The sequence below is a fragment of the Helobdella robusta genome (assembly GCF_000326865.2).
Source record: "Helobdella robusta unplaced genomic scaffold HELROscaffold_21, whole genome shotgun sequence".
Lineage (NCBI taxonomy): Eukaryota > Metazoa > Annelida > Clitellata > Rhynchobdellida > Glossiphoniidae > Helobdella > Helobdella robusta.
In genome coordinates this window covers 606,013-675,944 of record NW_008704124.1, presented here as the reverse complement: position 1 = coordinate 675,944, position 69,932 = coordinate 606,013, and the positions used below count along the sequence as shown (strand labels likewise).

General features: G+C 32.1%; 8 protein-coding genes across 8 annotated transcripts; 4 read left to right on the top strand and 4 right to left on the bottom strand.

The window, feature by feature from the left end:
- Positions 1–18,335: 18,335 nt before the first annotated feature.
- Positions 18,336–20,475, bottom strand: HELRODRAFT_171560 (hypothetical protein; the record flags this gene model as incomplete). Its single annotated transcript, XM_009018280.1, has 4 exons — positions 18,336–18,401; positions 18,654–18,743; positions 19,104–19,157; positions 20,365–20,475. 4 exons carry the CDS (start codon positions 20,473–20,475, stop codon positions 18,336–18,338), a joined length of 321 nt encoding a protein of 106 aa, XP_009016528.1.
- An 8,773-nt stretch (positions 20,476–29,248) lies between these two features.
- Positions 29,249–29,659, top strand: HELRODRAFT_126884 (hypothetical protein; the record flags this gene model as incomplete). Its single annotated transcript, XM_009018279.1, has 2 exons — positions 29,249–29,457; positions 29,572–29,659. Coding segments are annotated over 2 exons (297 nt in total), but the record flags the coding sequence as incomplete, so codon positions are not given.
- Positions 29,660–30,499: 840 nt separating this feature from the next.
- Positions 30,500–32,101, bottom strand: HELRODRAFT_171558 (hypothetical protein; the record flags this gene model as incomplete). Its single annotated transcript, XM_009018278.1, has 5 exons — positions 30,500–30,620; positions 30,804–30,880; positions 31,193–31,309; positions 31,527–31,641; positions 31,998–32,101. The coding sequence occupies 5 exons, from the start codon at positions 32,099–32,101 to the stop codon at positions 30,500–30,502; spliced, it is 534 nt and encodes a 177-aa protein (XP_009016526.1).
- A 1,167-nt stretch (positions 32,102–33,268) lies between these two features.
- HELRODRAFT_171557 (hypothetical protein) lies at positions 33,269–37,449 on the bottom strand (the record flags this gene model as incomplete). The annotated part of the gene is made up of 9 exons (XM_009018277.1): positions 33,269–33,301; positions 33,891–33,942; positions 34,461–34,532; positions 34,634–34,797; positions 35,005–35,130; positions 35,763–35,853; positions 36,357–36,522; positions 36,848–36,950; positions 37,252–37,449. 9 exons carry the CDS (start codon positions 37,447–37,449, stop codon positions 33,269–33,271), a joined length of 1,005 nt encoding a protein of 334 aa, XP_009016525.1.
- Positions 37,450–40,946: 3,497 nt separating this feature from the next.
- On the top strand, positions 40,947–48,891 carry HELRODRAFT_111211 (hypothetical protein; the record flags this gene model as incomplete). The annotated part of the gene is made up of 8 exons (XM_009018276.1): positions 40,947–41,727; positions 42,124–42,307; positions 46,652–46,800; positions 46,866–47,035; positions 47,100–47,322; positions 47,721–47,825; positions 47,891–47,932; positions 48,022–48,891. 8 exons carry the CDS (start codon positions 40,947–40,949, stop codon positions 48,627–48,629), a joined length of 2,262 nt encoding a protein of 753 aa, XP_009016524.1. The 3' UTR covers positions 48,630–48,891.
- Positions 48,892–50,419: 1,528 nt separating this feature from the next.
- On the bottom strand, positions 50,420–53,128 carry HELRODRAFT_156866 (hypothetical protein; the record flags this gene model as incomplete). Its single annotated transcript, XM_009018275.1, has 8 exons — positions 50,420–50,452; positions 50,612–50,756; positions 50,990–51,054; positions 51,378–51,500; positions 51,659–51,770; positions 52,154–52,260; positions 52,468–52,620; positions 53,075–53,128. 8 exons carry the CDS (start codon positions 53,126–53,128, stop codon positions 50,420–50,422), a joined length of 792 nt encoding a protein of 263 aa, XP_009016523.1.
- A 1,093-nt stretch (positions 53,129–54,221) lies between these two features.
- On the top strand, positions 54,222–60,675 carry HELRODRAFT_191408 (hypothetical protein; the record flags this gene model as incomplete). The annotated part of the gene is made up of 13 exons (XM_009018274.1): positions 54,222–54,430; positions 55,343–55,476; positions 55,643–55,725; positions 56,356–56,532; positions 57,789–57,882; positions 58,091–58,224; positions 58,397–58,476; positions 58,619–58,704; positions 59,141–59,242; positions 59,368–59,761; positions 59,828–60,134; positions 60,300–60,446; positions 60,631–60,675. 13 exons carry the CDS (start codon positions 54,222–54,224, stop codon positions 60,673–60,675), a joined length of 1,992 nt encoding a protein of 663 aa, XP_009016522.1.
- Positions 60,676–61,462: 787 nt separating this feature from the next.
- HELRODRAFT_171551 (hypothetical protein) lies at positions 61,463–64,609 on the top strand (the record flags this gene model as incomplete). The annotated part of the gene is made up of 11 exons (XM_009018273.1): positions 61,463–61,561; positions 61,636–61,784; positions 62,069–62,152; positions 62,244–62,436; positions 62,513–62,717; positions 62,969–63,045; positions 63,140–63,334; positions 63,445–63,531; positions 63,795–63,908; positions 64,282–64,407; positions 64,478–64,609. The coding sequence occupies 11 exons, from the start codon at positions 61,463–61,465 to the stop codon at positions 64,607–64,609; spliced, it is 1,461 nt and encodes a 486-aa protein (XP_009016521.1).
- Positions 64,610–69,932: the final 5,323 nt, after the last annotated feature.

Genomic DNA, 69,932 nt, shown 5'->3' with positions numbered 1-69,932 from the left:
ATAATAATACTAATGTCAACCACAATAACAGCACCGCCAATAACACCACTACCATCAACTACAACATCAACAAAGCAAAACTCCACGACCAAACAACAACAATGTCACATATACTTACACAACAAAATCCAACAACAAAATCACGTAAAGTGTAATATCTGTTTACATTGTTGTAACTTAACGAAAATCATTTTTTATTGTTGCTTTTATATTTTTTAAAATTATGTTGGAGGCATCTTTTACAAAAACAATTTGTTTCTTTTTTATAATATACAAGTTTTACTTATATAAAACATTTCCAACATTTCTAACATTCCCAACATCAACACGCAACAACAACACAACATGCAACAACAAAAAACTTGCGACAACAACACAATAAACAACAACATAAAATTTGTAACAACGCTCAACAGTAACGCTACTTGCAACAGCATACAATTGGCAACAACATACAAAAGCAAAACAACATATAAAAACAAAACAACAAACAGTAACAAAACAACACACAGCAACAAAAACAACACAATTAACAAAGCTCATGGTCCTCATCCAGTTAACAACACGCAATACCATCATGCTGGGTCATTGAAAATATATATATTCTCAAGACACACAAACATATTTGCACACACATACTCAAACACACACACACACACACATACATAAATACACACAGACACACGCACACAATTGAAGGACACGCACAACAAACAGTCAATGATACATTTCATGTAACATTTACTTAGATAAGCATTATCGCACAGAGTCACAAATAAAAAAAGTTCGACATAAACTTCCGCTACTAAGATAATCACAACAGTCATTGTTCGTTATAGTTTTTACTCCAAAAAATCTAAATGAAAGAACAAAAATGTGGTAAGATAAACCAGATTCAACAATATCAATCAACATCATCAACTTTGAAACAGCATCAGCAACATTATCAGTGCTACAAACATCATCATTCTCAACAATTAACCTCATTAACATCAGCAGCACATTAACAACATCAAAAACATCATCAACACATTAACAACAATAGCAACAACAACAAAATTTACAGCATCAAGAACATGAACAAAACATTAGCTACAGCAGCAAAACATTATGAAGAAGACACGGAAGGAGAAGGAGTGACGTGATAAAGTTGGAACTAATTGACAAGCCTGCTTGAGATTACACGGGCAGAAGTTAATTGCTTCAATATCCTCAGACTGATTTAATTTCCAAGACATCGTTATCATTATCAGCAGCATCATTATCACCTGTAATCTTCATCATTATCATCATTTTCCCTCTTCTCTTCTTCCTCCTCATCTCCTTCATCACCATCATCATCATCATCGTCATTACCATCAACATCGTCGTCGTCATCATCGTCATCATTTCCTGTTTCATCAACATCCTTGACGAAACTATCATTAATTCTGGTTATAATAATGCCACCAGGGTTCACATCGATGCCATGTTCTTGAGCAATTTTATTTTAATTATATTTTCAACGGGTTTCTACATGTAACGGGTAAGAAACCAAACTGTATAGATTATAGATACGTTCATAACACATTTCTTCCAGATTTTATTTGGCAGAATAGCAAAGTTGATCAAGATGCAACACATCTGTTCACACTGTTCAAAATTGTCAAAATTAAAGAATAACTTTATTAATTTTCAAAATATTAAATATATATATATATATATATATATATATATATATATGCTTGTCTTTATGAAAAAAAATTTATTTCAATAGATACCTCATTTACTCAAACTATAATAAACATTAAAAAAACAAACAAACACGTACAAATACACATACACACACAATGCAGACACTCATATGCAAACTCGTGCGAGCAGATAAGGACAACTGAATATGAAATTATGTCGACAGCAAAGCGTTTACTCCGTGACATCTAAAAAAATTTTAAAAAAATATGAAATAATACAACAACAGAAAAGCAAAAAAAACATCATCACCAACATCGTAATGTACTAACATAAGGCAGGCAGAGGAAAAAAGATGATTGCGCGTACGAAAAAGTGTACAAAGCGTACGAGACTACAAATAAACAAACAAACGTGAGAGGCATCACGTGACTTATGACGCCATCTTGTCCTGCTAAGAACCCGTCCACAGTATAAGCAATATAAAATAAAAAATCGGAAAACAAAACAAAAAGCAAAATTGTGGAAAGTTTTGTAATGAATGAGGAGGCAAATATTATAATTTGCAGAAAAATTAAATAACTAAATAAAATAAATGAATGAATAAATAAATAAATGAATTTTAAATAATGATTGATGAGAAAATTTTAAAAACTTAAGATATGAAAAATTAATCACAAAACTGAAAAAAGATTTATTTCAAGTGAGAAAACACACTCACAGGCCATAAAAAGTTGCACGACAATACTCTCGAATCTTTCCACTTACATTTTAACACCTCGACGAAACTATAAAATGCTTCTGCAATAATTTTCGGTAACTATTTTTAAGAAGTTTTGTCTTTTTGTTGTTTATGCTATTTTCTAAATGTAAAAATTTTTCAATTTAGTTAATCCAAATTAGAGTTTAATTTTCAATACGCCCGAATTTTTGTCCCATTTCAATAAACGTCATGTTATTATTAATAAATTTTAAACTTTTTAATAAACGATTACATATAGAGTAATGTTTCCCAAGCAAGAGTTGTGCCACGTTATTATTAATAAATTTTAAACTTTTTAATAAACGATTGCAAAATGATGAAAAAAAATCTAATTTTTTACGATTATATGTAGATAAAAGTTTTATTCAAACCCTTCTCATAGAGTCATTTTAATTGAACACTTAAAATCGTCCGTCATAACTCACTTTTATATATATATATATACTAGAACACGGGTCATACAAGGGCGATATAGTTTGCTGTCGGTTGAGTACGTTGCTGTTATCATCGTAGATACATTTTCCCATAACACGAACTTATAATGCACGAACGATTACGACCTCAACGTTTTTTTTTATAATTGTGCCGATTGCTCGCCATCATGCCGCAAAGCAATCTCATCTCCAAAGTCAATCTTGTCACTTTCAATGAAGCCTGCCTGACGAGGTTGAAGTTAGCCTGGCTTGTGTCGTAGGTGTTGCTCAAAGACGGAATTATTTTTATTTTTAGAAATTATTACTTTAATTATTAGATTTAAATTTTATTGTCACATCACGATAAAACAGCGCATCCATATTTCTTTAAAAATTGACCAACTGCCACAAAAGTTTAACTGGGGATGTTTCGACATATCTGATTGAAAATTACTCAATGCATTAAGATTGCATTTCTTTCACTGGTTTGATGAAAGTTGATGCATGTTGAATAAAAGAAAATTGAAGAAGCGAGGAAACTTAATACAATTGTATATGTAGTTTGGTTGCATACACTTAAACAGCTGTTAATTTTTAGCTGCGAGTTTTTGAACTGGTATACTATAAGATCCAACATTTACTACTGAACAAACCAGAAATATTAGTTATAATTTTTGTAAGGTTTTCTCGAAATTTGTTTTGAATCATCAGAAAAATGTATTAAAATTTTTTATGTATTTTATAAGAAAATTATTTTGAATAAGAACAAAATCCCCAAAAAACATAACTTTAACACAAGCACACCAATGAACATTAGTAAGCTGATGTTAAGTGCCATTGTGACCAATGAATTACCATCACATGGCTATCCATTGTAAAATGACAGATTTATCATTACAAAAATTTGTCGAATACATGTAGAATGCATGGAGTACTAATAAAATAATAATTTTCATTAATCTAAACGATAATGTCTGCAAATGTGTAACAAACATTCACCATTATTATTTTTATTACCATTATAATGCCAATGCATACCATAAATTAATTAATTTCATAACAAGGCTTTTTGTTATTTTTTTTCATCAGCGTTTTAACATTTTAACATTGAGATAGAGATGCTATGTATATATATATATATATATATATATATATATATATATATATATATATATATATATGTATATATATGACTAAAGATTTATGCGTGCACTGCAAACTTGTCAGCGTTTAAATATGCAAATGTTCGGCGAGGTGCATTGCGAGTGCAAACGTACGCACCGGTGAACCTCCTCCTTACGCATACATAATTGTACGCTGGTACACATGTGTGTGTGTGTGTGTGTGCGTGTGTATGCGTTTTTGTTTGTGCGTGTGTAGTTCGTGTGTGTGATTTCTTGCGTGTGCGTCTGCTTATTTGTTTGTGTATTTGCGTATTTGTACATTTCGTAGCGGTCTGAAACAGTATTTAAAATTTGCGCAATCATCCAGGTAGCTCACACATACATACCACCTGGATTGCATCGACTTTACATATAAAATGCTTATAAATGATGCGAATGTATCTTTACAATAGCATAACGTATTGTTATAGAGATGTTATTACATATGCCATGCATATCCATCAGAACAATAAGATCGTACTTTATGGCTGTGTGCAAACGTGTTCCTCTGTGTCTGAATGTTAAACATTTATTAATTGTATGTACCTGTTAGTTTTATGATTTTTTTGTTATCAGTTTCGTCAGTTTCAATATGGATTACAAAGCGCTGGCGTGATGATGGTGCATTTCAACATATGGCGCGTTGGTTGATTGACGGATGTGAACGAACGCAATCGAACAATGATGAAATAACATCTTTCATGCATGGTAGATAATTTCTAAAAATGTTTATAATGACACATTTGGTAAACCACGAAATAATGGCCAGCCCACACAACTGCACAATCACACCAGGTCGGGTCGAATCGTACATCAAACAGCGTCCAACCATGTGCGATTTCACATTCAAATCGGGTTATTCAAATAACACAAAAAAGATGAACACTTTTATTGAATGCCTAACTCTAACGTCTGTGCAATCCGCTGGTTAATATTTCGTACATTAATAAATGATAACTTCATGTTTGCACTAATTACTGGTAGGAGTTTGTTGAGGAGGACAAGCAAAAAAACTTTCGATTTTTGTATTAATTCACTATATTTCCATATTCAAAATTTAGCCACACTCAACTAAAATTCTTAATGTTAGTTAACAAAATATGTGTACAGCAGTATACGTTACATCAGACCTTCCAGTCACAAACAACTATGGAAGGTGCACGTGTAACATTTATTTCCAGACTTTTAAAAACAGGTTTTTATACAACCACACGCACACACATCATCACATACACACACAACTCTACGCACCCACGCACACACATTTCCACACACGCTGCTTCAAACGCGACATCTCGTAGAAACCAGAGGACCCGGCGCCGCCAGATAATTTGAGTGACTTACAGTTGCCTTGTGAGTTGCTTTGTCAGTTGTTGAGAGCCCTTTTAAGTTTTTGCTGATAAGAAATTTTTATATGCCATCAAATGGAAACTTTCTTTGTTTTCAAGTATTTTACAGATTTTTTTGAAACTGGAATCAAACGATTTTTACCAATTACATTAACGTACCGGAATTCATTAACATTTACACCCAAGTCTTTGTTTGAACGTACAGCTTGCATTTAGTTGAATCATCACTAAAAATGTTGCTGCAGATGTTTGCGAAACAAAAACAAAACCACCTACCTAATGGAGAAGAACCCTGAGCGCAACTGATCACTTCTTTTGCCTACGATTCCAAATGATAACCATACATGACTTTGCAACATCAGACATACTTAGATACACCTACTGATGCTTAGGTACACAAGCAGATACTTAGATTCACAAACAGATACTTAGATATACATACTGATACTTAGATACACAAACAGATACTTAAATACACAAACAGATATTTAAATACACATAGAGATACAGATGAATATTATTACATGCAATTAGGAGATATACTGGGTCCAAGTGCATAGGAATGTTGTTAATGTTATCGTTAATGAGTTGAGGTGGGCGCACACACACGCACGCACACGCACACACACACACGCACGCACTCACACACTGAAGATATGTTTCCAGGTATTATAAACAAATTATGCTGGATCATTCCAGATTCCACGTACATACATAAGTTACGCATCCTATAATTAATATTGTGGAAGTCCATATAAATAGGCATGCAGGTGTCACGTTGTAGATGTATCGTCTTGTTACTTATATGAAACGTGAATTTATGAGTCAGGTAGATAGTATGTGTGTAATTATTACACTTACATATCAGTCTTGGCTTGCGTCGTATGTGTCATCATCATTTTCATCATCATTCTCATCATCATCCTCATCATTCTTATTATCCTTATCATCGTCACTATCATTATCATTATCATCGTCGTTATCATAAACAATATATGTAAGCTAAATTTAAAAAAAATTTTTTAAATTACAACAAAAATTTTGCTGGCTTTACAACATCGGCTCACCCAAGATCCGCCAACGCTTGAGCAAAATTAAATTATTAAATTGAATTATTAAATTAAATCAATAAATTAAATTATTAAATTTAATTATTAAATTTAATTAAATCCTTTGCTTCGGTCAACCGTTTTCCTGGCAAGACTTGCTTACCTAGTACAAAAATAATGTCATTAAAAAATCCATACTCCCGCTTCAGATAAAAAAAAAACATAAAAAATATTTGCAGACATAACAATAAAATGACCACCTGTTTCGATTCCATCTACACGCAAAAGGTTCGATACCGACGGATTTTATTTGTCAATTTCAGACGCCCAACACAATGCGTACACCACATTGGCGAAATCAATGCAGAGCACACAGAAACTTTCCATTCATTCATCGGAAGCAGGCCGCCCCGACAAACAAATGAAAGCATTTTTCGAATTTGATAAAAAAATTTTATTACGATTTCGGTTGTTAGTTGTTCAATCATGATTTATTTCAATGCTAACAATGGTGTTTTCTACTAAGTAAGTAAATGTTTTAAAAGAATGTTCATGTTCTTGCTAATGATCATCGTCGTCGTTACTGCGAACGAAGCGTCAGGAATAAAATTCTGTGGCCAAAAAATCAACACATTTCATCATGAACAATGTTTACAGTATAAAAAACAGAGACACAAACTCACACACACACCACGCACACACACACACATACACACAAACACGAGTGTTTTTCCAACGATGTTGTGTGCGTGTGTGTGTTAGAAAAAGAAAATTAATTATACAATGCTTGTCGGTAACATGATCAATCAAACATATTAAATTGAACAAAGTTCGTTTTTAATTTTTAGTTAAATTCTTGAAATAATTTATTCTCCTCTCTTACATGTTCATCATTCTGTGATGCAGTTCTTGTATATTAACCATATTTAAGATAGGACTTTCAGTTTACCTAAGACTTACATGAAAAAAACATTCAACAACTTCAGCCCGATCTTTAAATATACAATAACATCTACTAATCCATCAACAAAACGACAACAAGTAACAACATCATTATGAACACCCGTTTACTATCCAACCAACCCACCAACAAACTAACCAACCATATAACCATCCAGTCAACCAATCAACCAACCAGCTAGTCAACAAACCAACCAATCAAAAAACCAACCAAACAATCAATCAAAAAACCAACTAATCAACCAATTAACTAACAAACCAATCACCCAAACAACTAACTATCCAACCAGCCAGCCAGCCAGCCAGCCAGCCAGCCAACCAACCAATCAGCTAGCCAACCAACTAACCAACAAACGAACCAACCAATCAATCAGCCAACCAACTACATTACAGAGTTGATTGCTCAACTCAACTAACACAACATTAGAACGTACTAGGCACGCAGACTGTCCGCAACACGCACGACGCAACAAACAAATCACATATTGCGTTACATCAGATTTCCAGCTAATATATTCAAAGTTAATTTATTTCAGACAAGAGGATGGAAGATGCTGAATGAATGAATGAATGAATGAATGAATGAATGAATGAATGAATGAACGAACGAACGAACGAATGAATGAATGAATGAATGAATGAATGAACGAACGAATGAATGAATGAATGAATGAATGAATGAATGAATGAATGAATGAATGAATGAATGAACGACGGAATGAATGATGTTTCCTGTGAGTAGCACCATTTCAATGATATTGAATCTTGTGAAATGTTTCAGGTTCTGCTCCTTGCTTACAACGTACACCTTATTTATGAATTATTCTCAGTTTGATGTTTTGTATTCAACTGTAATTTTGTTTATTTAGTTTTAAAAAGTAGATAAATAAAAACATTTGTACATACAACGTGTACACTACCCAGCATGTACACTGTACAGTGCAGACATGCACACACACGCGCGCACACACATTTGTACAAGCAAATGCTTGTACATTTTCACACATCCGCAGATTGTTTTGTGAGAGCAATTTTGCAATGACGGCAGAGCAGTCAACAACACTGCGCGGTAGTAGTGGTGACATGTTGATGAGGAATCAATTTTGCTTCCTGTGCCTGTTTAATTTATCGTTTAAAATATTAAACCAAGTTGAAATCTCAAAAAAGGTTTAATTTTAAAAATTTATCTTCAGAGACAAAACATCAGTAAAAGAAGTGAACAAATATTAAATTGCATGAAAGAGAACGAAATTATTTTGTTTCAGTAAATCTCAAATCTGCTATCAGGCTGTCGATGTAGATGTCGGTCGGAGTCAGAAGTTTTTACCCTCAGTCGGAATTTTTTGAAATCCTCAGATTCGTAATAATAATAATAATAGTTAATGGGGAGTCAGGCCGCGAAGAAGAAACCACCGAACAACCCCTGCCAAACAAATCAACTTCTCAGCAGCACATATCTATTAGAAAGTAACTGACTGGCTATAACGCATCGGCAAAAAAAACAACATCCCAAAATTCAACAACACAACATGACACAACACCAAAACATTAAAACAACTCAGCTACAACTTCAAAAGAACAACACAACAACAACAACAAAATCACAACAAAACAACAACAACATCTCCACAAACTCAAAACAAAACACAAGATCAACAAGTCAAAACAACGGCTACCAGATGACAACAGCAGCACACTCCAAGTGTACACAATTGATATCGGGCGCCGTGTGTGCACGCGCGTACATAACTTATGCCAACAAATATACGAGCATAATGGGTTATAGATTCATCAACATTGTAGACCTACCTCAACAGAAGCGTCATTAACATGCCTTTTTACAATGTACAAAATATTGAACTCAATCAACTATGCATGGAACATTGAACGTGTGCAAACATTGTATACATAGTATTATAATTAGAGACGTGTACACTGTACATAGCCAATATTGAGACGCCCTTATCTTTATCTCTGGTGACATTCTCCAAAATTTACATTTATGCATTCGTTATCGTTGAGTAAAAGTGAATTTAAGTGACCTGAAGTGCCTTGCAATGACCTGATTATGAGCGCTACAAAACGAAAATAAAAAATTCGTTTCAATCTTGCACTGCATTTAATGTGCCTGTTGGAGTAGGAAGCAATAGCAGTAGTGTAACATCAGCAATTAGAATGGTTGGTTGGTTGGTTGGTTGGTTGGTTGGCTAGTTGGTTAGTTGGTTAGCTGGTTGATTGGCTGGTTGGTTGGATGGTTGGTTAGCCGGTTGGTTGGATGGTTGGTTGAAGATTAGATGAATGGTTTATTTTTATGGATTGGTCGACGCTTAATTGTTGAACGCGGGAACATAATGAAGTAACGATGTTTTGACTTCATAACATCACAAGTATTTTGATTTTTTACTTTCTCTACAAAAGTGTGAATTAATTAATCCTGTCTATTTATAACACAAAAGTTGGTTGCCCTCATCATTGCAGCTGCATCAACCAGTCTATAAATCGGTTCGTGCCATTAAAGGCTTCTCATATTGCTCACCATCAACATGGAACTGTTTGCCACTCATCATCCGTCAATAGAAAGTGCCTAAGAAGCGATTGAACCGACCCTTGGTGGCCGTGTTGAAATTTTGTTATCCGGTGTCTCTGACGCTATGCATAGGACGCTGCACAAATGACATTGTTATTATTATTAATGTTGTTTTTACGTGAAAATGTTTAATAAATTGTGAATTGATGTCGTCAGTCACTTTTTCAACCTCTCAAGTCAGGCTTCAACTAAAAAATTTTTTAAGATTGCAGGTCAGCAGTGAGCGTATTAATGTAATGGTGAATGTGTCCGGTCCTGCCGTTGTTGTGGTAACTGCTTTTCAATTGTTTCTTAATTTTGCCACTCAACGACTTCAATTAAATGATCTTGATCAGATATCCATTATTCTACTTGATAGAAACACAATATTTTTTAACGCCGTAATAATAAAACATTGAGTTTATAATTAAAATGCAGAAACAAATATACACATTGCCGGCTATAAACCTTTATATTCCATTTTATCTGGTAAGCAGGCACGTAGTTGGGCGTTTGCAGCTCGTTAAAATTTTGAAACTTTAAAACATTTTCTTTATTAGAGAACCGTCACAGATGAAGAAACTAGATAAGACAAGATGTACAGCACGGCAGATGTTTGTAATTTAAACAAAGAATAAATTTTAATTATTTTTATGCCATGAATGTAAGTTAAGTTGCGCCGGCCAGCATTCGAACCAGTTCAGACAAATACTCTGCTATTCGCAATCTTTCGTTTTCAAAATTTTAATTTCATAATTCATTTTTATGTAAATTCAAAATAGCAAAAGTTTTTGCAATTTTTAACAAACCAGATTTGACAGCCGCAGAAATTTAAAAATAATAGCACCCAATGAGAGAATTTAAGGTGGACACTAGATGAATGATTTTTTCACTAACACTGAACATCAAAAACAGCGTTGAACATTTTTTTGTTGTTTCAGGCCAGTTGATCCTTCAAAAAAGCAATTTACAAATCAAAAAATTACATCATTAAATAAAAGTTATTGTTTGCGAGTTTTTAACAATCAATCAATTAGCTAAATTAATACAACAAAATTACATTTCCGCTTATTTAGCGGTTTAAATTATGCGGTCTGAACATTTCGGAATGTAATGTAGATGGTATAAACAGACGAGTGATTGATACCTCCCCTCATGTAAAGCAACACGCTATATAATGCTTTATGTCGTCTATGTTCTCGTTGTTTTTTGTCGTTCTTGTTGTTGTTTGTTTGTCTGTTTGTCTGTCTGTCCGTTCTTCTGTCCGTTCGTCTGTTTGTTTGTTTCATGTGTAGCTCCAATGTTTGATGTCGTTGGTTTTGTTGACGTTTTGGTTGTTGTTTGTATCCGTGGTTGCAATGTTTGGTTTTGTTGTTTTCGGTTATTAATAGTTAAATTTGATAGTGTTGTTGCTTTTTTTTCAAATATTTGAAGTTTTTGGGTTGGTGATAACCTTGTTTAATTCTGATTCTCATTCTCAATCAGTCGTCTCATCTGAATTTCATATTAAAATTAAATTTATTGCCTAATTCCAATCTCCAAAATACACTGTAAAAAAAATTAACGTTAAACACCAGCCGAAAGAATTTAATTTTTCCATTATCATGGAATGAAATATTAAAGAAGCCATCCAAGCAAAAAAAAACCTTGCGACGATGTTTAAAAAATCATCATCATCATTATTATTATTATCATTATTATTATTACTATTATTATAATTATTAATATTATTATTACCCTCATCATCATCAATATCGATAGCGATTTATTGAAGACATAATTTGGCAAAGGACAAGATGATATCCAGCACGCAACTGAATAAGTGTGTGTGTGTGTGTGTTGCGTGTGTATGTATGTGAGAGAGAAAAAGAAAAGATTGAGAGAGAGAGAGAGAGAGAGAGAGAGAGAGAGAGAGAGTATGAGTGTGTGTGTCCATGTATGTGTGTGTATATAATGATATATCATCACTACCATCAGCCATATTTTTTGATGTTAAGGAAGTCTAACCTGGTTCGAATACTCTCTGAACCGACTTACAAACTATTATATGAGTCATTCACATGCATACTGAAGCGCGGTGTGGATGTTGTAGTTTCTTGTGGCACAACAATTTGGGTGATAAAATGATGATGTTGATCTAATTGCTTTTGATAATGATGATGAAGAAGTGATGGCTATGATGATGATAATAACCATGGTAATGTTATTGATTATAAAAATTATGATTATGTTATTTAAAAAATATGGAAACAATTTCAATATTGGAGAGGCAAGTTAAGTTTACTGGAATCAATGTATAAAAACCCAAACTTCATATAACATTAGACACAACAGTGATAACGAAAATCATAGTAATTGAAATGTAATTTGTTGGATGACTTACTACAGAGGTGAGTTAACAATGAATGGAAGTAACATTAAGTAACACGTGCAATTGGTTAGAGTTCTGCGGTTCTTTGGTTTGTATCGGTGATACGTTCAAACTATAGAAAAATATAATTCATCAACGAAATTTTAAAAACAGAAAAACAAACCCATGAATGAAGGAAGAAAGAATAGTTCATCATTATTATCATCATCATACTTCCTATCGACTAGCACAATCATTAATGATAACATTATTTTTTTCCCAAACTTCATCGTTATCCTCCTTACTCTGTTCGTTCTTATCATTCCGCCATTATCATAAAAAATGTTTTTATGGCTGGTGGCGCGTATTACGTAAAATATCCCAACATACTTTTACAACAAACACACGCATACATGCACACAAACATACACACACACAAACACACACCTAAACATAGACACACAAAAACGGACATACACAAGTACACACAAACATATGCACACACATATTAACTCAATCATAAACACATGCATACACATAGATACACAAACATACATGCACACACATGCAAACAGACATACAAACAAATATACATACACACACAAACATACACATAGAGATGCGTCCATACTGTACAATCAATATCTCATTTATTATACACGTTGTTGCTACAAAATTTTGTCTCCGTTCTGCTCATCAACTCATATCATAATTTCATTTAAAATTACTAATGTTCCAAACGCACGAATTTCGGCATGTGTGCTTGCTTACGTGTGTGTGTGCGTATGTGTGTGTGTGCGTATGTGTGTGTGTGCGCATGTGTGTGTGTGCGTATGTGTGCGTATGTGTGTGTGTGTTCGTTGGTTTTTTCCTAATACATATTTCCAATTTTATCTTAATGTATTTATGCTTGGATAAAAGTGCTATTTTTTTTTTGTATTTACCAAATATCAATACATAAGTTATTTTTTCATACAGTTAATTAATTAACTGATGTGAATTCTTTTTTCTACTATTGATCTTTCATCATCACCAGATTTATTACCAGATTTTCTATCACCACCATCATGTTCGTCGTCATCATCATCATAACTTGTCGTCAAAGTCATATGATTGGCATGACAAGCGTAATCATTGCTAAAATTATCGTCATCATCATTATTTTGACGTTGTCCTTCATCTTCATCATCGTCATTGTTGTTGGTCGTATTCGCTCTAATCATCGTTATATTTATAGAATAAAAAAAGTTTGACATAATAGTAGTACATCATTTTAATCATCGTCATCGTCAACGATTTCGTCATCACATCATTGTCCTTATCATCGTCCTAATTGTCATCATATCATCGTCCTAATTGTCATCATATCATCGTCCTAATTGTCATCATATCATCGTCCTAATCATCCTCATCACCTTTACAAACAAATGTTAAGGATGAGCAGATAGCACGGAGGCAACGCAACAAACACGCAACGAACAATAAATCTCATTGGCCGATGAGAAAATGTTCCACCATTAATTTTCACCATCGCCCCTGTCGTTACGTCACAACCATTATCTTTGCCATCATTATCACATTTGCATCATTTTCATCATCGCCAGCCATCCTTATCATATCTATATCATCATCATTATATCTTGATCACATCAGTATCATCATCTTCATCATCACTATTGTTAAACCAACATCATTATTTCAATGCTTCATTTTTGCTGAACTGTTTAAATTTAAATTTTCCCATATAATCAAACTTGAAAATTTGAAATTGGGTTGAACAGTTAGGTAATTATTTTTTTGTTTATCTCAAACGACAACTGGTTAACCATATTTCAACCAGTGACGTCATCTTCATCATCATCTTCATCAGTATTTATTCTTAGCATCTTCATCACCTCTAGCATCATCATAATCATCGCCATCACCATCGTCATCAACTCCATGAAGTGTCAGACTCACATTGATGAACTTAATTAACGTTCAAGGTATGCATTAAATTAACAAAGTAACTCTTTCAATATATATATATACATGCATACATTCATACATACATACCTACATATATACATACATACATACATACATACATACATACATACATACATACATACATACATACATACATACATACATACATACATACATACATACATACATACATACATACATACATACATACATACATACATACATACATACATACATACATACATACATACATACATACATTCGTACATACATGCATTCAGACATGCTTGCATGGTGTACCTGAACATGAAACCAAGATCACCAAAAACTACAATTACATGCACTACTAATATTACTGCTATAATTATATCAAACTACTACCACCACTACTACTACTACTACTACTACCACCACTACTACTACTATTACCATTTCTGTTACTGTTGCTATTATTCATATTATTATTATTTCATATACTTCTTACAATGCTAATACTAACTATAAAATCATTCATTTAATTATCAAATAAAAATGTTTAAAATATAAAAGTGCTTTACAAAAATTTAATTAAATGATGGATAAATAGATAGATGGATGGATGGATGGATGGATGGATGGATGGACGGACGGACGGACGGACGGACGGACGGACGGACGGACGGACGGATGGATGGATGGATGGATGGATGGATAGATGGATGGATGGATGGATAGATAAGAAGATTTTTATGGCCAGTGGTTCAAAATGTAACATTTTGTCTTAAGAATTTCTTGTTGTACAGTCTTATATTGATTACGAAGCAAATTTCTACAAAAAACTTTAAATAAACTTCCTTGCCAACTGAATGAATAATGAATATTACAAATTCATGGTGGAGATCTTTCCAAAATTGTTTTTGTTTTGAAGATTGCAACGTCTGAAATTAAAATTAAACTCCTATTCAAACATCAAATGTAGCAACAATTTTCATCATGTGCATTTCTTCATTTATTATACAGATGGAGAAATACATAAATGAAGGTACGAATGAAAGAATATTGAAATAAAACTTTTGATTTTGTTTTTTGTGTACGTGTTTCAGCCTTTCCGTTTGTTTGTCCAGCGCGTTAATGAAATATAACGTTTAAGTATAAAAATATAAATATAATGTTCAAGTAAAAACTTGTATTATAACAAAAAATAAATAAATAAAAATATGTTCTCATTTTTTCCATAAAATACATTGCCTGACTTCTTCAGCTCCGTTTTGATTAATTATCAGCTGGAAAACTGGATTAATTGTGCTTGGTCATGGTTCTGTGTAAGCATGTGTGCATATGTACGTGCGAAAGTGGGTGTAGGTTTGTTTACCCGAAAGCATGCATGTGTGTTTTCGTCTGTAGTGTGTTTGTGCTTATTTGTGTTAAGAGATGGATGAATGTTTAAACATGTTTCATCAAGCATGAATGATTTTATGTTTGTTCATGTTTTCAGTGAGTGTACATGCACAGAACACTTACGCAAGTAGGATGTCGGTCTGTCTGCCTGTCTCTATGTATGTATCTATGTATGTATGTGTGTGTGTGTGTATGTATGTATGTATGTATGTTTGCATGTATGTATGTATGTATATCTATGCATGTATGTATGTATATCTAACTATATGTCTTTTTCTGCATGTTTGCCTGTTTGTGTGTGAAGGTTTGATATCTTTTGTTGTTTGTTCTAGCTGAACTTCTATTCAATCTGCGGAATTATCTACCTAAGAACAGCAGCTGCAAAATTTCTCACTCGAAGAAAATTTTCAAAAGAATTCAAAGAAGTAAAAAAAAATCGTACAATGAATTTTATTAATGAAAACAGAAATAATTTTAGTACTTTTAAAACCTCGAAAATATCATCAATTAACGAATTACGCTCCTTTATTCGTAACAGCCATGTATAACGTTTGTACCAATTGTGTTTAATACCCGGCTTAAAATTGTTAGAAAAGACCAAAAATTTGTCTGTAATTCATGATAAAAAAAATGGGATACCAATTTTGAGAAAAAAACCTTGTCTGACTATTTCAGTGGAGAGCAAACTCTTATAATGAAAAATATCAAGTCCATCAAATTGTTGCTGGGATTGTTGTTTCATGTTGCCTTTTTCTATTTTTACTGTTTTTTCATGCCTTGGTTTTTATTTTCATCTTTTCAATAACAAATGTTTTTTAATTTGAAAATTGTTGAGCGTATAAAAGAATGCCGTTTCCGAGAAATAAATAATGATGAGCTGTGAATATATACCGCCTCGTTAGGTTAACAACGAAAAAACATTTTAAATAATTCCAAAATACAAAGATTTATTTTATACTGTTTTAGAAGTGTCTGTTATCCAATCTAAAAAGTAATTAATATTTTTCTTGGAATTGTGAGATTTAAAACTTCTTTCCAATGGTAGGTCGAATGTTCACCTTTCATGTGATTTTCAATTTTTTGCCAGGAGACATCCAATCCAGTGACACGTTGAGGAGATACTTGAGGAGGAAATACATCTGAGAAAGAAGCAGGGTGCATGTAACTGCTGGATGGTGGTTAGGTGGAATAGATAGACGTATGGACAAATGGATGGATGGATAGATGGGTGAATAGATGGATGAATCTATGGATAGGTGGATGGAGTTATAGATAGATAGACGAAAATAAAGATGTATACTTTATTGTGTGAAAGTTGACGGTGATGCAAAGCTGATGATAGAAGTACAGATAAATGATTGGATGGAAAATTGTAGGATTGATTTTATAGATAGATTGTTGGTTGGATTGATAAACAAATGGGTTTACGGTTGATTAGATGGATGAATGGATAGATGGATTAATTGTTGGTTGGATTGATTAATGAGTAAATTAAATTAAAAACAAAAATTACAAGGTCAACCACTTATATCTTCATCGTCAATTTCCACACAATAAAGTATACATCTTTATTTTCATCTTTACGACAAATAAAGTCAGAGTTCAGACACCGGCTATAATTATTATGGATTATTAGTAGTCGTAATTGCGGTTGTTAGTCATTATTATTACATACATTTAATATTATTTTAGATAAAATGTCGACCGTTATTTAAGTTTTTGAAATAAATGTTTTTCATAACGCATTGACACATTATAATTATTAATTAATAATTATTACTTTAATAATTATTACTTCAATAATTATTAAATATGCATGACTAGTTATGTTATATTTATATAGCAGTTACTACAATTGATCATTTATCAAGCATTTAATTTAAAATCTCAGGCGTCCGACACACGTGCTGACGGCTTCAAATTAGCCGAGGCATGCTGTGAACACCAACAAATTAATTTACGATATGAGATGTGGGTGGATGCCTTATAAATGCCTTGGCTGTCGCTTTGAAATATGCGTAAAATGATGAATATGATTGTGTGAATGCAGTTTCTCTGTCTGTCTGTCTGTCTCTGTGTGTGCGTGCATTCTATAGTTGTACAAGATTCCACAAAATTATATGAACTTAATAAAATTTCTGAGTAAATATTAATGGTTTTAAAATTCAAATGCTTTATTTTCGTCTATAATATTTTTGTCAGTAAATAATGCATTGTCCGTCCAGTTGAGTATTCTTACATTCTGGCGTGTGTTATCAAGACGTGCAGATTTGATACTGTTTTGAACCGTTATGAAGAGTTTAATCATTCGATACACCGATGCGTTAGAACGTTGTAATCCAGTTAGCAATCCTTAAAAAGATGTTTCCTTATCTTTCGGACAATATTTATATCTGGATTCTAATATATACTATGGCATACTATTTGATACTATGACATTTATAAGATTTAACTGAAAATTTCCTTATGAATAAGATTAATAACTGAAGCAATCAATTTAATGTGAGTTATAAATAGTTAATTTGTAGTTCATATACGGATTTCTTATTTTTGTATTAAATAATTGCCATTCTATAACTTTAATTATATGTTTTAAGGTAGTTTACATTGGGATTACACATTACGAATATGTTCCCTATATTTTTTATGTAATTAATATAGAAATTGTATGAAATTTTTAATAATGTTTATATATAGCTTCGTTTCTTACACCTGCTCCAACTCCAACTGCATCATCTGGAAAATTACTTCCACGCTGAAAGCTGGAAGGCGCTTGAAGTTATTAATAATAACGATGCAACAATGATAAAAATAATAAATAATAATAATAATAAATAATAATAATAATTAATAATAATAATAATAACAGCAGTGATATAAATAATGATTATTGTTATCGTGTTAATGTAATTTTGATATTTCTTGTAATTTGAGATTTTCCAAGCGGTGTGCACCTAAAAAAAGATGCAAGATGGCATACGATTGTTGTTGTTGTAATGTTTTCCATGTAGTCATCATCACAACGTTCAGTTGTGTCGTTTCTCCATGGTTTGTATTGGAGAAGTTAGTTGTCATGCTGGATTTCAGTTCGTGTGACGGTTGTACCAGGAATGTCTGCAAGGATTTGTTCGTGTAAACTCCAAATAATGAAGACAAAATATTGCAACTTTTTCTCTGGGCTGTATAATTGAAAAAATATTTTTTAAAGTTTTCCTCCTACGTTATCTGCAAATATATTGAAAACATAGGTCTCAAGTTTTCCTAAATTTTTATTATTATCTACCAACGAATATGTCTCAGGCATGGAAATCAGAGATCATACTGATCTTGTGTGACGATGAATGAACGTAACAGACGATAAGTACAAACCGAAAATGAACATAAACTGACGAACAAAAAACATTGTGCTAAGACGGGCACGGAATCGACAAAATTCCATTGAAAATGGTATTATGTTTGCAAATTTAATAACACTTGTTCAATGAACTTGTCCGCTATTTTGCGCCTTATCTTCTCCCATGTTTTGTGCTGTTAAGTTGTCTGTTTGTTTGTGTGTGTGTATACAATGTACATGTATGTTTTTCTGTATGTCTGTGTGTGTGTTTGTATGTCTGTCTGTCTGTGTGTGTGTGTGTTTAACAACATATTTTGTAGTTATAGCTGTTTGCACTTAGTAAATGTATTCGTTTTTCTGTTTTGATTTGTTTTTGAACATGATAAAAGCATTTGGCGTGTACTTTAACAAAATTGCTGTGTACGTCTGGTCAGACAAGTTTGAAAATTTAAACAACTCTTCTGACCAGATGTTATACAGTCTGAATGATAAGCAAGGAAGATATGTTGTTATACCAAGGACCAGAAAAATTCAGGTTTTAATAACACTATGATTTGTTGGCAGATCACGCACGAGGGTAAAAATACAATTTCAAAAAGCAAACGCGAACTGATTGGGGTTTTATTCAATTGAATCTGAAATCTCAGCTTAGTGACGTTAACGTTAAAATCCTACGAAGCTGTAGCTACATGCGAAGGTTATTCAACTCGTTATCTGAATCATCAAACATTGATTTATGGAGGAGACGATTTCGAATGCACAATTGTAAGGAAAAATTTTTTATTGTGAAGTTGTTTTTTTATTTATCGATGCTACAATAACTTTATGAAAAAATATATGTGAGAATGTTTTAACGGATCGATCATATTTTTCACATAGTAACATTATACAAAATTGAATATTAACGTTACATTGTCTGAAGTCATAGACAATTTTTAAAATTTAGAAAATAAAAATCAAAAGCTCAAAAATGAAGAACTGCAATGCAGACAATTAAAATCAAGAAAAATCAAAAACATTTAAACGTCTTCACTGCAACAATTTTAACTGAGGCTTCAAATTTTTAGTGGCTTCGATATTAAAAATAACATCAACTCAGAAAGAATTTCAAAAATTGCTAGCGATCGTTATCAGTGCAGTTGTGATTAAAAAAATTTCTTTTCAACTCTATAAATTAAATTTTGAAATCACCGCACACATAGTCAACACGTACACACGTACATACATACAATACATATATTATTTATTCACTTACACACACAAATAAATTTATAAAAATGTATATTTATTTTTAGTGCTAAACAGACGTTAACAGCAGCAGCAGCAACAGAACCAACAGCCGTATACTCTAGCATCACAATTCATTCATCATCATTCAACCACAAATAAAAACCAACCAACCTTGACCTTGGTGAGATTGTGTGTTGCCAACTCGACCCTGGCAAAGTTGCCCCAGCCGAGCGAGACCCCGTCCAGCGTGTACCTTCCGATGCACTGAATCTTTTTGCCCATTCTTTTCAACAGCGGCTAGACGATGCTCGAAAATTGCATTGATTATCCTAACATTTATGTGGAGTGCCTTACATACGTATTTGTTTATTTGCTATTTTTCTGATGCCTTCTTGGTCGTGACAATAAATTTTCTATCAGATTCCTGTTTGTTTGTTAATATGTCAAATATGTGCAAATGTCCTTATGTTCAAATGTTCTACTTTACGTCCAGGTTGATACTGATTGATTTGTGTATTTTTTAAATATGTAATTTTCGTTTTTTGATTTCTGAGGTTATTTATTTTCAACAAATTTTATGTTGTGATGTTTCAATTATAAATTTAATTAATTATCTAACTAGTAATCAATAAAAATTTGTTCATCTGTGCATTAGTTTAATACAATAAAATATTGTTCTCGATTTCCGTGACGCTAATTAATGCAAAAAGTTTTCATTGTGAAAATAAAAACATCTATCCCGAGAACTAATGCATATGTTTCAACGTTTGATGTCGTCTCTATAGCGTTGTTGTTGTTGGCTGTTGTTGATGTTGTGCCTGATGTTGCTGTAGCTTATTCAGTTGATGTTGTTGTGCGTGGCTGATACTAAAATTGTAGTTGTTGATGTTTTCAGTGCTTTGAAAATGGTCTTTTCGACATGTTGATGTTTTGTAGTTGAGAAGGGAATTTTTATGTAACGCGTTTTGTATCATCCAACTGATCTTCTGTACACTAATTTCAGTTTTGTACAATTTCAGGCTGAAATGGAACGTCAATATATTGTTGTCATCTACATATATATATATATATATATATATATATATATATATATATATATATATATGTTAACAACGTTTTAATTGTCATGTATAATATAATAATTTTTAGATAAGTTTATTTGTCTGAAATAACTTCAAAAATTTTGTTAAAAATATTTTGTTGTATTTAAAATTGAAAAGTATTGTTTGGTTTTTTGTTGATTAATTTTTTCCTCATGCATTCTATTTCACGCGTCATCTAATTGTCATGTATAATATAATAATTTTTAGATAAGTTTATTTGTCTGAAATAACTTCAAAAATTTTGTTAAAAATATTTTGTTGTATTTAAAATTGAAAAGTATTGTTTGGTTTTTTGTTAATTAATTTTTTCCTCATGCATTCTATTTCACGCGTCATCTACGCTTCGTGTCGCCAACAAATTTTTCTATTGAAAATAAATGATTGTCAATATTGTCGCTGTGCTGCTGACGTTTGTTGACGAGGATGTTGTTGTTAATGTTGTTGTGAATGTTGATGTTAATGTTGTTGTTAATGTTGTTGTTAATGTTGATACTTATGAGATGTTTGATATTATCATCACGCTTGCTCCGCTGACTATTTCTGTCGTAAATATCCCTTCGATGAATAATTCTGTAACTTGCGAGTTATTTAAGAAGCTGCTGAAGTTGTTGCTGGAGTTGCAGTTGCGGTTGTTGCTTTTGTTGCGATGTTGTTCATGAATTTTATTTTTATTTCAACTTTGAATTCAATTTTTCAAAATAATTAACTAAATTCAAACTTTTACAAATTTTTTTCTTTATCACGCTTATAAACGTTTTTAAATGTTAACGATGAAATTGAAGCATACGATTAAAATAAGAAAATAAATGTTTTTTATGATCTACACATGAAAAAAAAATTTGAAGTATTTTTTTACAATTTAATACTGCAGCTTCGTTCTGTTACAGCTCACTTTCACTTTAGTAAATTTACTGAAAATAATATAATCAACAGATGTGCATTGCATACATTGTTGTTGTTAATGTTGTTGTTGTAACTTTGTTGATATAACTTATGTGATTGTTTGGTAATGTTCTGAGGTGTTTTTGTGGTTATTGCTGTCAATTCTATCGATTTTACCAAAATTCATGAGTGATACGAGTGACAAGGTTTATATTTTGCTCAATATTTCAAATTCAATACCTACATCTCAAAATTGTATAACCAAATTTAAAGTCAATTCATTTAATTTTTTTATTCCAAAAAAATATATTTAATGAAATGTTCTCAATACTAAACTTATCAACAGCTTTTAGATTAAATTTACCTATTTTCCCATTAATCTAACTTATATACCAAGATAATTATTTAAATAAATAATTAAATGAACAAATAAATAATAAAATTCTCACCTCAGGTATTCAGGGTAGGTGCCCAACAGTTACTTTCTAACTAATATTATTTACTTTTCTTACAAACAAATTACTCTAAATATTTATAAAATAATTAAAAATTTATAAACCTGTTTGTTTTCAAAGAACATTTTCAACTTTTATATTGCAAAGTGAATAACATTCAGTATAAATAAACGAGTTTGTATTATCATAAGTATTTTGTTTGCGATCGATCCTATTGCAGTTTAAATGGATTGAGAATAAAATATAGGTAACGAAATTTAAAATGATTTTATCGAAACATTTTCACACATTTTTTGTACAATTATGTGTAAAAAATGATGTTTTATTATATTTTTGAATTTACAAATTTTATTTAAATACTGCCATGCGTATTTACAATCCGGTTGAAAATTATTTTTATGTGTAAAACAGACTAATCAATGATAGATGTGATAATTGTATAGCAAGTTTCTATTTTTTAAAATATCAATTTATTATACCACGTAAAAATATACGGCATGATATTTTACATTATTTTATAATTGCTATGAAAATAATGCAGTATGTTAAACGATTAACTTCTACTGCAAAATAATATATGAACGCCCTATCTTTTCAGTTTGTGACGTTCATTTGGTTAATGCCAAGAGTTACGCTGACTGCTTCTTGCATAATGATGCACTCACGCACGCACACGCACGCACGCACACACATGCACACACGCACACATACACGCACACACATGCACATACACACGTACTTGCAAGCTCTTTCCATGTATGTATATATCGGATATTATTTTTTTCAAAATATTTTTGCACACAGCTTGTCATCAAATTTTTATTAACAGTTTAGTCTAACTTGTGTTAATCTCTACAAAGGTTAATTCAGAAAAATTCTGATCATTAAATTGTGAATCGTAATAACTGTATAACAAAATTATTTAAAACAAACTGCTTGCAAAAAACTTTTAAAAATATATAGGTGCAGTGAGAGACGGCGTTCAATGACTGACGATGTACCGCCACTGTCAGCAAATATTTTTTCATATCCCGTTTGTTTGTTGTTTGTTTGTTGTTTGCTTGTTTGTTGTTTGTTTGTTTGTTTGTTTCTACTTTTTACATCAGCTCTACTTATTTATCTTTGGCATTTATTGAAATTTTTAACATTTAATCAGACTGAAAACTAATTTATTTGTTAACATGTTGTGCCTATTGTGCCAAAGAGTTTAGTTTACCAAATTTGTGTTTTTTGAGTAAGTCGACCTATTTCATATCACCGTAGCCCTATACTTTTTGCCATATTTCATCGGCCTCTGAATCCACCTTTAATTACATGCATGCATACATCCATTTATATTTAGTGCACACCATCCTGTACGCACATGCATCTGTATCGAGGTAATCCTCGCTGTACCACACTTAACCATGTACCATGTACCATGCTTAACCATATCTACTTATACATATACAGTGTATACAAACGTACCTACACAAACTTGTGCAATACACCTACATCCAATTGTACAATGTACATACAACACACACGACCTTACACACATACACACGCACATACACATACACAACATACCTGCTCCTATATACATGTATATGTGCATGTATGTATTTATGCATATATGTGTACAGTATGATTAAATAGAAAATAGAAACATAGATGAATGCGTTTGGGCGCATTGGTATAAAAATTTTTGCATGGGCTCAGTAGAGGAAGAGCAGAGAAGAAAGAGAGAGAGAGAGAGAAAGTGAAAGAGGAAAAAGAGAGAGAAAGAGGAAACGAGAGAGAGAGAGAGAGAGAGAGAGAGAGAGAGCAGATATATAACTCATACGGCCGTTCTCTTGTATTATGTATAACTGCAATAGCCGATCCAGTCCAACTTATCAGTTGTAATAACTTTTGGCGAAATATTGGTTGCAGCTAAAATGTTAAGACCCTCAACAACTATCAATGTTATCTCATGAATTAATATTTTTTCAGTGAGGGAATGATTGCGATGTTGTGTAATAGTAGATTGATTACCAGCAGTACGTGAACTAAGCCGGAGTTAAGAGATCCTAACCTTACAACAAAAAATTGATACAGCATTGTGAGATTTAATGCAACTTCTAAAGAAACATTACTTTGAACATTTCTTTAATTAATGTGAATGCCTATTAGTTCCATTGTGTTTGACAACAATGCAAACTATTTAATAAAGATTCATATTCCTATTTAGTCTACGATGATATGATACTGGTTTGGATACATAACGCATATGTTTGTCGAGAAATTTTGATAGTCCAATGGTTTAGTAGCCGGTTTCGAATTCACTTGATTCATACTTCCATGTTTCGCACTTTGCATGTGTGCCATGATTGCTATCTATTAAAAGTAATGTGAACCTCTACTATCGTCTCTATGATGATGACGATGAGGAAAATAATGTTGATGATAATAATTACTATAGCGCTAAATGATGATGAAAATGATGCTAACCGTGATGGCGATGTTGCTGGCGACGCCGATGACTATTGTTTGTAATAACGAAAGTGATGACGTCACTGATAACGACAGATCAAATCTCAACAAGGATGTAGAATAGGGTGGTTACAATGCTATATGTAAAAAAAAATTTCGAAATCTTATCGGGGAAACCCCCTAAATTGTGCCACTTGACTAAAAAATGACATTTGTAAAGTTTTAGCTCAATTGGATAATGCTAATACGTGCCTCATCGAGGTTGAAATTTCGAAAAATTGGAAAATTTTGAAAAAAATGCAGTTTTTGGTTTGTAAAATAAAAACGGTTCACTCTAGAAACATGATTTTGGTTTTATTTTGTTCATTGATTAGTTTTCTTCAAATGTTATTAAGATCACTATTTAGCTACAAGTTATAGTTTCTGACATATTTGCATTGTTACAGATACACATTGGAAAAACGTTGAATTTTTCCATAACACAAAAACACACAATAACTTATAAAGAAATGTTTTTAAAATAACACCGTTGTATCTAAATCAATATTATTAACAAATAAACACATTTTTTATTCATATTATATTGTTTATAGTTGTTATACATCAAATAAGTTTCTACTTTAACTCGTTGTTCAAAAGGTAGAGNNGCTCGGATAAAGAGGCTTTTGAGCAACTCAGGAAATTTTGTCCGACATCAAATTACTTGCAAAAGATATTGTTTTTGTTCTTCATCTTTTGTAATACATGAGTTGTAATCTGTTATTAATTTAACACCCCTTTCTGCTGTATCATTTGTAACTTTTAATCCGTCCACAATCTTTTTACTCATTAAATATTCTTCGTTATTACTCCATAATTCTGGATTGGTATGCAAAAATTGATCATTAATATTAAATCTTTTTAAAAAATTACTTGATTGTGATGAAATAAAATGGTCCGCATTTTTGTCCAATATTTCTGATACTTCATTTATTTTTATTAGTGGTTTCATATCACAGTAGTCATCAAGTTCTTCATCCTCATTTGCTTGAGATATTAATTTTGTTACCATTCTCTTTTTTACACAATTACTTAATGAATCATCGAATAATGAAAAAACAGCCTGCTCTGGATTGAGGTACTATATGTGGTTGATAAATTTTGAAACTGATATATCTGAGATAAATTTATTGACTATTGTAATTTACCAAAGATTTTAACAATTGTAAATCTTGGTTTGGAGCAAGTGCAGGTTTCGGGGCATCCAACCACACTTTCACATAAATATTTATATTAAATAGGCAAATATCATGGAATCCTTGCTTTTCAAAAATTGTCAGTTGAAACTGTTCTCTGAAAAGGTATATTTTCAACGAATATATCGCTTTTGCCATCCACCTTGCGTGATGAAAAGCGCCAGGAGCCGCAAACACGATGTTTTCTGACGGAAAGCGTTCTAAAAATATAAGACAAAAATTAATCAATTCTTTGTAATCGCTCCTTGGATGATGAACTGTTAATTGTTCTAGAAGATAACTTGAAATTTTACCCGGATTATTCAATTTGCTGGCTACACTCTTATCTTTAACTTCAGATTTAAATTTTTTTATCAATGTTGTTCCATTCAGTTTTAAATTTTTTGAAAATATCCGATTGAGGGCCTGTAGTCTTTCCCATCACAGCATCAAAAACGGATCTTAAAACTACCTCAAAAATGTGGTGGCGACATGGAAGATACAATAATTTTTTCTCCATCAATTGCTCTAATAAAACGCAAGCACCTTTAATGCGGCCAGTATTCACGGTAGTTGTGTCAAAGGACATTGCTTGAATCTTATCAAGTGCACCCCACTTTCCAAATTCTGAATAAACAGATTTTGCAATTGTACTGCCAGCACCATTCTCTAATTGGGGAACTCCAATTAACTATTCTTCTTCTCCACAGCTAATTAAGACTGCAACTCTTTCAACATTTTCTTTATTTAACATATCTGGAAGTAATTTCCCATCCCAATGTACAACTGCTCCTTACCAAAAATGAGAAATCGTAGAAAAACCAAAAGATCTTAATATTAATACATAAAAACAACATAGAGCACCCGGGTTAGTAATAGTAAATAAGTTATTGTGTGTTTTTGTGTTATGGAGAAATTAACGTTTTTTCAATGTGTATCTGTAACAATGCAAATATGTCAGAAACTATAACTTGTAGCTAAATAGTGATCTTAATAACATTTGAAGAAAACTAATCAATGAACAAAATAAAACCAAAATCATGTTTCTAGAGTAAACCGTTTTTATTTTACAAACCAAAAACTGCATTTTTTTCAAAATTTTCCAATTTTTCGAATTTTCAACCTCGATGAGGCACGGGTTAGCATTATCCAATTGAGCTAAAACTTTACAAACGTCATTTTTTAGTCAATTGGCACAATTTAGGGGTTACCCCGATAAGATTTTGAAAAAAAATTTCTTGTGACCACCCTAATATAGAATGATGACAGCGAATACTTTCGTTTCATCAATTAAACTTGTAAACACGGGGACATAAAGAAGCAAGGCCATCAATCGTCGCAGCATAAAAACACGTCATTCCCCTCAGTAACGACGTACAACTGCACTGTACACATACACACACAACAACCCAGACAACCATCAACATCCTTCGCTACAACCACCGACCACAAAAACACACCACTCAGCAACAACCCTAACAACATACTAGTCAACATTAACACTATCGTCTCAATCAGCAGCGATAGCATTATTCTTCAACAACAAAAAATAACAAACGGCAAAAACCTTTGAAACGTCAGCCAAAAAATGACAATAAAGCAATAATAAAAATTATAAAATGTTTGGTACCACAGCAAGGACAATAAAAAAATCGCGAACATCTAACAAAAAAAGTTTCGAACATCCAGTAACAACAACAACAACAAGAAAAAACACCACCAACAACGACGACGACGACGACGACGACAACACTGAAACAAACTGTCGATGAGACAGTACATGGTTGCCGGCGCATGTCGCCATGATGGCAGTTTGTTGTTTTGCATATTAATTGTATCTCACGAGCCTCGAGGTTTTGCTTAGTTTAGTTTTTCATGTTTGTTCTTTTCTCGATTGCTTTTATTTATTTATTTTTTATTCAGCTGAATTTTCATATTTTCATATAAAATTTTCTCGATTGCTTTTATTTATTTATTTTTTATTCAGCTGAATTTTCATATTTTCATATAAAATTTTTTTCCATTAGTTGTTTGACCAAATCAGCAAGCTGAGCGTGTTAAAAATCATATTTTATCATTTAAATTTTAATAACTTGTCCACTTCTAATGGCACCATCTGGTCCTGTGTGAAATTCTTCCTAATAATCCGAGATTGTTGGCAAATGCACAACGTGTAACTAATGATGCAAGTGTATATATAATACATCGGTGTCACACCACAAAGTCATCAGATGTTTGATTCGTTCTCAAATTTTTCCACCTGATTGACATTTCTTACCTGATGAGTCTGCTTGGAATCAACACGACAGCCTTTCTACCATGTGCATCTCGTGAAAAGACGTTCAAAATGTCTCAGCAATCATCGGTTTTGCTTTATGAAACTTTAATGGGAGATATGCGAACTATTAAAATTTGCTAATGTAAAATACAAATCAGAATTTATAAACTTACGAAATCATTGTCAGAAAAAGTAATTTGCATGCATGACAACCATGACAACATTTAAACTGCAACCAAGTTTATCTTTAATACTTTTTTATCTATGTTATTTATATTTACAAAGCGATAATCGGTGGTATAGTTCGTTTTTTTTCTCGTGGTCTGGTTGGTTTTTGAACATATTTTTACTTATATTTATAAATTCATTACAGTATTAAATTCAATAAAAGTTTTTGCGAAATTGTGTTGTTTTTATTTTCTCATGGTTTATTGTTATTCAGATGAATCTCCAATTTCACTTACAGAACAATTCGGTTCCCTTACCTTATCTTATATTTATAATATATATATACTATAATTATATATAGGCTTATTTATACTTGTCTTATAGTTAATAAGTTTTAGTAGCTTTAGTTTATTTTATTTTACAATTTTGGCAGGGAGACAAACTCAAGTTTAGTAAAATAAAATTATAAAAAAAACACATACATAGAAATAGTACAATACAATGAGTTGCCAGAGAGGAAACGTGACGAAATGCAAACGACCCAAGTTCATGAACAAAACTGCATTCAAAAATAATTTGCATGACACAAGTGATCTAATAAAAAGGATCAATGAACTTGAAGTCAGCAGTTGTTGCAACAGATGCAAAGATGTCATCGAATGGAAGATCAAGTTCAACAAATACAAACCTCTCTCCCAACCTAAAAAATGGTTGGTATCATTTTTCTTTCTCATTGTTTTGCTTTGGCAAGAATACTGTGTCATTGTAGAAATAGATAAATTACAATGTCACAATAGAAAAAAATTAACTATTTGAAATTGCAGTGTCAAATGCCTGCAGAAGACTGTGAAGAACTCTTACTACACCGTTTGTTTGCCATGTTCAGAAAAGCAGCACATCTGTGGCAAATGTTGCACGAAACTTAACGATAACAATGAAGGAAATGACGTAAATGTAAACACGAAGCCGAAAGTGAAAAATAACAAGTTTGTTGTCTTTGAATTCAATTTTTCATATGTTTTTTTTAGACCTTGTTTAAAGATTTGTATATTGTAAATATTGAAATAAGCAAATAATTTTTGAAGCAGCACAAAATCAGAAAATGTTGAAACCGAGCAACATATTGCAAATGTGACTGAATGGAACTACAATGACATGGTAAGCAACATCAATGATGAAAGTGATGATGAGGAGGAGGAGAAGGAGGAAGCAAAGACAACAAATAATGCTAATGATGATGAGTATTGTTATGGTTGTAGTGATGACGACGATGATGGCGACGATGATGATGATGATGACGACGATGATGATGATGACGACGACGAAGATGATGATGAAAATAAATATGAGGATGATTGTTGTTATAAAAAAGATGGTGATAATTTTGTAGTAAATAATCAAAAATAGTCACGAAGCAAACATCATTAGGAAATAAATCTCAGTGAATAACATTCATCTTTATTTTATAAATAATAAATGTACATTATATGATTGCTTATATTTCTGTGTGTGTTTTTGTATGTGTATGCGTATTACGTATACTGTATATGTAAATATATGTAAATTGTACAAAATGTAAGGTAAAGTACAAACACTTTGATTATTTACAATTTTATAACATTAGCTACTGAGGTTGGATAGTAAATAATTTACAACAAACGTTTACAAACAATATAACAATGAAATTCATTCACAAATAAAAGCAACATTAATGATGGGATGAGATGTTCAATGAGCAGAATTGTGGATTGTTCACGAAGTTGTACCGCATGAACAAGAGTTCTTGAATGCACCCGTAGATCCATGCTCGTTTTCAGACGATAACACGTTAATTGTTTTGGCTATTGTTTGGTCTTCTCTGTCTCTTAATAGTCTTTAGAGGTGTTAGTTATTTAATTTGGAAGATTTTAATACTGAAATTGAGATAGTGTTATTTCAATTTAGATGATTTATTGAATGTTGCATGGACATTTGACTGATCCAGAAATCTTCATCATACAACGTAGGCACATTAGTGTGAAATGTTTGAAATATTTATAATAGCAAATAAATCCACCTTGACATGTATTTCATGCATTCGTCTATGTTCAGACCTGTCACTGAGCTTGTTTCGAAGAATGAAGCATTATACTCCTGGCGTGTATTTTTAGGTCGTTTTACTCGTGAAAAATAAATGTTTAAACAGACAGCAAAATGCATTAGGAGTACAGTTAATGACGAAAAAGTCTATGCAGGCTACAAAAATGGATTGTTTCAAATTTAAATAAAACTGTTTTGAATACTTTGTTGGTTAACGTGAACTTACGAAGAGCAAGTAAAAAAAATATACGATAACTCAATTTTTAACCATGTCCAAATATGCCACATAACAGATATCGGAAAATAATGTGCAGGTTATCAGAAAAAACGAGAAACGACAGCTGTTATCAATGTAAGTAGACTAACAAAAGCGAGTCTCCTAGCTTCCCCTGGGTATATGTACGTCCCTACGTCGCCGTTAATACTAACAAGGTCCTTCTTAGAACCAAGTAGCATCAACGAAGTTCCCGGCTCCACGGAATTCTAGGTTAATTTAATTCATAATTATAATGTTTGCCATTCGTATATAAAATTTGAGTTTTGAACAGGTTATCGCTCTAAAAGAAGTGTTTAAGTTTTGGGGTGATAATTTTGATGATTGAGTATGTTTCTTTTGTCAGTTGTACGATTTTTTACAATAGAATTTTTTCGGGTTCTTGAAGTAAAAAGTGATTAATACATGAATTGTGTGCATACGCACCTGAACATCCTCCATCCATGATCGCACGTTGAAAAAAGACTGTTGGTTTGTGACATCGTACATCATTATCACTCCATCAGCTTTCCTGAAGTACTGCTTAGATAAGCTCCTGAACCTTTTGAAGAGGAAAACAATGATATAATTACTAAATAAACAGCAAAACCAATATTAAGTAAGATTGAGAATATTAGTCGTATTAAAATAGAAAAGTGAAAGTGCTCTCTTTAATCGGCTCACGAATATACACTGTGTTTTAAATATTATTTTTCTCCTTGATATCGTGGAAAATATAAAATCTAACTAAAAAACTATTTTAATAACTAGCTAAGCTACATGTAATACAAAATTGTTTCCGTTGCAAATATGAAAGCATGGAGAGAGGTTGAAATTAACCGATCAAGTGTCGGTAAATGAACCAGGAGATAAATTATTTAATTAACGAAAGAATGTATGAATGGAAGAACAAACAACCTCTCCTGGCCAGCTGTGTCCCACAGCTGCAATGCCACAACTTGCTTGTCAACCTTCATGTTGCAAACTTGAAAATCAACCCCTTCAGAAGAAACATTCCCCATTCTTATTTGTCATTGTCAAAACCAAACTAAAGTTTAAAGCATGGATATATATAATCCATGGTTTAAAAGCCTATGTAAAAATTTTTAATTCTCAGTCAAAGTACGATTCCGTGGAACGAGTACTGCACGTATTAAAGATAAAATGCGTATCTGACAATCCAAGATAGATAACGTTTCAATTGGATCACTCAAAAAAAGGTTTAAGACAAGGCAATCTTAACGGCCAAGCAATTGACAATCGAGAAACAAAGTCAGAATGACGCAAGTCTTTGAAATGACCGCATTGCCTCTGACTTTGTACATCATGGTAATAACGTTTCACACAAATTTAATAAATTATTTTACTGAAATAAAACACACCACCAACCAATTGTAGATGATAAAGTGTTCTGAAAAGTTTGCGTGCACACTCTATGAATGAACGTTGTCTTGCCAACGTTGGAGTCTCCGACAAGCACGACCTTGTAAATTCTGCTGGCCACCAAGGACTCATCCAGCATCGATTCATCATCCTGCATGTCGGCATGTGTTATCGTCCGTTATCATCTTCAACAGTTATAAGAATGTTATCTTCATACGCCCCAAGTTATTTGCAACAAGTATTTGCACAAAATTTAAATAAATGACTTATATCAACAGTTCTGTCACCTATTTTATGTTAGAAAATTATTTAAATAACTGACGAAATTCGAAATATTTCAATATAAAGTTTCAATTGTTAACTTCAATGAAAATTGAGGAGCTTCAGCTTACGGATGAATTTGTCGAAATTATCTCAATGTCGTGGACCAGATAATCATCATCCACTGAACTGATTGTTAGGGGGAAAAATTAAAAAAAAAATTTTTGACAACTAATTTACTCTTTAAATGCACTAAATATAGCGCTATGTTCAAATTGTAAGATTGTATGAAGTTGAATTACAATGAGAATTCAATGTTCATTGTTATCGATTAGATACGGAGATTCAAAGCTTCAACTGTAAACTAACAAATTCCTGGGAAATCTTTCATTGGACTTCTCCTCTTCAATTCTACCTTCCTCACTCGCCGCATGTTCAACTCTCCAAGGAGATGTCTTCAATTTTATAATACATTTTTTTTATTCTTAGATACAGTACAATTGTTTCCTATCAGTTAATTAAGCAAACTAACAGATGACGAGTACTCATTCAAAGTCCTCCATAAGAGATGTCACGTTCTGAGAGTAGCAACCATGGGTTTCGTTTTAGTATAGTACAGAGTAATTGCCTTAAAGGCATCATGACTTGAGAACGCATAACTCAAATTTTTTGAAGTAACATCAGCGTGATGTCAGGCATCTATTGCAATTGGCACAGGACGATGCACAGTCTACAATACAAATAATGATTAAGAGGGACCCGTGAGAGCTAGGGAATAAAATTATGGAACCGCTTTCCAGGTCATGTATAGTTCAATTTTTATAATGACTTTCCGTAGTTATTTTATATACATACAAAGTTTCAACACGGTGAATATTTAAGATATTTTATACAATGTTAATGAAAAAACGTTATTAACAAAAAAAAAGAATATATTTACAAGTCGTTCGAACTCAACTGTAAATATATTTTTTGAGATAACGACGAAAAACCCGTTGTTTCAAGTCAATACGAAAGTGAAAATTTGTGACTCTGAAACGAAGAAATTACAAATGTGACATCCTTTACGGAGAGTCTTCTTTTGACTTGTGGAAATGGCTATCGCCATGATGATACCTACTCTTACATTTACGTAAAAATAAAAAACAATTCAAAAACAATACTCACCATTCTAACTTCTATTTCATCATTCAAGTCTCTTAGCTCTTTGTTTTTTGCTCTGAAATTTTATTTTATTCGATCGAAAAACTCATTAAACATATTAGAAGTATTATTAACAATGTGAAACAACTAAACGATCTAAGAAGCAGTAGACGTTGGGCTGGGTAAACTTAATTGCAGTTTGTGTTCACTGAATTATTATTAAATTGCGTTACGTAAACTTTGCGATTTCATGATGTGGAAGCTAATTCAATTTTCCAATCTGTCGACTCAAGATTTTGTTCTGATTATGACGCAAAAATATTCCATGAGAATGCTTAGACTGAAAGTTAAATCAATTCGTTGAGCTATGCCTATTATTTGATATTTTGTGAGTCAAGCAATCAAAAAATTACAGGTCGGCACAACGACACAACTTTTTATGATTGGTTTATATTTTAATGAAAATGCAACGCGTCTACTAGATAACATTGAGATAATGCACAAATCAAAATAATTATATTAAATGTAACTTTAATGAAAATTAAGACTCAATTCCGAGTTTATAAAAAAAAATACATATCTACAGAATCTTACTTGAGGTCTTCAATCTGTTTCAACAAATTCTGCCTTTCCAGGTCAATCCATTCTGCTATTTCAATAGCAACTCTAAAACAAACATCAATCATTGGCAATATTGATGACAACCGAACGATCAACAATCAAGCAACAATCTACCATCAACAATCAACAATCAATTCAATGCTAACTGTTTTTGAGATATCATTTTATCTTGCACCTCATTAGCTGGCTGCAAACACTGCTGTGAATCACTGTACTTTTTCTCGATAACCTGCTTCTCTAGAATCAATTTCTCGTTTTCCGCTTCTGTTTTCTGTTTGGTTCTGTTAACTTCTTTCAGCTTCTTTTCCATCTAGTGATATAAAAATAACTCGACATGTCTAAAACTTACATCTTCATAAATGGAGATAATAAAGAATAACTGAAATAACTGAAAACTTATTACTTCGTAGCAAATTTTACAAATGAAGATAAAACTAAACGAATTTCATTACTACTAGTAAAAACAATAAGTTTATCGATTATATTCGCCCGACACGAATAAACGGAGTGAACTGACCTCTTTCTGATGCAGCACCAGTTCTTGCAGCCGCTTGTCCTTCTCTTGAAGTTCCAACTCCAATTTCTCTCTCAATCTGTTTTCTCGTTCTTTATCCTTAAGAAAAATTCCGAAATTTAAAACCAGCTGAATTCATTTTAACAAAACTTAAATGACATCGTTAGTTTTGGAAACTACTATATATTTAAAAGATGTTGTTGCAGATAAAAATAACACAAAATAAACAGCCGGATTTCTTTTGTAACCCATATTTTTTTTTTAAATTTACGTTAGTGCCATCACCATCACCTTTCAACTTTAAGACCAAATTAATATTTTGCAAAACATCAATGATGTTATTACACCTAATATAACTATCATGTCATTATAGCATTCATATTTTATAACTACGTCACAATCTTTAAAATCTGCTTGACACTTAGCTCAGACGGCAAAAGTGTCACTCACACCTTGCATAGTTGCTACGAAGCAATGACCTGCTTCAAATGTTGTCTGTCCAAATCTTTTGTGTGTTTGATGTGGTGAAATGTGCAATTACGTCGTCAGTGGATCAAAAACCTTTGTGGTCTAATTTTAAGTTGGAACTAAGTATGAAAAGAAATGAAAGCAGCGCACACTTGTCAGCGCTGCTTAGGTACCACGTCATCATTACGTCACCATGATGTCGTGCAAATTTATATCTCTTTATCGGAATCACCATCAGCAGAGTCATCCCTTCATCATCATCATTATTTTCATCCCCTCATCATCATCATCACCTCAGCTCGAATTCTATCCCTTTCTTCTTGCAGTTGAGTTTCCATCTGCGCATACAAGGAGTGTATTTCTTCGTCATGAGCGTTCTGGTGGCTTGTTTCATGATGGTGGAGGATGATTTGATTGTGTATGATGATGATGATTTGATTGCGATGATGATGATGATGATTATATCAAGATGATAATAATTATGAAGATTAAATTCTGTTAAGTATGAAAAAATCATATTAAAATAAATGCTTAAAGCATCGTGATAACACAAGTTCTTGATAAGAAAAATGAAGTTTAATATTAAGTCAGTAAGTACGAAAGAGGAAAAGCTCATTTACTGTTCGATGGATGTTTGTAATGCCTTGTAATCAAGATGTGTCCTCTGTAATGCGCCGACCATCCTGCCTATGAAATCTTCGAAATTTTTTAACATTTCGGGTTGCTGCTTGTTCATACGATACCACAGTGACTTCATTATTCTCATGCTTTAAAGATCAATTTTAAGTTTAAATTTTCATTGGAACATATACAATAATGATATTATGCTACACTATATTTCAATCTTCTATAACTAGATTGCTGCCCGAGATAGTAAGTTATCTCACTCGTCAATCATTCCACACTGTGAGAGATTTTTAAGAAGATTGTTGAAGTTATCAGACTGGTTGATGTTGTTGTCACCAACAACGCTGGGTGGATCATCTGCTTCGAAATCAAACTCAGGAGAGTTGAGGATGGATGGGGATGTTGGAGAGAGACCCACAAAACTTCCTACCAATTGTTGTATGTTGTGAATAACAAAATGTATATTTAAGAATTGTATCAATATAATACAAATTTGCAGTCCAAATAAGTTTTTAACATTCTAAAAATTGTTCAACACAAAATCAGCTTTACAACTATTTTGCTAGGTCAAATAATAACTTCATATATGTTTCTTATAAAAACTGCCAGTATGAACAAAATCCACTGTGAATAAAAATTGAAAAATGCAGATTTTAAAAATGATGGACAATAGACAACCACATTTGAATAAACATTATAGATCAAGATAGTTGAACAATATAATAATACATGGATTCAAATGGCATCCAACCGAATCCATTTGTGAATTCCTGTAAAGTGAGGTAGCCCTGTTTTTGTGCATCCAAACTGTCAAACACTTTTTCTAACTGCTCCAAAGATAATGGTAGTTCGTTCTACAAATTAAATTTAGTATATTAAACAAGACCAATATAGTTGCAAATGTTTAAAATAATACATTAAAATTATTTTGTCATTCATGACTTTAAAATATTATTTTTATTTTTAGCCATTCATTTTAAGATCTGAAAGACACAAAAAATTTCAAATATTATAATTGTAACAATCAAATTTCATGAGTAAAATTATATAATGCAACTACTATCCAACCTATTAGCAAAATTACTGGAGCCCAGCCATTGTAACAATAAAAATAAACCAAAATTTAAAAACAATTTATACTTAAAAAATATTGACCTCAAGTCTGTACATGTCTCTCTTTGTGATGAACTCCTTCCTCTCGTGATCACACAAACTGAATATTGCTTTGGCCTTCTCTGCCATAATCTGCATGAGCTCCTCCCTGCTAACTTGCTCGCTTCTCAACATGTTCTTCACAAAATTTTTCCTCCTCAGTTCCGGAGTATTGTGATGTGATGGAACTTTTGTTGGCATTTCATTGCTTGTTGAAGGATACCTGATACAAATATGAACGCCAAGTACAACCATCATGTAAGTAAAGTTAAGTTATTTAAACAACATAATTTAGACTAATATTGCACTATCTACATATAAATTGTTCCATGGTCTAGTTTAAATTCAGATTCAAAATATATTTTAAATTCAATAGAAAAGAAACAAACGTATCACAGATAAACAAGGTTCAATTTATTGTTCAAATATTGTACAATTAATTACAATGCACCACAAATGATGATGATGTTGGTGGTTTGACAACAATTAAGTCAAAAAGTTCACAACAATTACTTACAGTGGTTGTTGTTATTGGTTTTAGAAAGTAGAAACTGTTCTTAAACTTATAAATCATAATCATCTAAAAAAAGCCTTGAAAGTTATCAATAAGGCATTTAAAAAACTAAAAAGTTATAAATTTTTATATTTTTAATAAATCTAATCCAACACCTTAAGTTCCAGTTTTAAAACGTTCATTTTTCATATAACTTGAACGGTGTAAGCATCATCACAACCAATCAAGGTGAGATGAATATTAATTTACCTGTAGGCGGGCTTAAAACTTTTTGGAGATGGCAAGATTTTCATATGTTAGGTAGGTTTTGGTCCACATATAACACCCGTGCGTTGCATCATATAATTGCCCATATATATAGAATAAATAATAAAATATTTTATAATAATTTTGCCACACATCATTCTTTAGCATTTAATGTCTTTGTTAGATTTTTTTTATGTTGAAAAGTTTTCAATATTTTCAGACAAAAAAGATTTAGCCCATTAGAAGAGGTGTAATGAGACAGTAGAAGTTCGGTTAACGCAACTCATTTTATGATTGTCTTCATAAGCGAGTACAACATAGTCAAATGGAAAATTTTTACACAGCAAGAATTCGCTCCCTATGTTAGTAATAAGTGACGATATTTTCCTTTTTTCGTGCTTTAATGGTTGAAGTTTTTGTTGGATTTGAATAAAAATTGTAAAAAAAATGATAAATTGGCAAAAGTTAAGTAATAAATAATGTTAGATAAATCATTAAACTAAAGTTTAACTAACAATTGTTTGATAAATGTCGCACTTGCTTGAGAAATTGGTTTAAAGATTATTATTAACATATAAATGTCACAGAAGAAACCTATGCGAATGAGGTTTTTCATTGTTATTTATGTGTCATTGTATGTACGTTCTTGTGTGTGAGGCCGGATGTTCGCAGGCATGTTTCTATCTGCCATTCTTATGAAGACATATGTTTATACAAGTTAAATGTTCCCATCAGGTTGTTCATCTTATAACTCCTCTGTAAATTTGTAAGGATACTGCAATGAAATTAATAAATGGAACGATGAATTACACGTAGGAATTGAGCTATATACTACTTGACCTGAAATAAAATTTGCACTACTCCGATTGAGGCTTCCTGATAGATGTATGACGTCAATAAGGTCAATACTGTTCTTATTTCCAATTAAATTTGTATTGGAGTGAATTTGATAGGACAATAACCATTCCAAAATAAGATCTAAGAGTGTAATTTTTGAACAAAAATTTCCTTATAGAAACGAATGGGCGTATAATAATATTAATATTAATAATTTTTATATTGTCACGTTTTACTCTTTACTGAATGTGTTTATCCACTCATTCATTTAGATCGCTAAACTTTATTTCATGTGGATTAAGTTTGACCACTGAGCTATAACAACAATTTAGAGATATAAAGAATGTTAATATATTGAAATTAACGTTGAACTGAAGGCATTTGCGTCGTTATATAATTATGTAGGTACTCACACAACCCGCAACCAACATTCTTCTGCCATTTGATGATTCCGTGTGTAAAATATTATGAGCGTGTGACGTGGTAGCTGTTCTGCTCTCCATGGAGTTTATAACGGGAAGAATACGATTGAGCAGTTCTTGTCTAAAATTCAATGGATTGACCCATGTATCTCAATGTTCTGTAAACATAAGTTTAACCTAAATACAAAATTTTAAATTAGATTTGAGTATTAATAATAAAAGTTTAATTTAACAAGCAATCAAGTTAATTTTTCTTGAATACAACTAGAATCATTGAATACAAATCATTTTAAAGTTTACAACAGGTCTAATTCCAACATACAATTCTCTCCGTAGTTGCCTTACGTAGATTAACTCAATGGTACGGCAACAACATGAAACAAAAATAATCTTTAATTACTTAAACATTTTTCTTAATGTCAAAATTTGAGAATTAATGTGAAAGACATAATTTGAAGTGCGTACAAAGATGTACGATTTAGTGGAAGACCAGATGAATTCGAAGTGAGATAATGATAATTCAAAAAACTTAAATATTTAATCCGTTAACAATTTATCAAATTTAAATAAAAAATAAAAGAAACAATCCACACTTGAAAAACTAGGGGGTGGTCAGGGGGACCATGGCCTACCCGTTGTGAACAGTGCTGTTTTGGCCACACTAACAACATTTGAATCATTTCTTGGCCCTCCTTATCATATTTCAAAAAATTCAAAATTTTTCACATTTTGGTCCAATCGTTAACTTTATCTAGAACCGTCACTGCCTACAATGAAAACTGCTGTCAAGGCCAGATTAACTGAGCCTGGAGTCGGCTCTGGAAATACTAGACTAAAATTTAGTTTTAATTTATTTATGTAAAAATAATTTTTCAGTGTAAAAGAACAGGTAGTTAATCAATAGACCAAAAATTGGTTGGTTCACATTTTATTGAATTAAGTTCTCAACTGAATCATTAGTTTGCAAAAGTTTATTTTTTGTTTTCCCTAATTAGCTTGTTGTCTCCTTTATCGATTATACACCGAAATTTAAGATATATACTGTTATCAAGATGTTAATACTAAGATTTATATAAGTGGTTAATAATATATATATATATATATATATATATATATATATATATATATATATATATATATATATATATATATGTAAACAGCATATATAAATATGTGTGTGCGTGTATTATTATATTGTATCAACAAACATGTAAAGGTATGTATGTCAGTCACAAATATTTCATGCAATTTAATGTTTTACAACTGTTTTTTGGCTTTTCTGATATTATCTAATGTCCGAATTTAGTATTTTGACATTATAATAAAAAGTAAAAATATTATTTTGTTACAAATGTTATAATGTTAAATGTTAATGCTAAAATCAGTTATTTTAATTATTTAGCCCGGTGTTGCCAAAAGAATTTCATCCAATTTATAAATGAATGCTAGGCAACAGTCAGCTCAATAATAAGCAATTCAACAGCTAGTGGTGCACATTTTAAGAAAGTTTAACATAAGTTGTTGTTTTAATGCATAATAAGAGCAACCAATAAAGGAAAGCAATGTTTATAATAATAAAATTATTATAATATAATTATAATAATAATTATTATTATAATAAAATTATTTAACGTTTCGTCAAAAATTACATTAAAATGGGATAATTAATAAAAACAGTGATGAATTTCCTAAAAGACGGTGGGGTCTACGAAATCTCAAGTGCCAAACAAAGCCAAACAAATTCTATTATAAAAAATTACCAATCAAAAGTGTCGGAATACAAATTTTCGAAACAGTCCAAAAAAAAGATCTCCGGCCGTAAAAATAGTCTCCAATCACCGTTTGCTCAGCAAAATGAAAGATACATTGCCCTGTTTGACTACGGAGGGTACGGCGAGAACGAGTTGAAATTACGTAAAAATGATGAAGTGGAAATAATCAGTCGAGATGAATCGATTCGAACGAACTGGTGGGAAGGGAGGATTGGTGAAAAAACTGGTTGGTTTCCAAAGATGTATGTATCTCGAAGAGTTGGAAAATCATCGGCTTACAGAAAGGCAACACCCAGACAATTGAACTTAAATGAAATTGTTATGAACGAAACAATCGGGCAAGGAGGTTTCGCGAAAGTTTACAAAGGAACATGGATGAACCAAGAAGTAGCCGTTAAAGAATTTAGAGATAATCAAACCGAAAACAGCATCAAACACGAAGCCAGAATGTTTTGGCTTTTGCGACATCCCAACATAATATCGCTGTTAGGAGTCTGCAACAAGCCCCCTAACTACTTTCTAGTGATGGATTACGCTAAAGGAGGACCGTTATCAAAAATCCTCCGTGACAACATGCTACCTCCAAAAATTATTGTAGACTGGGCCACTCAAATTGCAAAGGGCATGAAATACTTACATAGTGATGCCCCTTTATCAATTATACACCGAGATTTAAAATCTACTAACAGTAAGAACTTTATTTTTTTATTTGGTTGATCAATTGATTTGCTTTTGTTGGCTGCTTTTTTTAAATATAAAAACTCCACACTTTTTTCTATTTAAATTTAACTAATGTTATGTTGAATGCCAATGAGGACAAGATGTTAAAATTGATTCTGCAATCTCATAAATGTTTTCGTCAAGTCTAAAATATATCGCAGATATCATCAACACTATTAATTTTGTCGTTACAGATACTGTTGTATATACTCGTGTTATTCTTTACATACCTTAAACGTGATGTATCAAATGTTGAATCGTTAGAAACGTTAGCTAGCACTTTAAAAAAGTTGAAAAATGGAAAAAGTTACTAAATAACCAATTTCATTCTGATTAATCAAAATTCACAAATTCACTTCAACAGTTTTAATATATGAAACCATTGAAAATGGATCGCTGGAAAACAAGACGTTGAAAATAACGGATTTTGGATTAAGCAGACCAGCATGTCAGACCACCTTATTGACTGCTGCAGCTGGAACGTTCGAATGGATGGCTCCTGAGGTTTTCAGAGATCACAAAATTTCTAAATTCAGCGATGTTTGGAGGTTATATTATGTAATTTTGTATATTTAAAAGTTTCATTTTGCTTCTATATCTGACGATAAAAATTCTATCGAATTCAAATTTTGTCAGTTACTTAATTGTTACTTCATTACAAATTACGGGTTGTTTTCATTAGGAAAAAATTCCCAAATTGTTTGAAAACATGCTAAATTAAAATGGCTGAACAAATTTTGTACAAATGTTAAAAATACTTTGGAATTATTTTTTTTAATTATAATTTTAGAAAATAATTTTAACGTTCACTAACTGTGTACCAGTTTTAAATTTTATATCAGGCCATTTAATTCCCCCAAACCTAAACAAGAAGCACCTTTTGAAACTTCTAAAACGTTTGAGTGATTGAATATATATATATATATATATATATATATATATATATATATATATATATATAATTTATAGAATATTGTAAAAATTATGGTCTATTACCAACATATATATATATATATATATATATATATAATAAAAATAATAATAAAAAAAATAAATAAAAAAAAGTTTGTACGTTCAAAGAAACATTCAATTTCTAAACGCTTGCTCCGAAGCACTCGTATTTATAAAAATATCTTGTCTATTAGAGTTGCATTTATTTATTTTCAATCATTATTCATACAATCTTCAGGTTTGCTACCATTTAAAACAAGTTTCTCAGCGTGTCTTTCGTGGCACATGGTTTTACAGGTAGATACCAAGATACATAACGTAGATAGAAGTCTGAAACCGCTTATTCACATGGAAAGGTATTGTTTAAATAAATACTTATCGCAATACCGAAAAGAAAAATGATAAAAAAAACAACAAATTACGTTTATATGCCGTATATATAAATGCCATTTTGCGGCTTGACGACGTTATGGTTCGAACATTATGAATCTTTACCTTTTAGGCGGTGGTTTTTACGCGTGTTCACGTGCAGAAAAAAGAGAGATGACGACCAGTGGCGAATCTAAGGGGGCGGGCGGAGAGCAGTTGTAAGCAGTATTTGCATATTTTTATTGAAGTCAGTAAAATTCAGTTTTTACACAGAAAAAATTTACTTGGTCCCCTCGTCAAATTTTTAAACGTTTTCAAAATTTTGATCTTTAGTCAAAGTTGTCTAAATTCGCAACTGATGACGACATTCAACATTTGCCCTATTTATATGTTTACACAGAATGGTATTTGACCTTTGCATCAATCTGGATATAGAAAGTTTCATTCGACCGAAACAGCTCTATCGGATATATTTTCTTATGTTTATTCAGCAATAAATGTACAAAAAGTAACTTTGTTGACATTCCTGTACATGAGTTCGACGTTAGATACTGTGAATCATAAAATCCGGTTGGACAGACTAAAATATTGTTATGATTTAAATAAGATTGCGTTAATGTGGTTCGCATCATTTTTTACTGGTCGGGCTCAGCAGATTTCTTACTCTGGTGGTCTCTCGAAACCGATGAAACTTACGTCACGGATGTCTTGATGATCTGTTTTTGGACCGATTGTCTTTAATTTGTTCGTTGCAGAGATAGTGGATTTAAAAATAAACGTCGTTATTATTGCTATGGGTGCGCAGATGACACGGCGATTTGTGTTTCATATTTTCCGTATTAGAGAAACTGACAAAAACTATACCTGATGTCGGCTCGTGGCTGGGTCAAAGTAAGCTATAGTTGAATCAAACTAAAACTCAGTTACTTATCGATCACCTCACTAAGTCATTATTTAGTCTATTAACAAGTTACTTTATCTATTTGCCTTTTTATACCATTAATTTATTTTATTATTAAAACTTTTTATATTCAAACATATTTTCTCTGTTTTTTATTTATTTATTGGTTCATTTATTTTTTTCTTCGTTACCATTTTATACTACTGCCTTGCATGCTGTAACAAACAGTTTCTGCGTCTGTCAGATCCTGATTTTTAAAGAATAAAAAAAAAGTTCATGTTGGCTGGTACAAGGCAACAAAGATCAGCGGTTGAACCCTCATCGATTCAAATCAGTATGACTGATTTCAACGTTGTGGTCCAAGATTTGTCTAGTAATTTTAATTTTGTGTTTCTCTTTCATGTGATTCTTTATAGCGCCAGTTTGTACGGCATCGTGAGTTTTCTCGATAACTTGGCCGTCGTCATACCAATATATTCGGAATTATGATGCCCACACCCACAAATATTATATTTTGAACAAAGACTCCCGATGCACGTACAAACTGGCGCTATATAGAATCACTAAAATTAATAGCTAAATCTTGGACCACAATGTTGAAATCTTACATTACAATAACAATCATTATAATTTACGACTAGCCGAATAAAATACTCATAGAAAAAAGACATCCGATAATAAATATTCAACAATTTAAAAACAGAGGAATCATCAATAATGAAAACACATTAAGTGTTTTATATTGGACGAAGTTGAAGAGTGTAGATCTAATTAAGGAGTGTTAAGTATTCACTTTGAACAAGCAAGGAATCAACAGAGTAGAGTAGAGACACAGTGTATATATATATATATATATATATATATATATACATATATATACATATATCAGGGCACACACAACATATCAATTCGAACACTGAAGATGAGGAACACCAAAAAAGCTTTTTTGTTCTATCATACATAAAATAAACAAAAATTTTGGTTTTGAACTCAAGAAACTTGAGAATGATTTACGATCAACCGGTAGAAAATTCGAAAAGTTAAATAGGAAGTTAACTAACGCCGAACATGCTGGGATTTTCAACAATATATATATATATATATATATATATATATATATATATATATATATATATATATATATCTTGATAAAAACCATAATTAATGTAGTAAATTATAAGATTTTACAAAATTACTGCATAAATATATACATATATATGATATTTAACATATATATATATATATATATATATATATATATATATATAATATATAAATATATTATATGTGTGTGTTTGTGCGTTCTATTTATATAATATATCCATGTTTATATAGTATAAATAATATTTATATAATTTGTTTGTGCCTCGTGACTATGCATTCTATTAAAAGTTCTACAATACTAACCACTTTGTAATTAATTCGAATGTTAATACGGTTCTTTTGTTGGTGTTGCATTCAGTATTGTAGTAGTAATAGTAGTAAGCAGTAGTAGCACTAGTAGTAATAGTAGTAGTAGTAACAGCAGCAGCAGCAGTAGTAGTAGTAGTAGTAGTAATTATAATAACAGCAGAAGGAAAAATAGTAGAAATCTTAAAATCTTTGTCAGCCATAAAATGCGTTTATTATTTAATTCAAATTTGTTTTTCAAAACCAATTTTTTCATTTTCAGTGTTTAAAGATTTAGAAAAAATAGACCAATCATTTTAAAAATTATATGGATTATTTAAATAACGGAACAACGAATCCCTATTCATGGCTGTTTAGTTTATTGATCCAGCAACCACCATACGATGAGGGAAGTATTCTGGAAAGCTTTACTTTCAACAACTTCAATACAACCGCTATTTTGTAAAAGACGACAATCGCAAAATAAGTTGCATAACCTAAAACATAGTTTGTGACTGATTATTTTAAATTCATATTTGAAAAAAAATATGCGAGGAAATTTAAGAATTTGCCAGACTTAAAATACTGAAAAATAGAATAAAACATAGTTAGACCAAATATTGAAGAATATTCATCAGGAATAAAAATTGAAAGATGGAAGAAAGGATGAAACATAACTGAGAAAGGCAAAAATATGAAAAATAAAAAAATATTTAAACGAATTTTTAAAAAATAACTAAACGTTCAAGAGTTTTTAGCTTGCAAGAATGTGTGGGAAGATTCAAGGGAGCAGGATTAAAGTTAAAAACAAGGGAAGTAACAATAATGTGAACATATTTTATTTATCCAATCGACACAATGAAACTATAAGATATTAAGATAATAAATTGTAACTAAAATGTTAAAATGAATAGAATAAAAATAATCAAATGTACGATCCACCCATCCTCATTGCCAATGACAAGTGCATGGGTGTAAGTTATATTTAAAATAGCATTAGACAATGTTTCTGTCACAATAAATAATAATAATAATAATAATAATAATAATAATAATAATAATAATAATAATTGGAATCATAAGTTTTATATTTTGAACTGAGTTTTAGTAACAGTAAAATGAACAGGTGACAGATGAGGATGTAAAAAAATGTAAATGTTGTGTAAACTGGAAATTAAACTTGTCAGAAAAATTAAATTTATGACAGTTCACAAAATATAATTTGGCAAAACATTGGAGTACAAAAATTTAGTTTTACACACAAATACTTTGTAAATTGCAGTTATGGAGTTGTTCTATGGGAGCTGTTGACTTCTCAAGTACCTTACAAAGACTTCAATCAGTGGCAAATTATTGTTGGAGTTGGAAAAGGTTCTCTGAAGTTGTACATTCCAGACTCATGTCCTCAAGACTTCAAACAACTTTTGCAAGGTATTCAACTCTTTTACTCAAATTTAAACAACGTTTAATTAAATAAATATTAAAATTTATTACAGATTGTTGGCAAACAAATTCAAAAATGAGACCGACATTTGAATATATGTTGAATGAATTAGAAAAAATTAGAGATTCGTCATTCATCCACCAAGAAGAGTCTTATAAATTACTTCAGACTGAATGGATTAATGAAATAGGGAGAGAAATGGAAAGTAGGCGAAGCCAAAGCGTAAATATTTAATTTTAAACCATGAAGTTTTCATAATTTTCATTTCATAATTTTTCTTTTTTAGAGTCGAGATGTGGACACAAAGGAAAAATCTATCGAATTATTTCTGGAGAACGTATTCGAAGGAATTAAACAAGAATATAAAGAACTTCAGTTGAGGGAGCTGGAATTGTTTGAAAAACAAATTTACGTCACCGTCAAACAAATGAATATCAGCAGAGTAAGAAACAAAAAAAAAATATTCAGTTGGATGAGGAGGCGACCAAAAAACATAAGCCTGCCAACAGGTAAAAATGTAAAATAAATTAATAAATTTAATTAATTAATAAATTTAAGTGATTTTATCTACGAAGACACATTCTTAGCCTAGCATCCAGGCATAATATTCGTCACAAACACTATTATGCCTTCAGTTTAACTCTTTCGAGTGCATCTTCACTTTGTTACACCGAAACCTTATTATTGTTAAATAATTTTATGGTTTAAAATATATTACATATGTCATTTTTTCAATTGCTAGTTATATTCTATTATTCCTGAAACAAATCCGATTGAGCACAACTTTTTTCTGCAAGAAAGTATATTGTGCTATAAGTGAGCTTTTATCATACCGGCTTTACTAACTCTGGCTAAAAATTAAGTATTTTTAATTTTACATTCTTCCGTACGAACGTTTATATTAAAGGCTTTCGGCACCAACTGCACACTGTGGTTGAAGAAATACATCCAAATTCACCTGGTTTTTCTGATAAATTAAATCTCACAGTCCAACGTTTCCGTCTACAAACGGGTTAATATTTTTGAAACTTGTTCAATAATTGCTTGAATAAATATACAAAATTTGTTATATTTCAGATAACTTAGAAGCGTGTAGTTCTAGTCACACCAATGAAATCGGTACGCTATTCTCAAATTGTATTATATATATACAACAGCAGTTTATGTATAAGAACGTTTTGCAAATTTTTATTTTTTTTCTTATTCAGCAAACCTTGAACCTAAAAAGACGATAGAGAATGCATTGCGTAGTGTTTTCAATGTGGTCATTTTAGTGCCGCTCGGGAGAAATGAGAATGTTGGAATTACAAAGTGGAAGAGAACTTCAATACTTCCACCAAATAACAACGGAAAAATTGCCTCCAGGCCCTTAGATCTTTCCTTGAAACAAGAAACTAGTCAATCGATGGAGCCAGAAAGTTTTAAATACAAAACGTTTACATCGCCACCTTCCTCAAATAAACCGTTTCATGTCGAGATAAAACAAAATGCCACAAAGTCAATAGTCTTGGTTAGGGGTAATAATCCAATCATAGATACCGATTCATCGTCCGTTTTCAGCAACAGAAACAATAGCATAAGCGCACGAGCGTCCATCCTCTCAAGTCAAATGTCGAGATCTCTGTCCAGCATAACGAACGTAAGCAACGGATCTCCAGCCACACACGTCGACAAGTATGGATCGATAACTTCAATTAAACACATACAACAGCATCAGGAAAAAATAGTGAACAGGGAATCGTTGCAAAATTTAAGTGCCAACAGGGTTGCCGAATTGAGGAATTTTTTCACGCACGTGTTTACCAGTCCTTTTTAAAATAAGTGTTATTTAAAATACTGAACAAATCAAAGAATATTAAAATATAAAAAGAGTAGTTAAAAAGAAATCACTTTCAAGTCTATTTTCCGCTATTATTATTATTATTGGTACTTTCTTTTCATGTACTTTTTCTTTCAGTGTAGTCTCTATTAATTTAACCACGCATTATAACATATTTAAACGTTTAGTTTGAGATATTTTCATGATTTACGATGTTCATATCAATAGTTTTTGCGTTAGAAACGTGAACTTGACAAGAACCCAGTACGGTTTGTTGATTCAGCCCAGGCCTCCGTGAATAATTAATGTGCATCTCACACAATATTCTTATTTTTAACAGACTACGTAGAATAACCAGATATATTCAAATAAAGGTATTCATTATTTTAACCGATTTGTGATTAAATCCATATATATACTCGTTGAAAATGTCAAATATACAATATGTTGAAAATGTCAATTTTGTTGTGCTAACCGGACCTTTTTTTGAAAAAATATTAAAATTTTTAATAATTCATGATGTAAATCGAAAAATTGCAGAGCAAACGAAGTTTTTATATCCCCTTGTTGATGTCACAAAATTTTGACCCACTTCCCCCTTTATGGACGGTTCCTTAGCAGCGTATTGATTGTGAAAAACTCTATGACTTTGCTTCGTGACGGAGCTTTAATATTTTTTACTTGCGTCATTAAGGAAAAAGCATTGATAGTGTGAAATACTAAAAGCCGCAATAATAGCACGCTATTCAGATTCAATCAAAATCATCAAACAATCAAATGTGCGTGTATATATTACTAAAAATATATTATGAATAAATTACTAGTGATATTAGTAAGTAATTGATATCTACTATATGCCGAATTAAAATTAATTTTAAAGCGCAGTCATCGTTGACCAGTTAGCTTAAGCGCCTGGTATTCTGCGTCGCGTGTTGTTTTTGCGTGAATTTCAAGTTCATTTGCCATCATACGCCATAATAAAGCGTGCACACGATGCGGTGCTGGCGCGTACGTACCAGCGTGTGTCGTATGTACCTAGTTTTGGTGAGTAGTATAACACCATAAAACTGGAGAAAATTTACAAGCAGCTTGTTTTCGTCAGTTACATCAGCGGTTCTCAACCTGTGGTCCATGGACATTTGCCTGGTAGTCCGCGAGCAAAGTCTAATAGTTATGCTAAGAACTATGTTATACTAACTATGTGAAGTTGTTACGTCACTATGTGGAATAATAATTATATTTATATAAATTTCTAGTGTGCCAGTACGAAAATTTTCAGTAGTGGTCTGCGGCTGAGACACACATTTTTAAGGGGTTCTTGAATCGCCGAGTTACATGTTAGAAAAAAAAGCGAATGTAAACTCGGCCTTTAAACAAAGTTAATAAATAAAAATTTGTTTCGATTTATATACAGTTTTATTTTTTATTGAGTTTATTTGAATTATCTGAGAAAACCAGATAAAATTTAAATGACAAAATTGTAAGGAATAGAGAATAACATAGTTTATTTGAACATGAATGTAACAACATTTATAACCTCATATGTTACACATTACTGTATCTCAAACAATGTCCACCTACTTTTGAATCACCCCGCATATACATATATGTATATATATATAATTACTTTGTTGTTGCTTGTTAGGTCCAAAGATTAAAAACTAACCTTTTCAATTTTTTACAAAAAGATAACTAAAATTTTATTTAAAGTGAACGAAATGAACAGAAGTATTTGAAAAAAGTCGATTAACGCAGTCCTGGTGTAAAATAAAAAATGGAGGGTTTTGTTACTCAGATGATTCCTCAACGTCAGGTGCACACTGAAAACAAAAAATAATAAAATGAACCAAATTAATCAATTGCAGCAACAGAGTGAAAGATATGAAAACATGATATATGTCGCAACTCATAATTAATCAAACAACAATTAACAACAACATTTAATAAGCAATTAAAAAAAATAATTAAAAAAAACTTACAAAATATTCTGCGAAACTTGTTTGTGTGTCATCTAACTTGATCATAAACTGCATGGACAGGAACCCCTTGTCATCAGTTCTTAAGGATGTCCGAGTTGATACCAGTAAGGCCTTTGAAAACGGCCTTATCAAACTCATCTTATATCTAAAATAATAGAGAAAGGCAAAATCTACAAACGTGCAATCTGATTTCAATGCAGACATATATTGTAAAAAATATTAGAAGAGTGGCAAAACGCATGGCCTTCCTACAGTGGCTGGTTTAAAATGCATATGATATGCAATAACTGTAATGCGTGGATGCATGGACACTAGGATGTTGTTTGTGTATGTTGGCAATGCGTGTCGGAGAAAATTAAGTTTTAAAACGTTAATTACCTAATTACTTGGTGCTGAATTACTGAAAATTCTTCTATCATGTCTGAATCTTTCGGATAATCCCACTAAAAAATTAATATTTCTATTTATAACAAAAATACATCTTATTATAATTTTATGAAAATGAAATGCAGTAAGATTATCACGGCAAAGCCATTTCAACTCTAGCATCAACTCCTGAACCCACAACATTAATGAACTGGTGAACTTTATCAAACATATCTCCAACAGTCCTAACAAAAAAGTCAACCCAAAACAACCAACTATTTACAAATTTACCAAAAAATGTATTAGGCGCATCAAATTAATAAAAACTATAAATGGAAAAATGAATGGTTAAGGGATAGAAAAAAATTTAACACTAAATAAAAAAGATTAAATTATGTACATGGTATGTACCAGTGTTACCATACGTGGTCAGCCTGAAGTGTGGTTTATCCGTGGACATCGTTATCTCCAGTACGTCACTTGATGTGTCCAAATCAAAAAAGACTTCCTTCAAACATTCTGACTTTAACAACATTTTATTACCATTTTAAAATTTTATACCATAGGTCAGCAAACATTAAAATAGGTGCAGAAAAATTAAATAGCAGAAAATGTAAATTTATAAAAACAAGATAATTAAAATATAAAAAAAAACAGTAAAAATCATAAAAAAAATAATACTCTAATGATAATTTTGTTGACAACACTTGAACCATCAAAATCATAATTCAAGGTGTCATTTAGTTCCAATGTTTTTAAGCTGCAATTTGTTAACACACCACCTTCTTCAAGCCTATGAGTAAAAAAAATAGATGCTATTTTAACAAATTCTTATAATAATTGTTGTTTATTAGAACAGGCAGAGCAGAGCCTCTATTCAAATTGCCACGGGGAAAAAATTAAAAAGTTATAATGTACCTCAAATTAAACAAAAACAAGTAGCAGAACTGAACTTGAAATTAAATTAACTAAATTAACATAAAACTAATGTTGAGACATCAAAGATAAATGATTTAAAATAACCAAAATAAAATAAAAGGCAAAAGAATTATGACTGAAATAGAAAAAATTAAAAACGATTCATCAAACAAAACTCATAAACCATATTAAAAGATAATAACAAGCATAGACCAATGAATGTCACAAATAATTTGTATCCACAAACTCAGAACATACAGAAGTACCAAAGGGTGGCCCTCCCCAGCATAGCATAATTCGAAAGCGGTCGTCCCGTCAGATGAAGTTGAAGACATGGAGGAGCTACCAAATATGTTCAAGCATTCCTTCAATAATTAAATATTACTTCATTAGCAATTATATATTCTGCAAAGAAAAATTTTTTTAAATTTAATATTTAATTAATTAAATTTTTTAATAAATTTTTCAAAACACACATTTGTTTCATAAAGTAAAATGATCCAAAAGAGCAATTTTACATTCAAAAAGATGAGAACACATTTTATAATAATGGGAGAAAGACAATTACTTACCAGTAAAATTTTGAGATTGATGCTGAAAACGACGTCTTCCTTCAGTGAATAATGCCTAAAGAGATCAGCCTGAATGTAAGCATTGGCCACCACACATTTGGAATCATCTACAGTCACCTTCAATCCATGCTCTGTGGCACACACCAATGCTATCTTACATATTTTTTTTTTAATAATTGATATAAATAAAACATAAGATTATGATGACATTCAGGATTTACATTATCAAATTATATGTGAATCTTTCATTGAATTTATTTTTATTTTATTTATTTTTTATAGATTTTAGTAATTTCAAGTTTGTACAAAAACGTCTTTTAATTTTTTAATAATAATTCTAATAAAATAGTTAAGTTGTTAATACTAACGTAAACAACTAATCTAATCTAATAGCAAGAGTAAGATTTATAAAGTATAGTAAAGTTAAGCTTAAGTAAATAAAAGTAATGTTGAAATTATTTTTTGACTTTAATTTTATTTTATTGTAATGACTAACTAATATTAATTAAAACTTCTTAAATTCTTAATCTTACAACTTGTCTTAACTCAAAATTAAACATTTAAAAAATTTTTAAAGTATTTAAAATTTAAATTGAACTTAACTAACATCTTTGAAATGAACTGCTTTCAGCAGGACAGACATGTTCTTAGCATTGTCCATTTTAGCCACAAGAATATTTCTGTTGTCACTTAATATACCAGATGCTTGAGAAGAAATCATTCCAAAATCTGACTCTATTAAATAATTAAATTAACTTAACTAACTTTTTTGGCGCTAAATTGCGTCGCTTATTTACTGTTTATATTACGAGGAACGCGCGTTAAGTTGTCTCAGCACTTGTCATTTACTATAGTAACTTAACATCATGATGGCCAATGGTCATGATTGGCTCGTTGGCTCGTTAGCCCTATCTTGCAAAATATAGGAATTTTTCAAAATATAAAAATTGCAGAAATTGTTAGCTGAGTGGCTGATAGCATTCATTGCGCTTCTCCACATTAGAAGCATCGGGAAGCGTACATATTTAGCTGTTCAGTTTTTAAAAAAGCATTTAAATTTTATGTTCAACGCACTGAACTGGTGGCTCAACCTAAATGTCTCCAAAGAGGGTGAAAGGTTTTATAATCTTGGCTTAAAATCACACCTCATAACTTGAAAAATGTCAAGTCGTTTAATGAGACCAACCGCTTAATCGGACCACTTTAGTGAAGTTCCGATTTGAACCGATTCAACAACTTCAACCGTAATACTCCAATATAGTTATCGTTTTTTAAGAAGAATATATTATTGAGCAATCGAATTTCGTTCGTCTCCAACAATTCATGTGATGCAATATTTAAAAAAAATTGAAATACACTGTATGGATGTTTCAATAATTATTTGTCACACATCGCATCATTCAATTTATTTGTCACCTTGTTTCTCAAACACATCATCCGCTGTGTTGTGTTGGGAGAGCCAGCTACAGCCGACTAATATAAGGAAGACGTCTATATGATATGCATGCATGCGCTTTCCAACATATCCATCCATCCACACACATTACATTTTAACTTTCCCTTGCATCTTATAACGTTTGTGTTTTTTAATATCACTCCTCATCTAATGAGAAGTTAAACATCTTCCATTTAATGCGTGCATATGTTTACAAGTCGTTTAATTTGAAAATAAAACACCCTTATTTGATTGTTAGGCTTGCAAATATAATGCTATTTTTATTTACAAGTATATCATACATCATTTGTTTTAAAATATGATACTTACGACAAACGAAAAAATACCTATGCGACATTTAAGAGATTTCAAAATTTCGTTGTTGATATTTTTTCTGGAGTACTTTTGGGATACAGAATGTTTCAACCTGGATGTATCTTCTGCAACTTTAAAGCGAGGCCCACCTGGTTCTTACTTTGGTTACTCCATCACTCCCCACAAAGTTGGGCACCACAACAGTGATATCATGTTAGTTGAGAAGTGAATTTAGTTTAGTGGCTTGAAACTGTGTGGTGTTAATAATAATTTAAGGACGTTGATTTAGTTTATGTTGAAACTTGCTAGAAAATAAAAAAAGCTTGAATATTAATCAATTTATTTGACATTATAAACGTTAATTGCAATTTATATTATTGATTTTTTTTATTTATTCAAACTAAGGATTGAAACAGATTAAATATTCTATTGACAACACAGAAGATATTAAGTTAATAGTTGGTACGGTGTGTACGTTATTCATTTTTACGAAACTTTTTGTAACAATCTAAACAAAAATGATCATAAAATAACGAATGCATAACATGTCGGACAAACCAGCTATTATTATCGGATCTGTTAACTAAATGAAATAAACTGTGCCGTCTAAATGTTTCAAACTGTGGTTTCAATCAAACCATCTGCACATGCTTCACACATTATTTTTCTACATCCAAGTTCAACATCTTAAATTAACAACTGTGAAAAGTACAAGACCAGCATTGTTGTGCGTGCTTGTTTGCGTTCTATATTACATGCTTTACACAAACAACATGTACGCATGTACGCATGTGTGTGTGTGTGTATGTGTGCGTGCCTGTGCGTGTTTGTGTACGTCTGTCTGTGTGTGTATGAGTGCGCCTGTGCTTATTTGTGTATGTGTGTCAATGTTAAATGAGATGTTCTGATGAGGTGTAATTAATTATGTGGTGTCTAGAAAAACAATGAATATGGTTTTCTATATTTTCTTTCCACAATTTTTTTGAATCATCATAATTTGTTTACTAGGGTTTTCATATTGAAAATTGGATTTTAATCTGCAAATATTATATGTTCAATTTAATTTTTTTTACTTTAGATTGAATAATTATGATGTCAATTACATTCAATAATTTTTGTTGTTAGATTCCTAGTGGGGGCACCTCGGGACAATGCTTCAGACCCCCTTTTTTCAAATATTTCTCGCCCTGGCGTTCTCTACAACTGTTCTTTCCACGACGAAAACACAGATTGCACGCCGCTGCCAAGCTTCAGAGAGTGTAAATCTCTTCAGCTTTCTTGATGACGTTTTATAGAAGTTAAATAGTTAAACTTAATTGAAATTTTCATTGAAAATAGACCATCATAAAATAAGTAAAGTCATTTTTACATTTTTTTTTATTCCTGAACAAAATTTATGCACAAATAATTATATGTAACACGTAGTTGTGCTGAAAGATGAGGATTATAACGATCAGTGGTTTGGTGGTGTCGTCGTCAGTCAGAACATTCCTTCAGGACAAGCTCTGGTACGTATTATAATACACGCATGCGTTTGTGCATTGTATTGCATTGAAGAAAATTTATAAGCGCCTCTATTGAATTATCCCTAGAGACGCGTCAATGCTGTCTTTTGTTGAAAAGATGATGTTTCAACCGACACTTGAAAACATCACGGCTGATGCCGGTAACGTGCCTTAAATCAGTCGGTAATGAGCTCCAGATTTCGGCAAACGCAACTAAAAACCTCTTTGGCCCAAAATGTATATTAGATACCCTGTAGGTAACGTGGGCAAACAAGGTCACCCAATAAATATGCTTCCATGCTTTGCCGATCTCACCCGAGCTCGATAAGGAACATAAGATATTGATTTTATAACTTCTTTAAGACATTCTGGTACATATTATTATATTTATATGCATTTGCATCAATTCTGTATATATTTTTTAATATTTTATTGAGGAGCAGGCTTTTTTTAGAACCTTTAAAAAGGGATTTAAACTTAACTATTTCACTACCAATGTCTAAAATCTTCATGCTACGCTGAAAGTTTTTCAAAACTGTAAAAATTTAATAATCTCTTGTAATTTAAACTTGTTAGTTTATTAAATTAGCTATTCACATTAACAATAAGCGTGTATTAATTGTGTACGGGAAGGCTTGTGGCCACAAATATGGGAAGGTTTCATCAGCTCGATCAGAAACACCTGGTTGGTGCATATCACTGACGAACAATCTCAAGCCATTCAAGTTTCATTCACCATGCAACCTCAAGCACGGAGGTTACTTCGATTACGCTGTTTGCCAAGCTGGAGTCAGCGCCTTCATTGACAAGGTATCATTGGATGTTCATTCAAACATGTCATTAAGCGCTCTATTCAACACTTTTTTGAGAGTTTCATCAGTTATTTAGTTTTAACATCTTTTAACATTCCATTTAAAATAAATTAAACTTATTTTTAGACGTTTTGGATTAAATTTTCATCTTTATTTTTCGCTCACATGGAAACCTGCGAACTGTTTGTCGATTTGTTACTTTTCAACAAACTTCAACCGTTGACAGATTGGATATGTTAAATAACTTCATAACATTTAATATTAGTAATAATTAGCAAACTATTGAATCGTCATGAAATCTCAACGAATGACTGTCATTCAAAGTATTAACACACATTAACAAACGTTAATTCTACAGAATACGTTCTTTCCACCATGCCACATCCATTTAAGTGATAATTTGAAACATGTGTTTCTTATAAATAAATAATCTTGTTTACTCTTGTCATCCTATGTGTGTGTGTTTGTGCGTGGTGTTTGTGCGTGATGTGTGTGTGTGTGTGTGCGTGTGTGGGATATGTGATAGCGTCTGAAAATGTTATAAAAGATAAATAAACTCGGTTGAAAATCTAAGACTAAAATTTTTAATTTAACTTTTTTAAATAGTTATTAAACACACACAAGCACAACGCACACAAACAAACAAACAAATTATACAAATCAAAGAAACATATATGCGTGTGTTTTTTTTGTCTGTGTGTGCATGCATAATTGTCTATCGAGAGGATTGTATTGGAAATTACTTTAGAATGTAATGTTGCATGTGCATGCGTTACTTGCTGATAAGCTGGAGTTCTCATACTTCTGTTTATCCAGCGTCTGTTTTGTGTGTTTGGAGGTTTGGAAAATATAAAATTTTCTTATCAGTGTGCAATTGATCAATACAAAATAAGATATTAATTATTGTACTATTATGACGATGTTTCAAATGTTGTTATAGGGTTTGTTTCAGTTGAATATCATTTCATTGCTCCGATGTTTCTCTCCCATGTTTCTTTAATGTTAAAGCTTTTTTGAGTTAACATTATTTTGTATTTAAATATTGGAACAACTTTAAAAAATGCTATCATTACCTCAAACTGTTTTAAAAAGCAAGATCAAAAAATGAAAGAAAGCAACATTATTTACACAAATGTTTTTTTGGCATTTGCCAGATTTCTTACCAATGGAAAACTTGTAATTTTTACATATATTATATAAATCCTTATGCGTTGCAATATAGATACATTTGAATGATTCACATGAACCCCGAAGGACGGTGAAATATTGTTGGGGGCACCTGGAGCACACCTATGGAGGGGCGTCGTGTTCGGTGGCAACTTGCGAAATGAGTTAGATGGAGAGGAAGGTTGGTTTGAAATCAACGGACTGAACACCACAAATGGTAACATCTTCAACATTCATTTGATCGGTGGCAAATCAACGGAGAATGAAATAACTCTCAAACCTCATTCCTATTTCGGTCCGTTTGTTATTCAACCGCTTGAATTAATTTTTAAAATAGAATAAAATATTTATTCAATTTTGTTTATAGTTAACTTTTTTTTATTCTCCAGGAATGTCAATTTCGACCAGTCACAATATGGCGAAGCAGGGACGGAAGGTGTACGTCGTTGGCGCGCCGAGGTCGGACAACGTTGGCGAAGTTTTGCTGCTGCAGAAGGTTCACGCGCATACGTTCCTCGTGAAGGTGACTCAAATTTAAAATAATTCAATATCATCATTATCGTTCAGTTTATTTTTTAAACCAACACTTCATTTTTAGATCCAGCTATTGAGAATATGAAAAATCTAACATAATACATAGGCTATTTTATTATATTCATTTAAATTTATGCTGAAATAAATGAATATTTTTTCAGGTCAGATTAAAAGGCCAACAAATGGGTTCAAGATTTGGCCACAAAGTCCTAGTCATCGATGTAAATGGAGATGGGTACAAGTTTTTGACATGTTTCAAACATCGAATTATAAGTTTGATCTACTAACTAATTAATGCAATTAAATTTGAAAATAATCGAATTGCTTTAAGTTTGTTTAATGGTTAATACCTAACTAGCAAATTATGAACAACTCAAATGAAGGTTAGACGATCTGGTGGTAGGAGCTCCACTGTACCATGGTGTGGATAGCTGTGGGGGAGCCATCTACGTTTACATGAGCACCAAGGGTTATGTCAGTGCATGCAATCATTAATCTATATTGTGTATTTATGTTTTGTGCATACACATAAATATTCAAATATATGCATGTTATGACAAGAAATGTTAAAATTAATAGGCAAAAATTTCACATTCTCTTATTTCTAAAAGGATTTAAATTAAAAAAACGTCAATGAAATTTGTATTTATTGAAATATTTCGACTAGGGCATAAAAGAAAATGCAGTACCAATCGTTATTAAAAATACTTTCTGCAGTGCACACCACCTCAACACATCATCTACTGACGCCGACATTCCTGCCGTTGAAAACAATAATCTTTTAAATAAATCCTCTTACAAAAACAATTCTTTTCAACATTTTTCTTCAACCAGTCTAATAACACCACCAGCAACGCCAGCAATACCACGGCCACTACCAACAACCACAACAACCGCTACAACAGCAACATCAACGGCTTCCACTGATCAGACGAAAAACTTCCACGACCCATGGTTTGGATCCGACATCGTTTCACTGGGCGATCTTGACAGAGACGATTTCAATGGTGAGCATAAAATTAAATTCATCGGCGCTACCTTTGAAAAAAACAGCTTTTAAATCAAAACATAGAAAGAAATTTGGTTGCTGATATCATAAATTGAATGTAACAAACAGATTATTTTTTTCCAGATTTTGCGGTTGGTTCGCCATACGAAGGGCGCGGCCGGGTGTACATCTTCAGAGGGGGCATCACCGGTCCGCAGCATCAACCCTCACAAATCATCGAGCCATCATCGTTCCAACATCTATTTAATCTTTCTTTTAGTTCGTTTGGATTTTCCCTCGCTTCAAATGGTTTTGATCTCGATAGCAACCTGCATCCTGATCTCTTAATTGGGTCGTACCTGTCCGATGCTGTCGTCCTGCTGAGGTCATCTCCTGTCATCGACATTCGTGTCAGCATTAAAAATGAACCCAAATTGATTAACCCGAATGTCAACGTTTGTGGGAATGATAAAATGAGAGGGAGAAATGACGGCGTTGGATGTTTTGTGATGAGACTCTGTTTCAATTATTATTTCAGGTTGATTAAAATCTATAAAGTATATAATTAATAAATAATTTATTTAATTTTAATTTTCAAACAAAGGAAAATGCGAAAATCTGGAAAATTAGTTTTAATGTCTCACTTGAAGAGCAACAATTCAGCCAAACATAATTCTAGCATCAACGATTCAGTGTCACAAGCCTATTTTAAATTTTACGTGGAAAAAGCCAACACTACACCGGAAAAATTACCCACAGCCGAAACATTTTCAACATCTTCGCAAGCACCGCAAATGAAATTGTTTAATAAAACAACGACAGCCAGCAGCCAAATAATCGTCCATACGACTGCCAAAGAAAATAAAGACAATGGAAATTTAAATTGCGTTTCGCATGACGTTTACCTTGAGGTGATTGTTAAATGTCGGTAGGAATGCTTCTATAGTAAGATTGAAGTTGAATGGAATGATGTGATTTATCTTTTCATATGTTTAAAACCCTATTTTTATTTAACTAATAAACTTTAAAGAAATATATAGTTTCGTTAAAATAACAATTTCCAATTTTTCAAGTAGCAGGACAACCACGATTATCAAAATGGTATAAACTTCCATCTCAGTTATGAGTTGATATCCTTCACTCCCCTCAATTCATCGTCGTCATCTCATAGTCATTTAAATCCCGTCTTATCAGTTGAAAGTTCCAGAGGATTAACACACGTGGTAAGCTCTTCATCAGTTTTTTTTGCCTTTTATTGAACGTCGACATCACGCATGTCTGTTAGTTTTGTAGCTTTTTGAGGTATTTTATTGTTGCTATTTAATATTTTGATAGATGTCTTTTAACAAGTTTGAGATGTTGCAAATAATATTAAAGCAATCACGGCAACGTTATTAAACTTGGCAGAGGCGTAGCCAAGGAGAGCTTCGCGACCCAACTCCCTCCCTCTAAAAACATTTTGTTAGGTTAAGAGTTTAATTTAACAAAAATATTTTGTAAATTTCATAAATTTCAATTTGAAAGTGCTGGAATCCCTTAAAAAACAGCCGTTTTTGCCAACTTTTAATAAAAATACAGATTTTGGTATGGAAAAATTCATAAAAAAGTGGAATCAACAAAAAAAATGTTTTCGACTTTTTTCTAAAACTTCTAGCTCCCGTGCAGAAAATTTTTGGCTACGACGCTGAAACCTGCTTAAGTCAACTTATTTAATAGTTGATTTTGTTTAGGTGAATTATTTAAAGTCCTGTGGTTCCGACAATATCTGCCAATGCGATTTGAATGTGTGGGGTTTCATGCAGCTTGATATGTGAGTCACATTTAAATAATAAAACTGTGATTAAATTAAATTTTAGCTCAATTAATTCTAGACTATATATATATTAGATAATTTGACTAAGCCAAAGTGATCCGTTCTACTGTATGCTACCTTTGTTTTTGCATTTTTTTGTTCTTTCTTTTCCAGATGTTCAACTAATTTTCAATCACAAAGTTCTGAACAGATCTCAAATGCAATATGCATTATAAGTTTGTGAAATTTCAGAAAACATAGAATACAAGACAAGAAAATTGTTGCAATGTGCTTTCGAAATCTTTCGTCTGAAATATTGTTATTGTTCGTGAAATCAATCGTCATAAAACCTAAAATGTCGGAAATAAATAATAAACATTTGTCGATCACTTCCTCAGAAACATCCGCGGTTATTATGAATTGACATCTACACATCAGCCGGTCAACATGAACATTCAAGTGGGCAACAAATTAGAAGATGCATTCAGCACAAAACTCTACATCATCCTACCAGAACAACTGAGGTACATTGGCTCAGATGATAAGGTCCGTTCAACTATCGTTTGCTTGCTAGATTAATTACAAAACTTAAATTGAAATAATCTCAACACGATGAGCAGGAGTGCCGTCGAACAGGAACCCTGACAGTTACGTGTGACGTGGAAAATCCATTTCCTCATGGCAAGTACGCGTCAGTAGCGTTGCGCCTGGACGCAAGTTTGGTTGATTCGTCGGTGCGTGAGTTGTACGTGCATCTCATTGTTAACAGGTTAACAATGCGGTGTCTCACTTAAAGATGCTAGTTGATTCAACGGTTTAATCCATTATTGACTGTTTATTTGGAATGAATACATCTAGCAGTATGCTTTAGAATTATTAAAACTTGCAGCATTGAACTCATTATATTTAATACTCTAAAACTTTCAACCAATGAATTTCCGTTGCAGTGTCGTAATTAGCGTTAACTATGCAGAGCAATTTATTTCAATTCTGTTGAGATTTGATCGTTTAAATTCTTTAGTTTAGGTTTTTACATCTGCGTTTCTAATTCAGTTCCAGCGTTGAAGTTAACTACGACGACAATGAGGACATATTCGTCATCAAAGTCAACTTATCTTCAGACGTTGTAATCTTGGCGTTAGTATGCTATTAAACGTCATTTCCTCTCATTTGGCCATCACCCTGATAAAAAAAAATAAACAATGACCATAAATATTTACTTGAGCAGTAATGTTCAACCCGAATCGATGTATCGGAATCGTCAAGATCGTTACGCCGAAACTTTGAAACATTCAAAAAATACTGACGATGACAGCGTAGTGCAAAAAGCAAGCATGGAATCCAGTGAAATAAAAATTGGCAAAAAAGTTTCGCCTGTTTTCGGTTCCACGTTGGGAGATTCGTTCGAGCACACTTTTGAGGTGATTGTTTTCACATATGTTTTCAAATCGCGTTCGCTCGTAACAGTTACAAAAATAATATTCAATGGACATCCAGGTTAAAAACAGAGGTTACACAAAGACCGCCAGTTTGAAACTCCACATACAAGTGCCATTGATCTGTGGTGGCCAGCATCGCGATAGAAGTGACCGTGGTGGCGATTATAAAAGTTCGTGCCGTTACTTCATTGACAGTACTACCATTGAATTCGTAAGTGATGACGTAGATGTCGATTGTTATGAAAATGATGTTAACAGTGGTGGTGAAAAACGATGATATATTAGTGATCTAATAAGTCTAGGTTATAAAAATGCTGATTGCACTAATGTTGATCGTGGCCGGGGTGACGAACTATTTCCATTTTTAAATCATTATACGTTTCTGTAAGTTAAGCCCAGCTACAGTAACATTGATGCATGCAGACATGAAAGTCTATCAAATTAAACTAAAATAAACTTCTTGATTAGCTATTTATCTAATAACCTTTCAGTTGAGTGGCAATGGAACTTGCAGGTTGTCATCAACAAATTATAACACTACTTTGCAAGTTAATATCAGTGAAGCTAACGTATCAGTCCAGTATCACGAAAGTAAGTACTGTGCATTTGTAGGTGTTACTACTTTAATGACGAACTAAATGAAATCAAATGATCGTAAAAACTCTTTATATTTTCAACGTTTAAGACGCACGCCGTATGGCATCGGAAGGTTGTTTTATTAAATTATAAGGAGGACGTTGGGATTGCAGGTAACTTTAGTTTCCATGCTAACATGGGGGCCAACGACGATGACGTTGATAGGAGCAAAGAATCGATTTTGAGTAAAATTTTAAAGTTTGGTTCTGGTAATGACAGCTCCGAACAAAATGTTCTCTACTTGGTTAGTCTAACTCGTGGGTTGGCATTATTATACCTCTTTGAACTTTTCAAAAATTATTTATTCAAAATTAATCTAAACTAATAAATTTGAAACGCGTTTAAAAACTGAAGACATGTGATGATGAAAGCATGATGGAATGCATCTCCATCGAATGTTCCGTCCATCCACTGACCAGAGGAGAGAGTGCAGTTGTGTCCGTTCGTCATCCACTCCTTCCATCCTATCTCAATCAATTTCATCATGTTGGTCGATTGTTTGAAAGAGTTTTAATGATGTAATATAATTTATATCATTTTGATAATTTTCTGATAAATTTAATTGTATTTTTAAAAGTTATTTTCAAAGTTTTTAAAAAATCAAATGCCATCTTTATTTAACTACCAATAAACATAAACATAGTTTTGTTAGATATATATGTTAAATTAAAAATAATAGTATAGTATTAATGCGTCCGAAATAGAGCAGCCCTCAGGTGGATGAGATAAAAGTAACTTCAAGAGCCAGAGTTTCAATTCCATCATCACAGAAGACATCAGAAGACATCCATGCATTCGATAGTTCAAACTTTACTCTCGTTAGTAATGTTTAACGTGTTACTAGCAGTTTCAATGCGACAGCTAATTTATTGACACGTGTTATCATTACCGTGCATTGAGTTTAATGATAGAAATAGAAATATAGTTTAGGTATAGTGTAGGTTGAAAATTTATTTTATGTAAATACACAGTGGAAATATTTTTTTTTGAGAAGTATACGGCTAAAACCGGTTAATTGAACCACATGGGGATTTGTCGGTAGACCAAGTTGGTCCGATTGAGCGGATGGTCACATTATTAACCAGCTCTTTCTCTACATCCTAATTTGTTCAAATTCACATAATTATGAGAAATTTTGAACGCTGAACATTAAATAAAAATCCGTTTCTTACATTTTTTCGAACGCAAAAGACGACATTGACGATCTTCCTGAGAGACAATTCAGGCATTCACATGCACGTGCCAATCTGGGCCCTCGTTCTTTCCATATCTCTTGGAGTCCTTGCTCTGCTGCACGTTGTCCTCATCATGTATAAGGTACAGTTATTATTTTATTGTGTTAATAATAATTGTTTGAATAATAAAATTCTAAAAATTCCAACGTCAGTGTGGTTTCTTCAAACGTCCCAAGAGAAATATCCTGGCCCCAGTCCACCAGGCCACCGTGAAGAAACCACTGAATATTCGTCAGATGTCACAACCAACCAGATTTCTTCCACCCCGGCCTTTTAGCAGATGACATCATACTATCATCAACAACATCAACAACAACAACATCATCAACAACATCATCAACAACAACATCATTGCTTTTCTATTTATTTACCTATTTATTAATTTTTTAATTTGTATCTCTGTTGTATATTTTCATTTATTTCGTCATGTTTTTATTGCATTTCAACTATCTTTCTTGGGCATCTTGAAATCATTCATTAAAAACATATTGAGAAGCTTAATAAATAAAACTTTTCAAAAAATTGTGTAATATTAACCATGCTTTTTGTTGAAGCACATCCTCAAACGAAATATTTTCTCTAAAATATCTTGACAGTTTGACAAGTGCCAGGGCTCAATAGCTACAATCTAGATTTGTTAAAATGTTTAAAAAATAAATCGGTGCCTAATTTGTTAGACATTAAAACATAGTCAGTCTGTGCCAGAACCAGACTAGATTATGGAACAAGGTTATGGTGTAATAGACTTTGCATTTTGAACAAAACTTCACCAAAGCCAGACGAGTTATTAGAAACATGAAGAAAAAAGAAGCGTAAATAGACATTCACGTTTAAAGAGGCCTGCATACATTAACACCTGTATCTTGTTTCGATGTTCAGCAGATATTGTAAAGCAAAAAGTGAAACTCAAAAACCGCAGAACATACAAAGTTTTGAATATTGAATGAAAGTTGATTGGTTAATGCAACACATATATACTGATACGATAATAGTGATATAACGTATTTATTCATTTATTCTTATTTTGTTAGTCAGTTAGTTTTATATTATCAAAATACATTTTTATTATTCAGATTACAAACGTTAAGGCCACATAATGCAAATGCAGGCCGTCCATGTCATTGCCGTGACCTCTGATAATAATTGGTGCATGACCTTTAACCTCCGCCTTCAAAATCTGTCAAATGAGATCATGTTTTTCAGCTTGTACGAAAAGTATATATTCTATTATATTAGCGTATGTATATGGTTGTCAATACATATATGTATATATAAATATATATACATATATAATTTATCTCGATAATATATATGTGGTGTAACGTTTGTGTGTGTGTGTGTGCGTGTGTGTGTGTCTGTATGTGTGTGTGTGGGTGTTATTTATATATTAATACATATATATATAATTAATTTTTATATAAATATGTATATATGTATATGTAAAAATTAATAAATTGATTTATCTGTGTATTGATAATAATAAATAATTTTGATTTTTTAAATTTTGTATAAAACACCTTCACTGTTATGAACTCGTCGGTATTGAAAAGTTGCTGGTGTGTTTGCTTGTGAGGTTCTTCCTTCCATGTAGGTCTGAATGAGTTGGACGTTCTTTATAATGCAGAACAGTCACCCATGAAAAAGGCTTGACTGGTTTTTTTGCTGTGATGACACATTCTAATAATTTTTATATTTCATTGTAACAAACATAACAGAGTAATGACAAGCGTATAACACATCAACACATGACGTAAAGACACCAAAAAACGCAACGACAAACGCAACATAAATAGTCCAACAAAATACACAACAACATCAACAAAACCACAAAAACTCAACAACAACACAACGATACAACAACAGCACAACTACGGCCAAACATCACAGCAAGAGACACGACAAAACATCAAAACCGACAACAAGAAACATTCATACAAATCTCACATACCAAACACAACCCACATCTGCAAGAGAAGGTAATTCAACATAAAAGGATGTGACTGGACACTTACGATTATGAATGCTGACAACGTCTTATGGAGTTAACCTGGCTCGTATTTCTCTTGCAAACATTCATCCATTTATCCACCCATCTAATCATCCTCTCATCTATTCATTCATTCATAAGTTCATCCATCTATCATTCACCAATCTATTCCTCTATCCATCGATTCATTCATTCATTCTTTTATTTATCCATTTACCTGTCTGCCATCCATTTGTCACTGGTGAAGTGACATCAGTCCAGTAACATAGCTTCAAAATGTATTTGATTTAACCCAGTAATTATATTTAATTAAAAAATCTAAAATATTTAAATTTCTCCTTAGCAAATCTTAATTTCGTCTTAAAAACTTTTCTTAAACTTTTTAAATATTCAAAATTGATGGTATACAACTCAATACCTCACACACACGCACACAAACACACACACACACACTTACACATACACTAACACACAAACAATTACATACTTGTTGAAACTTGATTGTATGTTTGTGTTCTTATTTAGAACTGTACTCATTCACTCACTCACTCACTTACTCACACACACGCATACACACACGCACACACACGCACACACACACAAATGACATGAAATTGCTATGTATCAACGTACGCATACATATCCCATATTTAAAAATATGTTACTTACAACAGAAATTTGACTCGATGATTTCTTGAGTTACTCCACGGATATGATGCCCACTTACTCACCACATGTTACATTTAAAAGAAGAGACAAATTTTTTCATTCTGATCTTATAACGTTTTTTCGTTTATGTTATAAAGATATCTATCTTCAACATAGATAGTCTAGTAACTCTATCTATATCATGCGATATATCATTTCCAACAGCGCTTATTTTTTGGCGATAAGATATCAGATGGATGCTTGTACATTTATCTCATTTACAATTCGTTCGTTTATTTATTCACTGCACTTTTCATTTTATTTGTTTTCATTTCTATCAATTTTTGTATTCAATTATTCATTCATCCGTCAATCGATCCATCAATCAATCTATCATATCCCTCCATTCATCCAGTTAGCTTGTTCGTTCATCTATCCATTATTCAATTTACCACTTAATTTTCTTAAATTTATTCATTCTCTTTTTTATTTTTTATTTTTTATCGTCTTATATATTTATTTATTTATTCATTTATTTATTTATTCATCCCTCAATTCATTCTTCCATACTTTTCTTCCAAGTGTTTGCGTGTTCTCATTCAATATTATTATATGGTCATCATTCTTTCATTTCAACGTTTCAACTCCTCAAACCCATAATTAAGCAAGAGAGAGAGAGAGAGAGAGAGAGAGAGAGGAAGAAAGATAGAGAGAGGAAGAAAGATAGAGAGAGAAAGGAGGGGGGAGAAAAAAGATTAGGATAGAGCGAGGAAGAGAAGAAAGGCATAACTTTTAAGGCCGAAACCACGCACAGCCGAGTTAATTGGAGTGATGGAATGTCCTTAAGAACTCTTTTTTAATAATAATTACAACCCTGCTCCTTCCACCCGATGCGAAAATATGACTGCGTGCTTTTCTGCTATGTTTGCGCTGTGTTTTTGCGTGTGCTGTACTGTGTTGTGCGTGCGTGTTGTGCGTGCGTGTTGTGCGTGCGTGTTTGTGAATTCGTGTTTTGAATTTTTGTCTGCACGTGGTATGCATTTTTCATGCATTTGGTGTTGATGTGTTCAGTGCCTTGTCACAAACTCTTGTCATGTGCTGTTGGTATTTCGTTCCACATGAATGTTTTGTTTGAATACGTTGCGATATTTTTTCGGTTTGTTGGCTTTTTCTTTACTTTTATAGTCTTTTACTTTAAAGTGCTATAAAAACAACGCTATAATTTGAATTTTATTTTTTTGGTTTTTTAGGAGGTGATGAAATTTAAAAGCCAAAAATGCTGAAATTATATATTTTTTCAAGTGTTTTCTGCTCAGAAAAATTATACATGACAGTTTTATTTCATCTCACTTCTTCGCTAGAATGCAGAAATAATAATTTACCGTCAAATGCCTGTTATGAACGATGATATGTAATTATATGCAGCGCATTTCATCTGCGCGTACAACAGTGAGAAGACTTCTCATTATAATTTCAACACACATGTACTTCACGCTGGCCCCGGGCAATGTACGTGAGAATGTATTGACAACCAACCAGCCTACTAAATAACTAATCAACCAGCCAACCAACCAACCAGCTAAATAATTTATCAACCAGCCAGTTAAATGGCTTATTAACTAGCTAACCAACCAACCTACTAAATAATTAATCAACCAGCTTACAGGACTACTGATCAATCAACCAGCCAACCAGCTAAATAACTTATCAACCATTGAACCAGCCAGTTAAATGGCTTATTAATTAGCCAGCCAACTAACTAAATAACTGATCAATCAACCAACCAACCAGCTAAATAACTTATCAACCATTGAACCAGCCAGTTAAATGGCTTACTAACTAGCCAGCCAACCAACTAAATAACTGATCAATCAACCAAACACCTAACCAGCTTACAACACGAGCGACTAATATACTTTTTGCTTTTTGTTAAAGATTTTATATACACATACTGATCTATATCTATATATGTGATACCATATTTATACAGTATTGTATGAATTCTACCGAATTTTATGCATTAACCAATTTAAAGATTGTCTTTTCAATTTCAACTATAAATTGGTTGATGCAAACATTTTGGTAGAATTCATACAATACTGTTGTCTATATGTATATATATATATATATATACATATATATATATATATATATATATACATATATATACATATATATATATATACATATACTTCTTGAAAAACTTTTCTTTAAAAGACTCTCTAATTTCTTCTGCTCCAACAATACTATCTGCAATAACCAATACGGATTCAGACCCAACCACTCAACTGAGCTTGCTATTCTTGACTTCACTCAGCATATACTAAATGAAATGAATAACAAAAATCTTTCTATTGGCATTTTCCTGGACTTATCCAAAGCCTTCGATGTCATCGATCACAAAATACTCCTATCCAAACTACATCATTACGGAGTAAGAGGCACAGCTCACAACTGGATGAGAAGCTATCTTTCATCACGGACACAATATGTTTCCATGGACAACATCAATTCAAAGCACGCTCTTATTCATCACGGGGTGCCACAAGGATCCATACTAGGACCCCTTCTATTTTCTATCTACATAAATGACCTCTGCAATGTTTCGCCCTCAACCAAATGCGTACTGTTTGCAGACGACACCAACCTTCTTTTTACTTCCAACAACCTACCAGATTGCTCTGAACATATCAATCTTGAACTCCAAAAATACTCTAACTGGTTATCCAATAACAAACTAATCATAAATTATTCGAAATGTGCATACATTATTTTTGGCCCAAAAATACTCACCAACCAAGCTCCTAACCTAAACCTATTAGTTAATGGCGTTCCTATAAGCCGCACCCTGTCTACCAAATTTCTTGGAATCACCACCACAGAAAATCTTTCATGGAATTCTCACCTACAAACTACCTCGGACAAAATCAACAAACTCACAGGCATCTTCTACAAAATCAAATATAAACTCT